This window comes from Ictalurus furcatus, chromosome 5 (genome assembly GCF_023375685.1).
Source record: "Ictalurus furcatus strain D&B chromosome 5, Billie_1.0, whole genome shotgun sequence".
NCBI classification, from domain to species: domain Eukaryota; kingdom Metazoa; phylum Chordata; class Actinopteri; order Siluriformes; family Ictaluridae; genus Ictalurus; species Ictalurus furcatus.
Window position 1 is genome coordinate 13899546 of NC_071259.1, and position 72089 is coordinate 13971634.

The 72089-nt window shown below is 40.8% G+C and overlaps 2 protein-coding genes and 2 long non-coding RNA genes across 7 annotated transcripts in view; all 4 read left to right on the forward strand.

The window, feature by feature from the left end:
* LOC128607244 (uncharacterized) overlaps positions 1–2013 on the forward strand; it is a 2871-nt gene extending 858 nt beyond the window's left edge. The window contains exons 1-3 of one of the 2 annotated variants that reach the window (XR_008385840.1): positions 1–336; positions 558–626; positions 1293–2013. The exon at positions 1–336 is cut by the window's left edge and continues 858 nt beyond it. This is a non-coding gene — a long non-coding RNA (uncharacterized LOC128607244). Of the gene's footprint in view, positions 627–1292 lie in introns of both variants that reach the window. The other variant, XR_008385839.1, reaches the window with a different exon arrangement.
* Positions 2014–2129: 116 nt separating this feature from the next.
* On the forward strand, positions 2130–4053 carry LOC128607245 (uncharacterized). 2 transcript variants are annotated; one of them, XR_008385842.1, is made up of 4 exons: positions 2130–2408; positions 2528–2654; positions 3050–3160; positions 3352–4053. It is a non-coding gene; the product is annotated as an uncharacterized LOC128607245 (long non-coding RNA). The 2 variants fall into 2 exon arrangements; XR_008385841.1 differs by having other exon boundaries at positions 2130–2654.
* Positions 4054–14908: 10855 nt separating this feature from the next.
* LOC128607708 (uncharacterized) lies at positions 14909–21521 on the forward strand. Of its 2 annotated transcripts, XM_053624814.1 has the most exons (3): positions 14909–15187; positions 17489–17740; positions 21086–21521. In XM_053624814.1, exons 1-3 carry the CDS (start codon positions 15035–15037, stop codon positions 21104–21106), a joined length of 426 nt encoding a protein of 141 aa, XP_053480789.1. In that variant the 5' UTR covers positions 14909–15034; the 3' UTR covers positions 21107–21521. The 2 variants fall into 2 exon arrangements, with proteins under 2 accessions (XP_053480789.1, XP_053480788.1); XM_053624813.1 differs by lacking the exon at positions 21086–21521 and having other exon boundaries at positions 17489–17959.
* Positions 21522–37179: 15658 nt separating this feature from the next.
* On the forward strand, positions 37180–38196 carry LOC128607261 (uncharacterized). The gene has a single exon (XM_053623934.1). The coding sequence runs from the start codon at positions 37191–37193 to the stop codon at positions 38163–38165; it is 975 nt and encodes a 324-aa protein (XP_053479909.1). The 5' UTR covers positions 37180–37190; the 3' UTR covers positions 38166–38196.
* Positions 38197–72089: the final 33893 nt, after the last annotated feature.

Genomic DNA, 72089 nt, shown 5'->3' on the forward strand with positions numbered 1-72089 from the left:
AGCGTGTGGGAGAGAAAATTATTCATACCTTTGGGAAATGCATTGCTCTTATGACAATTGAAAAATAATCTGTGAACATAGAGGAATATATTAACTTACGTAAAAATGACAATGTTAAGCCATTGTTGAGTATATTGAATAAATGTTAATGAAACACTGGATGAGGTACCTATAATTTATTTTTTATCTTTTGTTCTTAGACAATCCAATGCTATTTTCAAGTGGTGGTGAATAACAGAGACCAGGGACACAAGATTTTTTATACTAGATCACTACACAGCAAGTGTTATACTTCATGGAGAAGGAGATGAAGTACGGAGAAACAGTCTCTCACAGGTAAAGATTATCTTTATCTTTAATTACCTTTAATAATTGAATTGAATTCAATTTTATTTGTATAGCGCTTTTAACATTGGACATTGTCTCACAGCAGCTTTACAGAAACAAACACAGCATACAGATTTTAAGTGTGTGAATTTATCCATAATAGTTTAAGACAGTTACATAACAATGAAATGTCATAAGTGTTTAATTTTATTATTTTTTTTTAATTTCAGGTGGACTTTGATGACTACGAGGGAATGATAAGTTTCCTGAATGTCAACAGGAATCATTGGATATTTCTGGTGAACACATTTTATAGTACTTTTTTTTAATATACATGAGACACTGTTATATAACTCTATTCTATAGAGGATGTTCATAATTTGGTTGGCTTGAAAAATCACATTGAATAAATGTTCAGATAAGCCAAGACTATTCAAACACCAACCATCAAAATTCAAATATAAACTAACCCGTAGCTGCGGGGGTTTCCTCCAGGTACTCCGGTTTCCTCCCCCAGTCCAAAGACATGCATGGTAGGCTGATTGGCATGTCCAAAGTGCCCATAGTGTATGAATGGGTGTGTGAATGTGTATGTGAGTGTGCCCTGCGATGGATTGGCACCCTGTCCAGGGTGTACCCCGCCTTGTGCCCGATGCTCCCTGGGATAGGCTCCAGGTTCCCCATGACCCTGAAAAGGATAAAGCAATATAGAAGATGGATGGATGGTTGGACTAACCCATACAAGGACATATGCTTTTCACTGTGTCTACACTACACACAAGAGTCTGTAATAGTTGAATGTATGAATGAATGAATGAATTCATTCATTAATCCATCCATCCATCCATCCATCCATAATTTTAACTTTCAGGCCAGACCTTTTCAAACCAACCTCAAAGTTTTTCTACAAAACTTTGTTTTGTAGTTTCATTCTAGTTTCATCTATTTTTTTTTATCTTGCACAGTATCTCCATGCAGCATCCAGCCAGGTGTTTGTTGTAGACCCAGCAGGACATGATGAAGAAGCAAAATCCATGCATGTAGCCACTAGATTTCAGTAATATTTTTAGCTTGTTATATACTGTACTTACAAAGATGGGTTACAAATTAGAAAAAAAACATGACTGTGTGAAGAGGCCCACTACTTTTTGATGTGTTTTCTTGTCACAGGGCATTGAACGGTGAATGATATGCTGTGTCCTTGTGTCCTTTTCTATCACCGGATCTTTAGTAAATTAAACAAAAAATTCAATTTTGGACCAAACTCTCAGCGCTCTCCAGTATCATCTTGAAAATGTAAAAATTTAGAAATATATTTTGAAAAAATTATGTTCTATCCCTTCTGATGGTGTTCCAGAGAGTTGGCATAGCTCTTGCAGATCTCTGGATCCTTAACAATTATTTTCGTAAGAATAAAATGACAGGATTCAAGTCTTTTACATTGTGTAAGTATACTAGTCTTCTCATAAGATTTTTTTTAAATGCTGTCAAATCCTTACAATAATTTTACTTATTAACTTTTACTATAAGTAGCAAGCAATTCACAATAATTGTTAAGTGTAAAGTGAGTGAGATATGTAAAGACAATAATTACCATATACTACATATATAGGAAATTAGTAGTAATAGTAATAATGTTTTAATGCTTAATGTTATCCTGTCAATCATTTTGATTCGCTTAACGCACTTTTTTCCAAACATTTTGTGCTTTAAGCACTAAAGGAAAATGGATAATGTTGAGTTTTTAATAATATCATTATATTTATATGGCCTGTAAAGAGAACGGAGAGCACAATGCAGAACATTCGTTTAAATTGACTAACAAAGTGGGCCTCTTAAATAAAAAAAGATTCACAACAACATTTATTGTTTGGATTTTGTACTAAAATTTGGTAAAAATATGGTTAAAAAGATGAACCTTAAAGTAGTTTAAATCACAAGAATGTGTTTTTATTGGTTTTGGGGCCTTTTTTGCTTTATTGGGGTAGGGATAGTAGAGAATTGACAAGGCAAAATAGGATAGAAGACTGGGGGTGTGATCGGGGAAAATACCCTATGAGCTGGGAAACGAACCCTTCACGGTAGGAGAGAAGCAATTGATTTGTCACCTTTCTCTACATTTAGACTCAACAAAGATTTAACAAATAAATAGGTTTTTACATGAAGAATGTTTATGATTTTCTTTATTTACACTGCCTAGAGAGTACTTCAAGATGAGAAGAAACTGTCTCAGTAAATGTGACTGGGTGGACATAAAATGGAATGGAGGACAAATTAACCATTCCACACAACAGGACTGATACAGCTGTGGAGTGTTTGTCATGCAGGTAGGATTTCCTCGTTAAATTTTACAACATAAAGAAAAACAAAGAGTTTATCTTATAGTAAACTCTGACACAGTTCTTATGAATTTGTGGAGCAGAATGTTGATTTACTTCAGTCTTGTAAGAACCCTGGAGTGTACCTAGACAACAAACCAGAATGGAGTGGGTAAATTGAGGCTACACAGAGGAAGGGTCAGAGCAAACTGTACTTTATGTGGAGGCTCAGGCTCTTCAATGTTTGTTCAATGTAGATTATGCAAATAGTGTATTGAATATGATTAATGGATTTAGATGTATGTGTTTTGTTTGTTTGTATGTATGGCTGCTGTGGTGAAACAATCTCCCATGGACAATAAAAAAAAACATTACCTTATCTTGTCTTATGTGGACGGCAAAAGAAGTTGTTGGTGCGTTTCCAAATATCCCTTGCCATTTGACTATAAACTCATCCAAGGAGCACATGGAACATCTGCGACTGACAATGGCGGAGGAACTTCTGAAAGCCTCAGGTAGTTTATTACTTGTAAAAAAAACGCCTGTCATTTAGACTATGGTATAAAGTATAGATTTTTATCACAGAAAAACCACACATGTTGTAACATCATACTAAGTATTAGTATTAAGTAGTAAACATATGGTAATGCTATTTATAGTATGTGCCATTTGCCAACAGAGCTAACATATAACTGCATGTTTTCAGTATTCAAGAGGGGACATTACTGCTCATTATGTGCTGCCTCAAAATCCCCGGGTGGTGGTGCAAAAACATTTTGGGTGGGTAATGTAGCAATGGTTATAACATTTTTATGGGCACACCATTTTGTTTACAAGTGTGTGTTGTGTGTGTAAGAGAGTGAGTGAATGAAAGAGAGAGACTGAGAGAGATGGTGAGAGAGTGAGAGAGAAACTAATTGGTTACTGAGCCATTTGATAAGATTACCATGATCATTTTTCAGATTGAATGTCACTGCTGCAAAAGGTGGTTTCATGTGGTATGCCTTTTTATGTCAGAGAAGCGGTTCAAAAGGGCTCAAAAGGCTGACTGGAAGTGCTGCCTATGTAAATAATTTTGAATTCCTTTGGCTCCCATCCACAATCTAAACATGTACATAAATAAATTAAAAGAAAACAAATAAAAATGTTTGAAATATTAAAACATTTGTGGATCATCATTTCTTTTAATTATTTAATTAATAGGACATCTATTTTTTTAAGAAAACCATTCAATCCAGTACAGGTCATTTTAACCCGCTTTATGCATTTGTGAAGGGTTTTTTGGTTCATGCATTGTAGGGTTAAATATCAAAAATCTAAAAGGTGTTTCTCATATCTGACACCTAGGTGAACACTTTCCAGTTGGTTTTGTGACTGTACATTATTCCCTTCCAAATGCTATTGAGCTTTAAATAATGGTATATTTTGTGTATGAGCCCATTCTACAGTGAAATTCATGTCTAATTTAAATGTGATTTAATAGCTTATTTTGATAAATATCAAAAATCTAAAAGGTGTTTCTCATATCTGACACCTAGGTGAACACTTTCCAGTTGGTTTTGTGACTGTACGTCATTCCCTTCTAATGCTATTGAATTTAGAAACGTGTTTAACAATGTCGTATGTAACTTTAGAGACGGCCACTTAATTTCCGCATTTCCCCGAATATCGAACGTCCGACGTCAAACCAACTTTATTCCAGTGTCGCTTTGGATAAAAGCATCTGCTAAATGAATGAATGTAAATTTTTAAACTTAGTACGGAGCTATCACTGTGTACCGTACAGGATGCTGAATATCTCCAGGAGCTGAGCGCGACATCAGAAAAAAAATAAAAATAAAATAAAATAAACGCAGTCAGTGCAGTACAGAGTGGACAGTCCATTGAGGGGCAATGGCGAGTCAAAAAAAAAAGAATGAATAAACATTTCTGCTGAACATTTCTACTAAACATTTCTACTAAACATTTCTGCTGGACATTTCTGCTGGACATTTCTACTGAACATTTCTGCTGAACATTTCTAGTGAACATTTCTAGTGAACATTTCTGCTGAACATTTCCTCTGAACATTTCTGCTGAACATTTCTGCTGATTATTTATGCTGAACATTTATGCTGAACATTTCTCTTTTTTTTCCCCCAAATATTTTATTGAGAAGAAAAACAAACTGACTAACACACAGCAACAATCATTCACAGTTTTTTTCTTTTTATACTAACAAAGGAAAACAAAATTAAAAAGTACAAACACCGAAACCCCCCCCCCCATCATTCCAGTCTGATGTGGATTGTTTGAAAACAAGCTTTCCCAAGCCTGTTCAGGAGGCGCAGAGGGGAAATCAGATAAACATCTAGAAACGAAATTCCGAATTTGAAAATAACGAAAGAGATGCGTCACAGGGAGGTCATAAGTAGATGACAGATTGGCAAAGCTATCAAAAACACCATTGGCATACAGATTTCTAACTTGTTTAATGCCCTTGTCATACCACACTGAAAATGTGGAGTCCAAACATGATGGAGGAAATAGATGGTTGTTGTCTAAAGGACCCAAAGAGGATGTACCTTCAAATTTAAAGCGCCGTCTAAATTGATACCAAGTCTTAAGTGTGTTGAGGACAACTTGATTATCAGTATATAGGGAGAGTTTTGTAGGTAGAGGGGAATAAAGTAAAGCAGGTAAAGAGGATTCCCTACAAGAAGATAGTTCTAATTTACACCAAGAAGATCCAGGAGATTTAACCCAGTAGCAAAGTTTATGGATGTGCGCAGCCCAGTAATAGAATTGAAAATTGGGTAATGCAAGTCCTTCACTAAGTCTACATATGTGCAATAAAGATTTACAAACCCTTGGTGGCTTCCCACCCCAAATAAAAGTACTAATTATCTTATCCAATGAATCGAAGAATGATTTTGGCAGAAAAAGAGGAACTTGCCGGAACAAGAAATGAAACTTCGGTAATATATTCATTTTGACGACATTGATCCTGCCAATTAGAGAAAGGGGGTAAGTTACCTCAACTCTGAATGTTGGATTTAACTTTTGAGATAAGGGGAGTGAAATTAGCTGATAAAAGATTAGATAAAGAACGTGTCACGTTGACACCTAGGTATTTAAACCCTGACTGACTAAATCGAAAAGGTAGATCTGACTGTTGGAGAGAAAATGCTGCAGTATTGACGGGAAAACAGTTGCTTTTGTACAAGTTTAATTTATAACCATAGACAACACCGAAGGTCTCCAGAACACCCAAGACAGCAGGCATAGAGACAATAGGATCGGTTACATACAATAACAAATCATCAGCATATAGCGACAATTTGTATTCTACACCGTATTGAACTATTCCTTTAAACAAGGGAGAAGATCTTAATGCGATAGACAGAGGCTTGATAGCAACAGCAAAAAGCAGAGGTGATAAAGGACAGCCTTGGCGACACCCACGTCCGAGAGCAAAATAATCCGAATAAATATCGTTTGTCTGAACCCTGGCTTTAGGGGATGAGTAAAGGAGGCTAATCCAAGAAATAAACTTATCCCCAAATCTGAACTTCTTCAAGACTGCAAACAAATACTCCCACTCAACCCTATCAAATGCTTTTTCAGCATCTAAAGAAATCACAATCTCAGGAAGCTCAGCCGAATGCTTTGAATAAATTATATTAAAGAGTGTATGGGTAGTGAAAAACAATTGACGTCCCTTTATAAAACCGTTCTGCTCTTCAGACATAACATAAGGGAGTACATTCTCTAAACGAGATGCCATTACTTTCGCCAACACCTTTACATTTGCATTAAGCAGAGACAGCGGTCTATAACAACCACAGGAGGTTGGATCCTTACCCTCCTTAAGAAGGCGAGCTATCGTGGCTTGTGTCAGAGTTGAAAGCAAAGACCCACATTCCAAGGATTTGTTGAACATTTCCAAAAGCAATGGAGCTAATTTTAAAAAATTCAATTGGAAACCCGTCCAGGCCAGGAGCTTTGTTAGAATGCATAGTTTTAACTGAATTTAAAATTTCTTCAAGAGAGAGTGGGGAGTCCAGTTGCATGGCAGTATTCGAATCAATAACAGGGTTACAAAGGTTTTGAAGAAATGCATTCACTTTAGTATTGTCTATAGGAAATTCGTATTTATAAAGCGAAGAGTAAAACGATTTAAAAGTAGTATTAATTTCCATGGGATCTGTAGTGACAATATTATAAGTGTTTTTAATACTAGGTATGAGATGGGAAGTGGCCTGTCGCCGTAGCTGATGTGCCAGTAAACGACTCGGCTTGTCGCCATGTTCATAGTATGAACCACGAGTACGTAACAACAAGCGTTCCGCTTCTTTAGTCGAAATAAGATTAAATTCTGCCTGTAAGTCGAGACGCTGTTTAAGAAGTTCTGGAGAGGGGTTCAATGCATATCTCTGATCGAGGTTAATGATCGCAGATGTAAGTTCATTAACCCTAGCAGTGCGTTTTTTATTACAGAGAGTGGAGTAAAAAATAATCTGCCCTCTAATATAGGATTTAAGTGTCTCCCATAACAATGAATAAGAGGTGGAGTCATTCTGATTGAAGAAAAGAAAGTCATCAATAGAAGTGGAAATGAACTCACAGAATTCACTGTCTGCCAAAAGAAGAGAATTAAATCCCCAAGGCGGTGGGCTACGTTTATAAATAGAAAGATGAATATCTAATTGTAGAGGTGCGTGATCAGAAATGACAATACCCAGATAGTCAGAAGAAACTACACAAGAATCAAGAGTGCTGTCTATAAAAAAATAATCAATCCTCGAATAGGAATGATGCACCTGGGAGAAGAAAGAAAACTTTTTAAGAGAGGGGTTACGGGATCTCCAGGGATCAACGAGACCGTTCTGACACATAAAATCGGAAAATGTTTTAGACATAGCAGATTGATTCAGAGAACGGGGATTAGACCAATCTAAGTTTGGGTCAAAAACACAGTTTAAATCTCCCCTGAAAATCAACAGGTGAGTATTTAAGAAAGGGAGATTGCTCAACAATCTATTAGCAAATTCCACGTCATCAAAGTTTGGAGCGTATACATTTACCAACAACACCTGTCTTTGCATTAGAGTACCAGCAACTATAATATATCTACCGTTCACATCAGCAATAACGTTAGTGGAGGAAAACTGTGACCTTTTGCCAATTAAAATAGTGACCCCTCTTGCCTTGGAATTAAAGTTCGAGTAGAAGACTCACCCAAGGGCAATGTAACCTATGATTATCTTTAATATGTAGGCGAGTCTCCTGTAAAAAATACTATATCAGAGTTTAAACGTTTCAAATGGGTAAAAACCTTAGATCTCTTGACAGGATTACCCATACCTCTGACGTTCCAACTAATAAATCTTAAAGGCATGCCTGTCCCAGGTATGCTGGGAACCATATTACTACTAACCATTTAAATAAAGTAAACCATAGGGATATAAATAGCCAATTAGAGCCTAAGTGGGACCTCCTCCCCGTCCCCCTCCCCCCAACAATCCCCCAAACACACACACACCCAAAGTCTCCATAAAACAAAGGAGACAGCAGTGTTTCCCACAATAACCAAAAGTTGTCCACAATGTGAAAACAACTCGGAGAGTAAGCTGAACTAACCAACAAAATTACCTAAACAAAAATTTCCAGTAAGAGAAAAGGCCCCTACTGACCTCAAGTCTGATAAACAGTCTGCGCACAATAACAAATTTAATGTCCTTAACTTTTAGACATGTAACAAATAATATGACAGTGTAGCACATAAAGCCGAGGAAAAAACACTAATAAAATTAAATATACAGAAACTCTAACCCAGTCAGAGCATCAAAACAGAGAACCACATTAATACAGAAGTAGATTTAAGAGGAGTGAGTATACAAAATCTAGGCGAAGTAATGCAATGACAATATCTTCAGTAAAAATCCGAATACTGTAGAGCTGGAAGGCGAGTGCAAAAAATAAAAGAAGAGCGAAAAAGACGCCGCTGTGTAGGTGATGCAGTTCACCCCGATATCAAGAGTTTAACATAGTCTCCTGCTTCCTCCGCTGAAATAAAGTCCTTCTGGACACCGTTATATGTAATGCAAAGCAGAGCTGGGTGAAGAATTCCATAGTAAGCGCCCTCAATACTACGAAGTTGACGCCGAACCTCGTTAAATGCAGCTCGAGCCCAGGCTATCTTGGCTGTGTAGTCAGGGAAAACGGAGATGGTCAAATCCCACGCTTTAATCCATTGGAGCTCTCTCGCACGGCGTAAAATGTCAACACAATCACTGTGATAGTGGAATGTGCACACAGTAGCTCATGGTCGCTCACCAGGCTTAGGCTTTGGCTGAAGGGTCCGGTGGGACCGGTCCAAAACCGGCTCCTTCTCCAGACCAAACGCCTCCTTTAACAAGGCCGCTACAGCAGCAGTTGTACATGTGTCAGCGCCCTCTGGAACTCCGACTATCCTAACGTTATTGCGCCGTGACCTCAACTCCAAATCCTCACATTTATTCTCTAATTGAGTCACGGTTGCAGTGAGAGACTCGATAGTATTCTTCATGTGAGCTATGTCATCGGTGCAACCGGAGAGAGCGTGCTCCATTTCCACAACAGTACCTTTCAGTGTTGATATGGTAGCATCGGTAGCAACTTTATCACTAGCCAGCTGTGTTTTCACGGCCTGCAGGTAAAGCTGGATAGTAGACAGCGCATCCCCGAGAGTGTCCTGGAGCTCCTGGAGCTCCTTTTTAAAAATTTCAGCAATGTCCTTCCTCAGTGAAGCCAGTAACTCAAGCCTGAGTGCGGCGAAGTCAGGGTCACCGCTCGGTGATGCGGATTCAGGGGAAGAAGGGGACTCGCTCTCGTCGCGCACACTAGGCCTCAGTTGTGTCTGAATGCTACTACGGCTTTTCGTGTTCTTTTCAGACATTTTAACGTGCCACAAAGTTAAAAGTGCAAACAAAGAAACGGAATACAATAAGTCAAAATCTATTGTATGACCTTAAAGCGCAAATTAATTACAATTTTAATTGAAATCAGCAGGAGCCTCCAATTTCGCGGCCTACTCCATCGAACTCCGAATTCAAACCCCTCTTACCACATCATAACGGTGCAACGTGCTGTTAGGATCCTATCGAGTTTGATAATGAGTTTTGACTTATTTTATAGTCAGACTATAAACTGGAGCGATTCGGATGAACTGCAAAGTGAGTTGGATTCAGAACAATTAATTACGAAACGATCCAAAAGAGTGCGAATCGTATGTCAGTAGATGATGAGCGCTAGGCGAGAAAGCATACGTCTCAATAAATGGGTGTCATTTTCACACACTGAAATCCCTAACAAGTTGACTGTACTCAATTGAGTAAACTCGTTTCCTCAATTTAATTGAGTAATGGGGTCTCCCAAAATTTGTATATTTAAATTCACTTCACCCGAAGACTCAAGACGTGAACTAATCATTTCTGTATCCTGTACAGAACCTATGGGAATGTTAGAGCACATGCGCGGTCAACAATAAATGAATCACTCTCCGAGATAACTCGTTGTTCCCGAGTCATATTAAAGATTCATTCAAAATGAACGAATCGTTCATGAACGACACATAACTAGTTCAAAATGCTTAACCAAAGTAAGTTCTTAACATATACACATTTCTTCTTCAGTGCTCCTTTTCCTTTTGCGGTTGCTGTTTCATCCTCGTCATCATGACTAAAGATTTTTGCAATTCTTATCTGTTTGGAAGGGTTGGCTAATTCCTCCTAAATCTCTTCATGGGTCTCTGGGATTGGTCAAATGAACCAAAATTAATGTAAGTTGTAATGATCAGCTATGCTGATGTCATGTGGGGTCGGGGCGTGGTCGTCGCCCTGCTCTGTCTTTCTCTGTGACCTTGACATTGTGTGCTGACACGCGGTCTCATGTAAGATACCGTTTTTGGGATGTTTTACTCGGTTAAATCCTCTTCTAATGTCTGACTTGTAACCCTGCGTAAACATATGGTATCCTTCACTGTAATAAACGGAGAATAGCACTTTCACTTCTGTGTCCGGCTGAGTTATATTAACTTTCCTGAGCAACCCATGAGGATCTAGCCGGATCCTTACAATTGGCGCCCGAACTGTGAATGAACATCCTCGGAAAGAAAGTTTGGACACCAGAGAGTGAGTGAACTTTAAATATGGCTTTCGTACTCGATGCTCATAAGGCAAGTGAACTATAAGCGAAGTTTAATTCGTACTGGACTTTTAGTTGGCTGGCACGCATGCTAGCGGGATAAACTAGCAACCACCGAAGTCTCAACAGGAGGAGAAAACCCGTGGGATATATATTTTTTTTTTGCCACTATAGGTTTTCTAACTGTTGCCATCTACGTTTTTCGAAGGGAATTTCCCTCGTTGTTTTTCTGCGTGTTTCCGAGTTTTTACTTTTTTTTCTTAAAGGGAAAAGAAGAGATAAGAGACCTTTTTGTGACTTTTGCTTGTGTGGCTTTGCTGTGAGAAATTGTGTGCAGCGGCATCGTCAGAGACCCGTGCATGCAAGTCAAGGACGTTGGAAAAGGAAAGGCACGTTTTTGATTGACTGATTCGACACACTTCAGTGAGCTCCGCCTACTTCTGGCCTGCATAGTGGAGGAGAGGACAAGGCAGGACTTTTGTGTCTGGATTCTATGGACAAACGAGCTAAGTAGCACTTCGTGGGCAGAGAAAAATGCACCGTGTTTTTAATACGTAGGTGTCGGTTGAAGGAAAAAAAAAAGTGAACACCCATTCATTTAAACTGTTACTGTTGGATTTAAGGTTATCTGTTGCTATTGGGAGTACATGCAGTGACTGGGTATTTTGGGATACATGTATATATACATGCATATATTTTTTTCTTCTATATATGTGTCTTAGGATCATCACTGCTGTCCGTTGAGATACATTCTCTTATTGATTTTAATGTTAACTAATGTTAAGCATTTTTTCCCCTTCTCATTTAATTATTGATAGGGTGTTCTGCAAGAGTATAACCACATTTCTTACTCAACTTTTGCAATGGCTAAGCGTTTTGACATATTCACATATGGAGGTGGTAATGATGAGGGTAGTTTGGTTTCGCCTGAAATTTTGGATGGTGGGTCTTTCATAGTTCAGCGTCTTGCTGCTCAGGTAGATAAGTTGCAACGACAGGTAGACACACTGACATCGGCATTTAGTATGTCTGTTGACTTACAACACAGCTTGCTGCAGCAGTTAGAAGATCTGACTTCTCAGCATTCACATAGACAGGACACAAGGACACACCCTATACTTACCCCTGCAACGTGCACACTCGCTAGCCACACCAACCAAGACCATCAGACTTCTCAACAGACACAGGGACAAGCCTCTAATGCCTACCCTGTATTTAGCTCAACCCCGGTTACACACACTCTCACTAGCCACACTGGGCTGTTACATCCACTGACACCTGCTGTTCATTCAGCCCGTCTCCCTGGACTTATGCCACCCGTGTTTGATGGGGGTAAATCTCTTGACCCAGAAGAATGGATTCAGTCTGTTTCTTTGTACAAGACAACGCTTGGTTTATCTGACACTCAGTTCTTCCTTGAGTTGACAAGGTTATTTGGAAAGGAGCCCCGGAAGTGGTATTCTGCCATGCAGCCTCACCTACTCTCATGGGAGCATTTCTCAGATCTCTTTCGACAGGCCTTCCTGCCTACAGACAATGTAGAGAAAACCTGGAGAGGGATTTTGAACAGAGTTCAGACTTCAAATGAGCCACTCCCCACTTTTGTAGCTCGCCTAGTGACTGAGTTCAAGCGACTAAAGCAACTGCCCTCTGAGCGAGAACAGATTGAAGTAATCTGCCGGCATCTCTGATCAGTATAGACTAGCCCTTCATGCTACCGCACCTACAACTTTAACAGAGCTACTGCTGACCGCCCATGAGCTACATGCTGCATTAGGCCTGTTTCTTCTAGTAGAGCCACCATTTCCCCGACACCTCCTCGCCAGGACCTGTACTGCTACAAATGTTTGACTCCGGGGGTCACCACACGCAGTTGTGGGAACTGTAGGAAAAATAGGCAGAGTGGTAGTGCTGAACCCACCGAAGGGGTAGCTGTAGTTTCTAAGATAGGCCAGGAGACCCCAGGTACTTCTGAGGTCACTAGAGGTGGGACTGGTGCTTGGCCTCGTAGGTTTCAAAGGGCTCGTGAGGGTAAGCAGAGAACGGAGTCAGGGACCAGTGCACAACAGACAGCAGACTGAGTTCACACACAGTTAATTTGGTGCAAAACAGCCCAATGAGGTCAAAGAATACTCCACTGATGGCAGTGGTGGTCGTCAATCAGGTTTCACTGAAGGCGACCCTGGATACAGGCGCATCCATTTCAGCAGTCCATTGCTGGCTCAAATTTAGCCTATTACCCAAAAACACTTAAAATTCAACATAGAAGCCAATACTCACATCTACCTCTGAGCCCAGTTGGAGATAGAAAAAAAAGACACCAGCCGTGAGTGAGAAGAAGCAAGGGTCTAGATTTATCGTTCTGTTCCACCACACGAGATCCACACCGATGAGAATTCTCAGAAGTGATCTGATACCCTGAGCTTAAGCTCCAGTATTTATACTGTATTTACACAGTAAATAACCCATATGTTTCAAGAAGACTATGATATCAATACCAATAGGGTTAAAAAAGAGCTCATCTACCTTACTATTATGTTAAAAAAAAAGGCTATTCCACTTACCAATAGCTCAAAAAACAGGGCTTTTCAACTTACACATAGAATAAAACCAGGTGTTTTCAAATTACACCTAGAATCAAAACCAGGGGTTTTCAAATTACACATAGAATCAAAACCAAGGGTTTTCGAATAACCCATAGAATCAAAACCAAGGGTTTTCGAATAACCCATAGAATCAAAAGTGGAGAGACAAAACAATCTAGAGTGACCTTGGTCTTACTATTATCTCGCGGGGGGGGGCAGCTTGACTCAGCTACCCTTATAAATGGCTCCTCATGGTTTTCTCTTAAAATTACGGCCTTCCTTGCGAGACAAGAATCTTCACCATCTGACTTACGAGTAAGTTACATTGTTCTGTATTTCTAGTTTATAATTTATTTTCATATTTGCTCTATATCTCTATTTTATATGTAGTTATACTGCTTGAAAAACGGTTTACTGTACTTCCTGCTTCATAATATCATTATATTACCCTTCTACTGTCCTACATATCCTATTCTGTTTTTTATAAAGAGTATATATATTATTATTATAAGATATTACCCTTATAATATCTTAATATTCCTTTTTATTATTCTTATAAAGTTATAGTATTATGTGAGAGAGAGAGAGAGAGACAGAGAGAGTGTGTGTGTGTGTGTGTGTGTTATGTCTACATGCCCGCCCTTGACTGTACGAGAGTGGGTGTGTGTGTTTGCACTCCTCAGCTCTTATACTTCTTTTTGACTTTTTGACTAATAAACCATAGTGTGTTACTCTTAAAGTGTGAATCCAATTCGTCAATATCCGCCTAATACCGCTTCTGTGTGTCTAGGTGCCCGTCATTTTTCCTTCTCTCCTTTACTGGAGGGGCTGGATTTGAATCTGACCATTCTTCCCTCTTCTCACCTGTCAGTCCGCCCTACTCTCAGTGGTCTCCTTATTTCACCTTTGCTGACTATCCCATGTCCCCAGGACACACCCCATTTCCTTCCCCCTACCGCTCTCCTCAAGATTACGCACCCACCAGTCCTGTGAATTATCAATAAAATTACACATTACTCATACTAGGTCTCCCTCATGTTTATTTTATGTCATTTTTATCCACAACACCATCCATTCACCCTTCTTAAATGTGGGATAGAAGGAGATGTCGTTCTTCCTTGGAATTTTTCCCCGCTTAAGTTGGCGGACTCAAAACAATGCACCCCATCTGGTGTTGTGTGGCTACCTGTTCAACTACTGGAGCAACCGTTTACTCACCGCTTTGCCGTGATACCGGACCTGTCTTGTCCCATTCTCTTAGGGACAGATTTTATGATTCAGGCTGACATCCACATCCACCCAGCCACAGGAAGCGTTAAATTGGGAGATAATGCCACCTCAGCGCCAGACCTAAGCTTGCTGGAGTTTGATGATTTGGAGGGCCACGTAGATAGCCTCACCTTTAAGGATGTCCAGACCGATCTTGGTCCAGTGGTGGAACAAGCAGCCCTGCCTTCAGCGGACAAGAAAAAACTGGCACACCTATTGGGAGACTTTGTTCATCTTTTTGGGGCAAAGCTTGGACATACTTCACTGGATGAGCACACAGTAGACACTGGGACTGCAAAGCCAGTGTGTCTTCCTCCCTACTGTGCTTCACCTGCAAAAAGAAAGATTATCGAGGAGCAGATTTCCAGAATGTTGGAGGATGGCATTATTGAGCCTTCTTCAGGGCCCTGGGCCTCTCCAATTGTGATAGTCGAAAAGCCAGGCACAGATCCAAGATCCTCAAGCAGTTCATCACACCAGAAACCCACAAAGCCGGCAAACAGCTCGACCTCAACCTCACACGTAATTGCACCACACACAATCTTCTCATTACTCCTCTCCACAGCTCTGACCATTTCTTTATCCAGTTCTCTATTTCTCTCCCCTCACCCCCTTCACTGTCTCCACCCTCTATCTCTTCTTGTCGCAGTCTTCGCTCCCTTTCCCCCTCACATCTCTCCTACGTTGTCACAACCTTACTTCCCTCTGATAGCCACCTCTCCTCACTTGACTTAAACACCGCAACTGACATGCTATGTTCCACCCTAACATCTTCTCTTGACAGCATCTGCCCCCTAACCTCCAGACCTGCTCACATATCACCCTCTAGCCCTTGGCTCTCAGAAGCTCTGCGTAACAACCGGGCCAAACTAAGAGCATCTGAAAGGAAATGGCGCAAATCTAACAACTGTTGGCTCAAATTTAGCCTATTACCCAAAAACATTTAAAATTCAACTTAGAAGCCAATACTCACATCTACCTCTGAGCCCAGTTGGAGATAGAAAAAAAGACACCAGCCGTTAGTGAGAAGAAGCAAGGGTCCAGCTTTACTGTTCCGTTCCACCACACGAGATCCACACCGATGAGAATTCTCAGAGGTGATCCCAATACCCTGAGCTTAAGCTCCAGTATTTATACTGTACTTACACACTAAATAACCCATATGTTTCAAGAAGACTATGATCTCACTACCAATAGGGTTAAAAAAGAGCTCATTTACCTTACTCTTATGTTCCAGAAAAGGGCTATTTCACTTACACATAGAATTGAAACCAGGGGTTTTAATTTACACATAAAATCAGAACCCAGGCATTTCTAATAACCCGGAAAATAAAAACCCAGAGTTTTGAATTACACAGAGAACCAGAAACCAGAGTTTTGAATTACACAGAGAATCAGAAACCAGAGTTTTGAATTACACAGAGAACCAGAAACCAGAGTTTTGAATTACACAGAGAATCAGAAACCAGAGAATTTGAATAACCCGTAAAATAGAAAGTGGACAAGACTAAACAATCTAGAGTGACCTTGGTCTTATTGTTATCTCACGGGGGGGCAGCTTGACTCAGCCACCCTTATAAATGGCTCCTCATGGTTCTTTCTTAAATTTAAGGCCTTCCTTGCGAGCCTGCATTTCTAGTTTATAATTTATTTTCATATTTGCTCTATATCTCTATTTTATATATAGTTATACTGCTTGAAAACACGGTTTACTGTACTTCCTACTTCATAATATCATTATATTACCCTTCTACTGTCCCACATATCCTATTATTCTGGTTTTTATAAAGAGTATATATATTATTATTATAAGATATTACCCTTAAAATATCTTAATATTCCTTTTTATTATTCTTATAAAGTTATTGTAGTAAGTGTGTGAGAGGGAGAGTGTGTGTGTGTGTGTGTGTGTGTGTGTGTGTGTGTTATGTCTACTTGCCTGCCCTTGACTGTACGAGCGTGTGTGTGTGTGTGTGTGTGTGTGTGTGTGTGTGTTAGCACTCCTCAGCTCAGCTCGTATATCTCTTTTTGACTTTTTTGACTACTACTGCTCTTAAAGATCTTTAAAGTGTAATTCCAATTTGTCAATGTCCGCCTAATCCCGCTTCTATGTGTCTAGGTGCCCGTCGTCAGTCCTTCCTCTCCCCTTTGCTGGATGCTAGGTCTCCCTTATGTTTATTTTATGACATTTTTTATCCACAACACAACCCAACTGACCTAACCAATTACCAGACACCTCTCTCCTCTTTTTCCAGTAGCATCTCCATTGTTAAAGCCACATACTACCAAGAGAAGATTGGTAGTTCTCCCAACACCCGCACTCTCTTCAAAACCTTTTCCTCTCTTCTCTGTCCCCCTCCTCCCCCTTCCCCTACCTCTCTCACTGCAGATGACTTTGCCACTTTCTTTTCCAACAAGGTTACATCAATCAAGAATCAGTTCTCAACCCCAGACATGCATAGACCGGCTCCTCCTCCATGTAACTCCCAACTGACTTCCTTCTCTCCCCTCTCAGAGACTGATGTCTCTAAACTCCTCCTCTCTAGCCATCCTACAACCTGTCCTCTTGACCCTATCCCTTCTCACCTTCTTCAGTCCATCTCTCCCACACTATTACCTGCACTCACACACATCTTTAACACATCCCTCTCCACTGGCAAATACCCTACCTCATTTAAGCAGGCCTGGGTTACCCCACTGCTTAAAAAACCATCACTTAACCCTGCTGTAGTTGACAACTACAGACCTGTTTCCCTCCTCCCTTTTCTTTCCAAAACTCTTGAACGAGCGGTTTTTAATCAACTCTCCAATTTTCTCACACAGAACAACCTCCTGGACACCAAGCAGTCTGGCTTCAAGAGCAATCACTCCATGGAGACTGCTCTGCTTTCCGACACTGAAGCCTTACGACTAGCAAGAGCAACCTCTAGATCATCTGTCCTCATCCTACTTGACCTCTCTGCTGCTTTCGACACTATGAACCATCAGATCCTCCTGTCAACTCTCTCCAGCCTGGGCATCACTGGAACGGTTCTGCGCCGGGTGGAAACCTATCTCTCTGACAGATCCTTCAAGGTATCATGGAGGGGAGGTATTTCTGAAACTCAGCAACTCACAACTGGCATTCCACAGGGGTCAGTTCTGGGTCCACTCCTTTTCTATCTACACTACATCTCTAGGGCAGGTAATTGAGTCTCATGGCTTCTCATATCATTGCTATGCTGATGACACTCAGCTCTATTTGTCCTTCCAGCCTGACGATCCATCTGTCTCTGCACGCATCTCTGCTTGCTTGTCGGACATCTCGGTCTGGATGAGGGAATAAATTTTTTGCACTTACACCTCTACTCTGTGCACTTTGCTTCTTCTGGAACTCAATTAATGGATCTTGTATGGTAGCACTACTTGTATTGTTCTCTGCTTGATATATCGCTTTGCTTGTATTTTTCTCAAATTTAAGTCGCTTTGGATAAAAGCGTCTGCTAAATGAATAAATGTATGTGTAAATGTAAGATTTTGTGTAGACTTTAGGAAAGTGAACAAATATACAGTGAAGGACTCCTACCCACTTCCGAGAGTGGATGACTTTCTGGATTTTTTGGCACGTGGTAGATTTATTTCCACGCTGGACCTTACACGAGGTTACTGGCTAGTGTCAGTGGCCCCAGGCGCAAAACCAAAGACAGCTTTCGTGTCACACAAAGGGCTCTATCAGTTTAAAGTTATGCCTTTCGGGTTATCAAATGGACCTGCAACATTTCAAAGATTGATGAATACTGTATTGGCAGGGCTCACCCACAACTGCTGTATGGTGTATCTGGACGACATTGTGGTCGCCTCACCGACCTTCGACCAGCACCTGGAAGACCTCGCCAGTGTGTTAGGGCGTTTGGCAGATGCAGGCCTTTCCTTGAAGCTGGCTAAGTGCCATTTTTGTACACCAAAGTTACGCTACTTTGGTAACTGGTACTAGCTACTAGCGTAACTGGTGACACCAGAAGGCCTTGGCCCTGACGAGGGTAAGGTGGCTGCTATTAAACAGTTTCCCACACCGAAGACAGCTAAAAATGTGCTACAATTCCTAGGAATGACAAGTTACTACTGTAGGTTCATCTCGGGCTATGCCCGTATTGCCGAGCCGATGATTGCCCTCATGAGGGAGGATGCCCCATTTGTGTGGTCCACTGACTGCCAGGTGTCTTTTGATTATTTAAAAAAAAAACAACTAATCAGTGCCCCAGTACTAATTTTGCCTGACTTTGAGAAGCCTTTTGCAGTACACACGGATGCCTGTGATGTGGGCCTTGGTGCCGCATTGACCCAGACTGTTGAGGATGGCTTAGAGAGGGCTATTGCTTTTGCAAGCCGTACCCTGCACAAGTCGGAACACCCATATTCCACTTCAGAGAAGGAGTGCCTGGGGGTAATTTGGGCTCTGGAACATTTTTGTCCGTACATTGAGGTCTCTAGTGTCACAGTGGTGACGGACAACAATAGCTTGAGGTGGCTGATGACAAGGCCCTCCCCCTCAGGACGACTGGCTCGATGGTGCTCGCGACTGCAGGACTTTGACTTTGAGGTTGTCCACAGACCTGGCTCGGCCAGTCTATATCAATATATACTGACTTGGTGAGCGGCTCCTGTGTGGATTCGCCAGACTTCGGTATTCAGGTTGGGCTGGTTTACTTTATGGACAAGAGGACTTCCTGCCGGCTTCATCCACACAAGGATCTACGCTTCTATGTGCCAGAAGCTCTGAGGGGCACTCTGCTGAAATACTTACATGATCACCCCATTGATAGCCACTTGGGTGTAACCAAGACTCTTGGTTGCTTACAGAAGCGGGTCTACTGGCCAGGTATGGGGGTTATGTTAAGAAGTATGTACTGTCCTGTGCAACCTGCCAGCTGTCCAAGCCGACCAACCAGAAGCCGGCGGGCTACCTAAAGCCAGTGGTGGTGCAGGCTCCCTCGGACAATACGCCTGTGTCCACACACCCTGACTTTGTCTTACCTCACACTGATGTGCGCCTCACTCACCCACAGACTGTGCACACGGGAACACATTCATACGCCCTTGGCCCTAGGCATGCAGAAGTACCTTACCACAAACATATGCATACACATCCCACTCACACAGAAACTCACTCATACGCCCTTCGCCCTAGCCACACACCATGGGTTACCTGTAACTGGGAGGTTAACAGGTGGACAAATCCTTATTTTGCTCCTCTATTTGAATATTGAAGTGATATGTTTTCAGTTTTCTCATTCTCTGGTCTTATTCCGTTTTATTTATTTATTTATTTTTAAATGCTGTGTCTGTGAAGGCCTTATTGGTTTGGCAGTCTATTGTTTTACAGAAGTATACATTTCTTAATTGGGTACTGTGACATACTGCTTTGTTTTTGAAATACTGTTAATGCCTGTGTACCTTGAGGTTTTGATGTTATGTTATTATTTCAAACAATGTGAAGTTCTGAAAATGTTAATTGGAAAAAAAAAAAGAAATGCTGTTCTTTTTGCAGAATGTTGGACTGTAGTTACGTGGAACGGGCAAAGGCGTGATTAATGGTACTGCTTTCTGTAGTCCTAATTATGTCAGCTGTCACACAGGCACCTAGGCACTGTTAAGTTTCCTTTGTGTTACGGCCTTAGGACAGCCCTTGTTTTAATTGGGGGGGATATGTAATGATCAGCTATGATGATGTCATGTGGGGTCAGGGGGTGTGGTCGCCACCCTGCTCTCTGTCTCTCTGTGACCTTGACATTGTGTGCTGACACGCAGTCTCATGTAAGGTACCATTTTTGGGATGTTTTACTTGGTTAAATCCTCTTCTAATGACTGACCTGTAACCCTGCATAAACCTATGGTATCCTTCACTGTAATAAACGGAGAATAGCACTTTCACTTCTGTGTCCGGCTGAGTTATATTAACTTTCCTGAGCAACCCATGAGGATCTAGCCAGATCCTTACAAAGTACATTTCTAGCTTTCTAGTCATCACAAATAGGCATTTGAATTTACATTAATCGAAGCCCAATTTACTTTATCTAAAAATTAAACCTTACCTTTTATCAAAAGCACCCGAGCTTTATAATATGAGTTTTCCCAGCGAACAAGATACGAAATATCCTGCTGTTAATTTGTAGGATAAATTTTTATTATGTCTTCTGTGGGAACGATATGTTTGTGTCCGTCCGAATGTCGCACATACGCAAACATGCTTGAGGTAAAATGTTATTTTAAAAAGAGCCCTCCTCACACCCTCAGTACGGGTACTGCTCATGCTCACACTGTTAAGGTATCACCCCATCCTGTTTAAAAATGTTACAACTAATAACTTCCTCATTCTTTTACGTTGTTAAACTTGTATTTATAATACTTTTTCCAGCTTATTCAGTTACATTTTCTGTATAGATGCCAAAAACGAAAATATAAAGAATACCTAGAGCCTGCCAGTGTGTCCAGAATACCAGTCAAAACCAGGCAGACACTTAAGAAGAAGACTGCTTTTGAGGTAAATGTTTTTATTAATTATCCAACTAACAATTTAAAATGCAATTAACATAATTGTGAAATTTGAGTAATAAACATTACACTGTTAAAATAGTACAGAATTTTAAAGCCCTTATATTGCTTTAAAGGTGGGAGAGCCATCAGGGACAAACACCTGCTCACAATCATACCAGACCCCTTCTGACATGGTATGGTACCCTTCTGAAGATCCAGATGACTTGACTTAAGACTCAGATATAGCGTCAATTATGGATGGGTCACAGTGGGTGACTAATTATGAGGTATTATTGGAGCAAAACAACTGAGCACCTGTGACAGTGGAATTTATACTTGTAGATTTTTTTTCCTCTCTCCCACAAACACAACAGTTACACCTTCTCAAAATCTTAATTGCAGGTGCACTAATCCTATTCTACAAATCACAAATCCTCTTCTACAAATCACAAATGAAGAAACACATTCACACACCCCTATAAAAAATGTGGTGTCATAGACAAATTTTGCGTATGTGCAGATTAGTATTTGAATTCATGCAATGAGAGTTACACACCTGTAGAATATTTTCTCAAAAATAAAATTTTTCTTGGATATTTTTCTAGCACAAACCATATTCACTGCAGCAACTATAGCAAAAATGTGAGCGTATGTGTTTCTTCATTTGCTAGCCTATTTGTAGAAGAGGCTTTGTCATTTGTAGAATAGGATTAGTGCACCTGCAATGAAGAATTTGAGAAGTTGTAACTGCTGTGTTGTGTTGTGGGAGAGAAAAAAAAAATTCAAGTACAAATTCCACTGTTACAGGTGCCAGTTGTTTTGCCCCAATAATACCTTCATACCTAATAATCCAACAACTGCACTGTAACAGATTTTTAACTGCATGTTGTGTATGATTTATACGGTGGAAGGCATTACAGGGTCAAACAAAGCCCTTTTGCTCACAGACAAGACCTGTTCAAATGAGTCCTCTTTGGATATAAATACATTCTCTTCAGATTCAGAGGTAGCTACATTGTATAGAGTAGCAATCACCAAATCATTAATAAAAATGTAATAAACACCATACTGGCTTTTGTATTGTTTAAAGCGGGGAGAGTCTTACTAATGTGCACTTTTATGACATAGTACTCATTGATTAGGCTTAGATTTAAGATTGTTTACTGTACTAATAATGTTATTTCACATTAAATTAATAATCACTAAATATTAAAACACAGTTCTTTGTCCACCCTGTCCAGGGTGTACCCCGCCTTGTGCCCGATGCTCCCTGGGATAGGCTCCAGGTTCCCCGTGACCCTGAAGAAAAGGATAAGCGGTATAGAAGATGGATGGATGGAGTTCTTTGTCCTGTGCCATCCTAAGCTAAGTGTCTTTTCATAATTCTCTTGGGTGAGACTATCAGATTTATTTGGATTGGATGAATTAGATGAGCCCATTTTCAACATGTCTTCTGAACATACAACATCTGACGACACGGATAGTGAAAGTGAGGTTCAAACTCCGACAGACGATCCACTTCACAAAATTGCCACAGACAAAGGGATGGACACAATTCTAAAATCAAAAGGCTCAATGTCAAAGGCAGAGGCTCTGCTGTTGATAATGAGTCATGCTGCTGTACATAACATTACTGGCTGTCAACTGGATGACTTGCTGAAGCTTATTAATTTCCTTTTCGGTAATGAAGTAGTCCCAAGGTCCAAACATGTTCAATAAGGTATTTAAAAACAGCTCAGAAATAGTTGAGTTTCATATTTACTGTAAAAGTCATTGTTTTCCACATGTGGCATGAATTCATTCATTACATTTGCAATTCATTAAAAGAATTCATTACGAGAATTCATTACATTTGCAAAAGCCGGAAGCATCATGTATGTTATGTCTACTTAAAATATTGTACAGTTTTTTTTTTTGTCACATTAAACAGAAATGGGGAAAAAAAATTATAGGTGGGGTCAGTTCTGAAAGTACTTCACATTTACATGTGATACTAATGTTGTTATTTATTATTATATAAAGACTATGTCTGTTTCACTTGTAAGTTGTGTACAAGTCTGAATACTGAAATTTTCTAAATAAAAAAGCTGACTATATTTGGTCAGACAACTTATGGTGAATGTATTTGTTCAGACAATATTTAATCTGATATGATTCACAGCATGCTACAGATTTTATGTTCTAATTTATTTGTGCATCCAGTTTAATTATTTTGTTGTAGAATTTTCCGATATGTTTTAGATTATTAACAACTGAAATAAGTAGTTAAGATATGCTACCCAGCCTGCTTGACTATCCTTGTAATTACCCTTATCAGTAGATAGAATTAATAAAACAATCTAATTAGTAAATGGGTAAGATGAACACCAGCTTGACCAGGAAATCAGCTGACCCACCATTTAAAACCATCTGAACACCAGCTTTGCCAGGCTGGGAGACCTGCTTGACCAACTTGGCCAGGCTGGGAGACCTGCTTGACCAACTTGGCTTGGCTGGGAGTCCAGCTTAAACCAGCTACATCCAGCTTAAACCAGCAAAGACCAGCCAATCAGCCTAGGCTGGCTTTAGCTGATTTTTTCAGTTGGGAAAAGTCCTAAAAGTAGATAAAGAGAACCCAATTAAACAAATCCAACAACAATATTATACATGGTCATTTATTTATTGAGGAAAATGATCTAATATGACATGTCTCTGAGAGGCAAAAGTATGTGAACTTTTGCTTTCAGTATCTGGTGTGACCCCCTTGTGCAGCAATAACTGCAACTAAACATTTCTGGTAACTGCTGATCAGTCCTGCACATCGGCTTGAAAGAATTTTAGCCCATTCCTCAGTACAGAGCAGCGAGATGTTGGTGTTTTTTCTCACTTGAATTGCTTGCTGTAGGTCCTTCCATAACATTTCTATTGGATTAAGGTCAGTACTTTGACTTGGCCATTCCAAAACATTAACTTTATTCTTCATTAACCATGCTTTGGTAGAATGACTTGTGTGTTTAGAGCCGTTGTCTTGCTGCATGACCCACTTTTTCTTGAGATTCAGCTCACAGACAGATGTCCTGGCATTTTCCTTTAGAATTCACTGATATAAATCAGAATTCATTGTTCCATCAATGATGGCAAGCCGTCCCGGCCCCGATGCAGCAAAACAGGCCCAAACTAAGATACTACCACCACCATGTTTCATAAATGGGATAAGGTTCTTATCCTGGAATGCAGTGTTTTCCTTTCTCCAAACATAACGCTTCTCATTTAAGCAAAAAATTCTATTTTGGTCTCATCAGTCCACAAAGCATTTTTCCAATAGCCTTCTAGCTTGTCCAAGGGGTAATTAAGAAAACTGCAGGGGGCAGCAATCTCCTCTGTTATGCCATGATACACTTCCACAAATGTGTTGTGAAGATCAGACTCTGATAGGTCACATTTCTTTAAATAAAATAGGGTCGCCCACTCACACCCGATTTTCATCCCATTTATTGAAAACACCTGAATTTAGCCTTCAAATTAACTGCTATTCCTAGAGGTTCACATACTTTTGCCATTCACAGATATGTAAAATTGGAGCATTTTCCTCAATAAATAAATGACCATGTATAATATTTTTGTCTCCTTTGTTTAATTGGGTTCTCTGTGTCTACTTTTAGGACTTGTGTGAAAATCTGATCATGTTTTAGGTCATATTTATGCAGATATATAGAAAATTTTAAAGGGTTCACAAACTTTCAAGCACCACTGTATATACATAGATGCCTCATTGGCAAAGTTTTATTAATGCCACGATTCATCACCATTTGCCATATTGAACGGTCAATATTTGCCAGTTACTGCATGAGTGAATTGACAGATGCAGCATACAACAGGATCAACAGCCTTTTCACAAGATTTAGTTTATCATCGACTGTTGCATATATATTAAACAGATCTTAATATAGCCTAGTTATTTTTAATGAAGGCAGGTGAACTTGTGACAACACCGGGTACACACACACACACGCGCGCGCACACACACACACACACACAATATTTTATATATAACGATATTAGCCCCTGATGTTTTGGGTTCATCCCCTGATGTTTTCAAATCTTAGAAACACCCCTGAGTCCAAGCATGTACATAGTGCTGAAAAACTCTGTGAAAGTCGTATAAACACCAAATTTGTAGGAAAGGTGCAGTATGCCACCCACTACTCAGGCACATGAAGGGACCCACCAATTATAATCCTAGTTTCAGATCAAAGGTGCTGGATGTGCATTTGGTATGATCTAATTTTATGTTAGTTAGGTTACTAAAACAAACTTTATGAAATTTTCGATGTATTTGTATAGCTCGGGGAACAGACACAGTCTCTATAGAATGTACTACAAGTGCTGAACTATTAATTGAACATTGATTTTGATAAATGTTATTGTAGGAAGATGTAATTACGGTAGGCAGTCACTTGGTGTGTAGCGTCTTGGAGATGTTGTCTGACAGCAGTTCCGCTCCGAGGCTGCTGGGGTGCAGGCCATCAGGACGAAACAACCTAGGACGCTCCCAGAACAGATTCCAGTTATTAACAAACAGCAGATTCTGTTCATTACACCAAGAAACTAAACCAGTCATTCAAAGCAAGAAGTCTACTGAACTTTTCAGCTCCACGTCTGTATGTGGGATGAGGTCCAGAAATGATGATCTTCGTGGTGGGTGATCTGCTTCGTACCATCTCGATCAATCTGGTGAAGTCCCTCTTCAGAACCTCCATCTGCAGCAGCCTGATGTCGTTCCCCCCCGCGTGCAGCATGACCGCTCCAATGCTCGACGACGGGCAACGACGACAGCAGAGCTCCAGCCTGAGGCCTACGGGGAGGCCTCAGCTGTGGAGCTCCCGCCTGAGGTCAACATGGCGACCTCAGAGTTGCAGCGTGAGGCCTATGGAGAGGCCTCAGCTGTGGAGCTCCCACCTAAGGTCAACATGGCGACCTCAGAGCTACAGCTTGAGGCCTACAGGGAGTCTCAGCTGTGGAGCTCCTGCACGTCGAAGAAGCTGTCCTGCAGGAAGCCGACCTACTGTCCTGCCCAGCTGAGGAAGCTGTCCCGCTATCCAGCCCAGCTGAGGAGGCTGTCCCGCTGCCCTGCCCAGCCAAGGAAGCTGTCCCGCTGCCCTGCCCAGCCAAGGAAGCTGTCCCGCTGTCCAGCCCAGCCGAGGAGGCCGTCCCGCTGCACTGCCCAGCCGAGGAAGCTGTCCCGCTGTCCAGCCCAGCTGAGGAGGCCCTCCCACTGCCCTGCCCAGCCGAGGAGGTCCCTCCGAGTTCCAGTGCTGCTGGGGATGCTGCCCAGCGTTCCAGTGCTGCCAGGGGCGGCACCCAGTGTTCAGTCCCACCGGGGGGCGCCCAGCGTCCCAGTGCCGCCTGGGGAGGCGCCCAGCATTCCAGCGCCACCGGGGGCAGCGCCCTGACTTTCAATCCCGCTGGGGGTGGTGCTCCGCCAGTCTGTTGCCCGGCGGAGGCCGCCTCGTTTTCCGTGGCAGCGAGTGTCAGCTTTCATGGCGGCCCAGGACCCCCGTTGGAGGGGGGTTCTGTTACGCCACCACCGGCATATGGCGCTGCGGCACAGCGTCTAAGTGGACACGTGACTTTGTTTTGGTTCGTTCGCTTCCTGCTTGAGACATTGACCTACGTTTGAGTATGTCTTTGATTTGCCCCAGGTGTCCATGCTTTAGTTTGATTATGTTGGCTATTTAAACCCCTCGGTGGCTGCGCACTGTGCGCAGTATTATAGTTTGTATGGTTTGTACCAAACGTCTGATGTGTTTTCCGTTTATGTTTGACTACGATAGTGAATGCGTTAGCATGCTAAGCGGTTTTCCTCCATATCCTGTTCTTGTTTCATGCCACGAGTCCTGTTTCTCGTTTCCCTGGTGAAGACCGCGTCTCCTGTGTTTTGTTTGACTGCTGTTAATAAAGATGTTATAAAGCCAGAGGGAGGCACATACACATGTGCACTTTGTTTGACTTAAGTTGGTGTGTATGTTTTATGTTCTGTTTATTATTAAATAGGTTCAGCCGGTTCTCGCCTCCTCCTTGGCCAGCTTTGAAGTTTGTTACAGTAGTGCCAAAACCCAGGAAAACCCTGTTCGCAAAATCACAAGCGCCAATTAGCTTAGCTTATGGCCTTAGTGCGTTTAAAGCAAAATAATAATAATAATAATGAAACACACTCAGTGTTTGGTGCAATTGAGCAAAATCCCAGTGTAGCTCCTATCTCAGTAAGTGAGCGTGTTTGGCTTGGTGCTGCTTGTTCCCGGGCAACAAATCAGACACTTCACAGAGCTACACTGGGATTTTGCTCAATTGCAACAAAAAGCGAATGTTTCATCATTATTTATTAATTTAATTCAATTTTTAATTTTTTGCTTTAAACCCGATAAGATCCTAAACTAAGCTAAGCTAATTGGCTACTGCCACAATGGCGCTGCTTCTGCTAGTAACCGGGTGTAAATCTTCACGGGCGTAACCCTTCGTAAATCTTCACCAGGCAAGTTCTTGGAAAATCTCACAACTTCCATTTGGCTATATAGTCTTCAGACAGCCGTTAAAACAGGAAGTAATCTCCTAATATGGGTATGAGAGCTAAGTCACTTATTCAACAGTCATGTCATTCAGAGCCTGAATGGTATCTTTAAATACAGAGTGTATGTTTCTTTCCCTTCTTATATTATATAACATATCTCTGGCTTGTTCAACATGGTGTAGGCAGAAACTCATTTGATCAAGAGCTTTATTCAGCTGTTGTTTTAATATTCTCATCTGTTCATGCGTCCATTCACTGGATTCAATCTCACTGTCCAGTTGTTGGGGAGATAGTCCAGAGAGCCGAGGCCCATATCTCTTGGCGAGCTGCCGTGAGGGAAAACCAGGTTTCGGGAATGTTTGTGTAGTTCTCTTCTTGAACTCCCGGTAGAATGTAGGATGCTTCTGGGTAGGTCCGATGGTAGTGCCGCTTTCTCTCTGAGCTCTTTTTCTGCTTTCTCGTTCCATGCCTCTTTGTATGATTAATGCGTTTTAGATTATACAGCATAATTAAGCAGCATATACATATCATAATTAAACAGCATACATGATAACTATTAAGCAAGCATTTGTACCACAAAATCATTCATTCAATCTTTCCTTGTGCCTTTATGGTGACCTTAGGGAATAGCCATGATCATGTTCAATTATTCAAATATTCCCATACGAATCCCTGATCGGCCTCGAGTTCCTCAGCCAGTAGTTGCAGGGATTCCATTACAAACCCATCAACAAACCAAAGTTAAAGCTGTTCTGTACTGAATGGGCTAAAATTCCTCGAAGCCAGGGTGCAGGACTGATTAACGGCTACCGGAAATGCAGAAATTTCTTTGCAGTTATTCCTGCACAGGTGGGTCACAAGAGATACTGAAAGCAAAGGTTGTACTACTTTTGCCACTCACAGATATGTAATATTGGATCATTTTCCTCAATAAATAAATGACCAAGTATAATATTTTTGTCTCATATGTTTAATTGGGTTCTCTTTAACTTCTTTTAGGACTTGTGTTACAACCCCAGTGCTAATAAAAAAAAAAAAGAGTAGTGATTTGTAAATGTACTTTGAGTTGTAATTAAATAAAAAACGTATAAAGTGTTACGATACAGGGAGGTGAGGCGGGAGCAGGTGCAGATCAAAATCTTTATTGCTCGAACACAAGGTCAAGAAACATGAGCAGCGATACGCGGTCTAAGACATGAAGTGAGATTCAAGGCATGAAACATAAACAGGACACGAGAACATGACCGCTTAACAACGAGGTGGCTAACACTTACATGTACTTAGACTTAGTTAGCTAGTTAACCGTATCTCCAAATAATACTGAGCGAAATGCAACGTAACATGAGGGCTTTAAATAGCAAACACAATCAAACTAAATACAGACAGCTGGAGTAAATCAAGACACACCCTCGAACATCAACCAATGCTTAAACAGGGGGAGAACCAAAACAAAGAAAGGCGCGTGTCCATATACAAGAGTGCTAATGTTCTGTACCTAATCCAAAGGTTCTCAACCTTTTGTAACTAAAGCCCCCCAAGCCTCCCTATCATGTGGCATGCCCCCCCCCCCCATATTACAGGAAACCAGCCAGGTATAATGATTATCTATCTATCTATCTATCTATCTGTGTGTGTGTGTGTGTGTGTGTGTATATATATATATATATATATATATATATATATATATATATATATATATATATATATATATATATATATATATATATATACTGTTTTTGATAGATAGATTTTTTTTTTTTTTTTTGCTTTTGTTTTTTTTTTTTGTACTTTTAATTTTTATGACTTTTATAAAACTATATAACGGACAGGTATGGAACATGAGTGATCAAAAATGTTTTTGAACACTATAACAGAACTAGGTTGTAATAACGTGTACTATTTTACATGTAAATCGTTGCATTACATTCGTATTGCAACATGTTTAGTAACATTAGGTATAGTTATAACTTAACAGAATTATAGCTTAACAGTTATAATGGCTAAAATTGTATTGGCTTTTAAGATTATCCAAGTTACAAAAATCCTTTTTAAAGTTTTCCAAAATGTTGTGAAAATGTTTCAGAATCAATATAGATATATAGCTGAAAGCAGCAATTATCGGGGTTCAAGCACTTTACGGCCTTTGAGGACATGCGTAAAAAGATGTATTGTGCAAGCCTATAAGCAGCTATATCAGAGAGAAAGCAAGATAATTTTAAGAAATATCAGGCTTCATAAACCTAACCTAATATCTGCTGAATATTGATTGGCCAATGGTGGCCATGTTTTTTGAGATTCACAACTGTCCTCATAGACACTGATGGGATATTTGAGATAGACACTTTTTGCATTGGTCAGTTGGACCAATGGTTCCATATTTAGTGTCAATTTCATGTTTTGTCCTGTAATAGAACCACCACATGGCCAAACTATGCCATTTTATGCAAGTGACCTCAGATTGAGCCCATACTGCCCATACCGTCTGCCCATACCGTCTGGCAAGATTGGTGAAAATATCTCATTCCACTCAAGACTTATATCCATTTCAGTAAAAGTGGTCATGTCTTTTTCAAAAGTTTTTGCCTGTTACGATGATGAATTATGTATATATAAATGAACAATTATTGATCTAAAGAGTCAAAACAATTGTCCTGCACTGGTTTTATTTTGGTCTAAAGTGTCCATAGTGTATGAATGAGTGTGTGTGATTGTGTGCCCTGCGATGGACTGGCACCCTTTCTAGGGTGTACCCTGCCTTGTGCCCGATTCTCCCTGGGATAGGCTCCAGGTTCCCTGTGACCCTGAAAAGGAGTAAGCGGTAGAAGATGGATGGATGGATGGTTTTATTTTGGTTGAGCAAAAAACCTAGGACTAGCTCGCAAATTTATGTCTTTTTAAATAATCACAACTATTTAACTAACTGTTTGACTGACTCCAGTGGTTCTTAGGCAAAGTTGTTCAGAATGAGGAGCTCCGTAAAAATAACATGAATTTGTTTGTGTGAAACACGGCCATGTATAAAACCATTTATGTGCATGAAAAACTCGATAGCACCCCCTAGTGGCTAATTAGGTTCAAATATCTCATGGTCAAGCAAGCCCACCAAGTTTTGTTCCAATCTGCCTTTGATATCCTTGTCTAATAGCTGCAGAATTTTACTTGGCCGAGGGCAGATGTATTTCGAGATACACAACTGTCCTCATAAATATTGATTAAATATATATTGATGAAAAAAACACTGCATACTAATTTACAAGTCACTTGGACCAATGCTTCCATAGTTAAAGCCAATTTCATGTTTTTACTGTTATAGCACCACCAAGTGGCCATGCTCCATAATTTTTTTTCAAGTCCTCAGAATATGCCCATACATAAGTGTGTCAATTTTGATGAAAATATCTCATTCCATCTGTTGTCTCTAATTTTCCAAAAAGTTAAACACAGCTAAGTTATATCATCAAGTACTTACATAAGTTTGAGGATGAAGAAAACACAGTGAGCCGTGAGTAGGAATAGCAAGGGGCCAATTTATTGCCCACCACACGAGATCCACGCAGTAGGACGTCCCAAAGTCGTCAGGGTGAGACTTTGTGCCATTGCAGACTGTTTGAGTACTACCAACCCTCAAAGTTTCTAGTCTCTAGGCCTTAAAGTTTGTTCAGCACAATCAGTTTTATGACAGAAAAAAAATTAAAGCTGCAAGCAGCATTGTTGGGGGCCAAGCACCCAGACTCGATAAGCTGCACATTGACAGAGGGGCTAAAATTGATGCATAAGCAATAACAGGAATGATTTGTAGTTTCATGCATTTGCCAGTCCAAATTAGACCCAAATTTGACCAGATGATGGCACTAGAGCTTTGGCAGCACTTGGCCCCAATTTGGTCACAACGTTTCTTAGACTCTCCCCAATCAGTGTGCCAAATTTCACGACTTTTTAAAAGACAATTCTATGGGCTGCCATAGACAACCAGGATAAGATTCTTAAAAAAATGTGAGTGGTGCTTGCGTGTGCAAAATTTGAAACAGACATGCAGCTGCACATTCTGGTCATTACATGTGTCTGTGTTTCTTAGCATAAATAATTCGACATATATTGGTATCATCTGTAATGATTCTATTTAACTGGAGCTTTTAATATAATAGGCAGTCTAAATACCCATAGAAAAATTCTCCTCATTGTGTCGAGTGTTTTGATATATCACATGCCTATGTTGAAATAGTTTTGTGATTCCACTTATTTTGGGGGTTACTGTGCACATGATATCACATGACTTGCATGTGAGGTCACTACAATACACATAACCCAATTCTCCTCACTGAGCCAAGCATTTTGATATGTCGCAAGCCTAATTTTAAGTTTTGTGATTCCACTTATTTCGTGGGTTAACGTGGACATGAAGTCTAAAAAACACCAATAACGCATTTCTGCACACTGAATTGAGTGCAGTGTCATCCCCCATAATGCAATTCTCCTCACTGAGCTAATCGTTTTGATGAATGACATGGAAATTTCATCTGGAATTTCACACGACACATACATGGGAATGGCGATGAAAGTAATCATACATCTCCCGAAAAGTGAGGTAAATGTTGTGGGACTAGTTAGGTACAGAATATTTTCCTATGTAAATCTAAAACATTGTCTCTGTTTGATCCTCTAGATCAGCAGTTCTTAACCTGGGAGTTGCAAAGGAGTCTGAGCTGTGATACCTGTGTTTTAATTCCCCATTCATTTTCTATGCCTCCCAAAAGTGAGTTTTTAGCCATGTGTGTGAAAAGTGCACATGGGAACACTAAGAAAAGTAATAGCACATCTGTCCCAATGGAGCTGCACATTTTGAGGTATGGTTTGTGATGGTGACACAAATGGTGTGGGACTAGTTATGCGGCAAAAAAGTGTCCGGAACAATAAAAAGAACTAGACATGTACATTTCCTCAAGAAAATGTGAGTGGTGCTTGCTGTGGTTAAACTCGGATAGGGTGCCAAAACTTTTAGAGTTGGCTGTGTGGGGTGCCAATACTTGTAGAGCGGGACATATAGGGATCTAATACTTTTAGAGCAGAAAGATAGGGTGCCAATACTTTCAAAAAAAGGACAGAGTGCCAATACTTTTAGAGCTGGCATGTAGGGTGGCAGCACTTTTAGAGCTGACCATGTAGGGTGTTAATATTTTTAGAGCTGGCCATGTAGGGTGCCAATATTTTCAGAGTTGCATGGATAGGGTGCCAATACTTTTTAGAGCTGGCCATGTAGGGTGGCAATACTTTTAGTGTACACGTGTGTGTGAGTTTTGACAGTTGGCCCCAGGCTCTGAACATTCCCTCAATGTAAGTGAATGGGAGCTTTTGGGAATTTTCATTGTGCACAACGGGAATACCAGGAGTCTGATCATTTTGGAAAAATAGAGCCTGACAAGTGTGATCGACCTGAAGGACTGTGCTGAGTTTCTTGGAAGTAGCTTGAAAGCATGAAAGGAGTTATAACAGTCAGAATTTTTTTATGCAAGTCAATAGGAATTTTTGGCCACTTCCACTTCCATACCAGGAATTCCGGACTTCCGATCCCTTAGAAAAGTCTCTTCTCAATAAGCAGGTCGATTTGACACCACAGACATGGGTCTATGACAAACGGTGCAGGATGAGTTATACGTCAAAGTATTGTGTGGCAGAATAATAGTAAAATATAGCTGCAAGCAGCAATTATCAGGGTTCAAGCCATTTAGGGCCCTTAAAGACGTTAAAAGATATTACTTAATATTGTGCAATCCTATAAGCACCTAAATCAAAGAAAAACCGGCCTTCATTAAGCTTGTCTAATAGCTGCTGAACATTGCTCGACCAATGGCGGCCATGTTTTTCAATATTCACAATTGTCCTCGTTGGACATTGGACAAGGACAATTCTTCTAAGATTTATTTATCAAGTCTATTGGACCAATGGTTCCACATTTACTCCCAATTTCATGTTTTCTTCTGTTATTATGCCACCAACTGGTCACAATCAGTATTATTTTAAGAATTGTCCTCAGATTGAACCCATACATAAGTATCCCAAGGTTGGTGAAAATATCTCATTCTATTCAAGAGTTAAAGCAATTTAAGTTAAAGTGGCCATGCCCACTTCAAACCTGTTGATGTGTCCTTGTGAGGGTAAATCAAAAGTTTTTTGATTTTTTTTGATAATTATTGATCAAAGTAGTCCAAAGAATTGTGTGCCAATAGTTTTATTTCACTTGAGCGAAAAACCTATGACTAGTTCACAAAAGTAGGCTTTTAACATTATCTGAAATATTTACCGAACGGGTTTCACAGACACCAATGGTTTTTGAGGCACATATGTTTAGAATGAGAAGGCCTATCATTTATTGTATATTAGTTGTGTTTGTTCAAAACACTGCATTATATGCACTGTTTACACCAACATAAACTGTGATAGTGCCACTTAGTGGCCGAATTCTTTAAAACTTTGCACAAACCTCTTAGATCAAGAGTCGAATAGGCCCACCAAGTTTTGTTCTGATCAGCCATTGGTAACCTTGCCTAGTAGCTACTGAAATTTGATTGGCCGATGGCGGCCATGTTTTTCAACATACATGAATGTGCTCATAAACAGTGATGGCAACTGAGACAGAGACACTGTATGAATATCTTGAAGTCAGTTGGATCAACGGTTCCATAGTTACAACCAATTTAATTTTTTCAGTATTATAGCACCACCATGTGGCAAAACTGTGCCAACTTTTCTGCACAATCATAGATTGTCCTCAAACATAAGCATGCCAAATTTGGTGAAGATATCTCATTTCGTTCAAGAGTTATAGCCATTTACGTAAAAGTGGCCATGCCTACTTCCTGTGTTTTTGCATACTGTAGCTACCTCGAGTTGAAAGTTCAAACTTTTTTTAATAACTTTTGATAATGAGAATTCCTAGAATCGTTTGGCACTGGTTTGGTATTGATCAGACGAAAAACCTAGGACTAGTTCGCAAAGTAGATTTTACAAATAATCCAAGATGGTGGACAATTTTTATAGGCGGAAATGAAATCAGAGATATGCGATTTGTACATCTGGGCCAAAGGATTCCATAGATATAAGACACTTGAGTGTGTGACAAATGGTTCAAAAGTTATGACTATTTTTCTAAACATGCTCACTATAACGCCACCATCTGGCCGATCGGGTTGGAACTTTGTGATGCTGTAGTACTCTGGGGCACTACTTTCCCTCAATGTTTCAGCTCACTAGGCCTTTTTTGGTTTGGTCTGCACAATCAGTTTTAGGGCAGAATAATGATTAAAAAACAAACAAACAAATAAATAAATAAAATCCTTACAATTACAATAGGGTTTCAAGCCAGAAAGGCTGAAACCCTATTGTAATTGTAAGATTTTTTTATAAAATAAAAATAATGAAAATCCTTACAATTGCAATAGGGTTTCAGCCCTTCGGCTGTTATGAATGACTAAGGGAATTTGGCCTATATGTTACTTCATATTTATAGTCACCCAGTACTAAAATGTTTTAAAATATCAGAATATACTTCGAATATATATATTTTTTCATATGAATTCATAGGGGTGCCAATAATTGTTGCACACCTATATTTAAGAAAGATGATTTTTTTTATATATATAAACCTGTGTTGTGGTTGCAGTTGTTTGATATCCATGTGAGCAGAGTATTTTTGTGAATTTTATTTTTTAACAAAAGATTACGAGGTTAAACAATAAAGAAAATTTTTCACAACCTTCTTTGCTCCTATTTACCAAGGGTGCCAATATTAGTGGAGGGCAATGTGTGTGTGTGTGTGTGTGTGTGTGTGTATAAATTAAAGCCTAAATAGAATCTAAATATTTTACTTTCCCTTTAAAAGAAAACAAATCACACTGAAAAAGAAATGCAAAAAAATAAATATTATTTTCATAAATTGAAATTTAGGGGTTAGTGTTTGAGACAGCCACTTCCTAATAGAAAGTGCTCTAAAAATTATGATTTTATAAATATTTAGCTTATTATTATCTAAATTAATGCCATGGGTTTAACTGGATCACAACATAATCTTATTAAATAGCCAAAGGCTGAATTACTTTTTTATTAATAGTATTTTTTTTATTGTGTGACCGCAGTTTGAACTAATTTGGTAGAATTGTCCACAAACACACACACTTTTTTTTTTTTTTACTTTGATCTGTTATGATTTTGAATTTGTAGTCCTTATTTTTACATAGTTTATTATGATATTACTGTGATATTATAAGAAGCCAAACTATTCAGAACTAATCTTTCAGAAACCAAGTCATTAATTATTATTTCTCTAATAAAATTGACGTTTTGATAATTTTGACTTATTTAATAAAATCTTGATAGGTTTAAAATATAACTAGAATATAAATACCTATAAATAGAATATAATTGATGTAATTAACAAAGATGAATGTTTAAATGTAGAATAGGTTGTTTTGAGAAAATTCATATTATTACACTTTAGGATATGGCAATATTCTAATTCTAAGTCTAATAAAATCACCCAGGACTATTTAAGAGAGGTAACATGCAGGGCAAGCAAAGCTGTGGTACAACCTCAAATTTGACTTGCATTTATTTTTGGTATACCCAAATAATTTAAAATCAGGATTCAGGGCCTTTGTATAAAAGTAAAATTCTTGACTTACCATTGTTCAAATTACTAATATTCATATATTCAAACCATATCACAGAGGGAAGCGTGTTTTAGAAGACATTTTGTGCTGTTGAACACAAAATGACTCCATCTCTGATACAAGTAACTGAATTGCTTGAAAATCAGAAGCTATACAAAGTATAATTATAGTATAATTTTAGTCATGATGATCATTCTAAATGACCATAACCTATTATTTAAGTTTATTATTATTATTATTATTATTATTATTATTATTATACAGTCTTTTATCTAAAACTAAGCTGGTATTAAGCATCTATTCCACATGTAAATGAAAGAGTGTGTTATGTGAAGACCCCCCCCCCAGGAAAAGGCATTTAAATGCCTGGTGAATTTCCACACCACAAAATTTGGAGGTGGTTAAGTTGACCGATCATGCAAATGTATCATTTGCCCACAGTATGGGCAGACTTCTCAGGCTTGGTATAAATGTAAGACCAGTTTATGTTTCTGCCTACATTGCAGAACATCATAAAAAGATTCAGAATGAATCATGTCGTTGTAGGTCCAAACAAATGGAATAATATATTGCTTAATTTTACTTCTCCAAAATCCAAGAGTCATTGGAACAAGTGACTATAGAGAAAGCCACTGAGGTAATGTAATCCTTTTTCATCCTAAGTGAATTTTACATAATAATAGATGTACTCAGTATAAATTGTTTTTAGCAGTATTTTGTCATTTATTATGTTATTATTATTTTTAAAAACTATAGACATAACTTCCTTATGTAACAGGTGCCTACAGAAAAATCATCAATCATGCTGAGTACCGTGGACCAGATTGGACTCTGGCTCTTAATTGGCTTTCTAGCCACTCTTACAATCTTTTTTAATGTCTATATCTTACTGGTGAACCAGCGAAACTGCAGAAAGAACCACCTACATCTATGCCCAGGTGACACTATAATGACTGGTATATCCGTGGCTAGTATCAGTCATCAAGCCCTCTCTTTCTTGTGGATGACGTTGGTTCAGGTGGACATAAATTGTATGTATGACACTGTGGAATCCATTCTATTGGTGTTAGTTTTCTCCCTGAAGTTCTCAATAATGTGGACCACTGCCTTCCTTACCTTCTTTTATAGTACCAAGCTTGTGATCAAGCCTATCCACTGCTACACACGCATTCAGGAGGCTATTCTAAAGCATGTTCTCACTGTGGTGATTGTAATTTTTGTATGTGGATTTACCAATTGTCTGCCACTTTTGACGATCGTAACTTTTCACAACAGTAGTGCTGGAACCATTGACTGTGGTTCAATCATACCACATGAGGCTGTGGGACTTGGCTACATTATTTATCTTGTAGTCAGTGCAGACATTGTTCCAGGTATACTGATGATCAAATGCAGTATCTCCATCTCATATCACCTATCTATCCATCTACGCCACATGAAGGAAAGCACCAATGGCACTCATGCTCCCAAGCTGGGTACTCAGATGAGGGTGATCAGAATGAACCTTACCTTGGTGGTAGTGTTCCTTTGCTTTCTGGTTGTAGATCTCTATACTCAATCCACAGTAGTCTTGAAAAGTGAAAACACCATGGGCTTATCCATTCTTTTCTCCACACTTTACACTACAGTCAGTGGATTTGTGCTGATCTATGGAAAGAAGAGCTTCTGGAAAGAGTTTCTTCATTGGTATAACCTCTTTGTAGATGAGTTCTCTTGTTTAAGCTGTATGAAAGTACCAGAGAGTAAGACTGTGACACACACTGCTCCAAAGCACTGACTGTTGTTTAACATACTGGCTGAAGCACTATATCTGGGTTGTGCAGCATAGTATTGTACATATATAGTTATTCACTTGATTATACTTTATATCATATAATAAGTCATATTGTTTGTTTAGTTTATGTATTTAAAAAGAACATTTAAAAACAACAGAAGTTGAAACCAAATTGCTGTACAAGTAGTAAAAAACAGAATTAAAACAAATATTTAATAGCATCACATACCAATGAACAAATTAAAATTCTATACCCTCAGACCAAATTAAAAGATAACGAATAAAAGTGGGTCTTGAAATTAGATTCGAACATGAACATAGCAATAGAGGGGGAAGATGTAATATGCAAAGAGAGACTATTCCAGAGCCTGGGAGCTGCTACTGAGAAATCCCAGTCACCTTTGTTTTTAAAACGTGAATGAGGGACTGAAATGAGTAGTTGACTGGATGATCAAAAAGATCTAGATTCAGTATATGGGGTAAAGAGATCACATATGTACCTATATCATTCCTATTAGGTAACCTATGCATTCCTGTGCATTTTATGGATAAAGAACAACAGCCTGCTATATAATATAAAACAAAATGCACATGTATTGTGAACATGTTGCACATATATTATTTTTCTTTGTATTGTTCAATTTATTACATTATAAGTCCATTATATGCTGTGTCTTGTTTATTGAAACACACACAAAAAAATCAACATTTTATGCCTTACAGTGCAGCTATGCCTTGTAAGAAAGAGTGCTAGTATTCAGTTTTGGTAACCAGTTTCAATACTGTTCAATGAATATAAAAGAGAAAGAGAGGTGAATATAAAATGTTAATGTAAATGATCAATTGAAGACATTGCCTTCTCATGATTTTCTTTGTTTAAAAAAAGTATTATTATTATTATTATTATTATTATTATTTAACTTCTAAATTAATTTGTCAGCCCTGCTTTGTACCAGTATAACAGCTCAATTATTTTATTTTAACTTCATGGATAAGTAAATAATAAAGTGAACTTCATTAATAATGACGAAAGTGTTACTGTGTTGATCTGCAGTAGTTCAGTATCTTCAGTAGTTAATGATCTGGAACAGTATGGAACATGGAAACTCATTACTAATGACTGAAGCATTACTGTGTTCTTCAGTATTTAACTAACTAATGGTGTAAGTATTACACCTGGTAATTCATTGCTAATTACTGTGGTGTTAGTGTTTTGTTAATGAAAGGTAACTTATTTACAACATTTTTGAAACTATGTTAATAGAGAATATTTGCTACTCATTGCTACAGTACAGCCTTGCATCTTTGTAGGTTATTGTTGTCCATTTCTTTTTCTAGACCATGACTGTATAAATAAAATAAACACACTGACCCTATGCTCCTCTGGGGAGACATATATTAACTCATATAAGCTTTTACATTTTAGACACTGAGGTATTGGTATAGGTACATTTTAGGTAGTAGATCTCCAGGAGGGAGGTAAAGCTCAGCTATTGGGAATTAGTGTTGATGTGATTGGTAATTAATCAATAGCTATTATTAAATAATCATAGTTAATTAGTAGTTCAAAATATGCAGGAAAAATATAAAACTCAGTAATTACTGCTTAGTTAATAATGAACTCCTGCTGATATATTTACTGAGTAATTAACTAGTAGTAATTAACTTAGTATTTAATAGGAAATGGAAAGGTTTTTAATGGAAAAACTACTCATCTGTTCCTGCTTAATTCCTGCATAGCTACCTATGAGTATTGTAAAGTGCAAATTTCAAACTGTAATGTGCTGTCAAATTTGTGTTAGTGTGACTTAAACTAATAGTACAGCATTGCTAATATGTTACTGCATTACGCATATACTTTTTTTATTGGAAAATTAATGATTATATATAAGTTAGCTCAAGCTGACACACAAAAGACACTTACAGATATGTGCACATACACACACATGGTCTACCCAGGTAGTAATGAATTTTTATGAGCCTCTGATCAGAGAAAGGAAAAGAAAGGGTCTGGTTGCAACCAAAAAAAAAGGGGGCGGGGCAGGTGACAATATATTAACTTGTGTTATAAATACAAAGGAATTGTTGTAAAAGAGATTGGCAGGTTTTTTCACACTCTAGTATTATTAATACAGTTACAGCACTGTGGAGTTTTTTTTTTTCGTTCTCATTTCACACAATAAAGTTTTATTTTATATCATTACATCCAAACAACTTTGTAGCGTGGCCACATAAGGGGTTCAATATATATACATGTATACATATAGGTTCACGTAATAATGTGATTGTATGATGCTTCATTTGTCCTTAATACACAGTATCTGGTCATGTTCTTTTACTCTCACAATAGTTCACATGAGACTTCCTGTCATGTTAGATCATTTGACCTCAGGCAGAAGCCAGAGGACTGTCCACACTTCCATAAAGAGAACCGGTAGGCTGGCACTGAGGAGGTCTTCTTCCACTTTCTTCTTCTTCTTTTTTAAATAAGGAATCGCTTTCCAATTCGGAGAACCTTTTTTATCTTTTTATTATGTATGTCCTTTTCTGGATGCTCGCCTCGTTGTGGAGTAATCTGGGACTGAGCACACTCAGGCATTGCTCAATTGGGAGAATCTACAACCCCTGGCAAAAATGATGGAATCACCACACTTAGAGTGGCTTTTTTACTTCATAGCAAATAAACAAATCACAGATGTGACACTAAAGGGAATTCTCTTATATCATGTACTCTCTTATATTTTGAACTGCTACTAAAACACCTTAGATATGGGGAATACTGGGTTATAGTTTCTGTTTGTGTGTCTCTGTGCTATCAAATACCTATGATGAATGTATTCACTTAATTACCTCTTTGAATAAGCTGATTAACTGCCATCCTTTATTATAGCTGACACATGTATTTTCTATACCTTCAAAAGACTTATTTTGTAGTATGACTCTGTGTGCTGTGTGCTTTGTCTGAATCTGTCTAGCACCTGCAAAAGTAGAAACACACCCACGCACTTGTTTATCTATGTGTATAAATACTTCTGTTCTGCACGAATAAATCGGCCGTCTCTGTGAACAGCATGTGTGTCAGTGTGTGTTCATTTAGACTCTCCAGTCCTGAAACGCTCTGCGGTCAACCACATATAGCACAGAACTAAGAGTTAAGAGAAATAAAAGGCTGTAAGGCTGACGGAGGACTGAAGGACATAATCTGAGATTCCTTATCTCTAACAATCTGGTGTCAGAAGTGGGATACTCCGAATCAGGGAAAGTGAATCAGGTAAGATCCTCTGTAATGTCATGCCTGCCTAACAATTGTGTTTATAAGCTGTGGTATATTGTGCTTGCGTGTGTGGTTTACCCAAGAGTGTTATATTAGTACTGTTGGTTTATTGTGTGTGTTTTTCCAAGCTATGGGAGGGTCCACGTCCACCCCAGCTCCCCAGTCTCCTGGGATGACACCCAGGGACTGGGTGGAAGCCGTGTCAGGAGGAATGTACAATATTCCATATTTACATTGTTTACACGGCTGGTCAGTGGCGTGCTTGCCGCAACTCCAAATCATTTCACTGGCTCAAAGGAGCCACGTGTATTTGCTCAGATCAAACAAATGATTTATGACGGGGAAGGTGATCCGGATTGCGATTATGAATATACAGTATCTCACAAAAGTGAGTACACCCCTCACATTTTTGTAAATATTTGATTATATCTTTTCATGTGACAACACTGAAGAAATGACACTTTACTACAATGTAAAGTAGTGAGTGTACAGCTTGTGTAACAGTGTAAATTTGCTGTCCCCTCAAAATAACTCAACACACAGCCATTAATGTCTAAACTGCTGGCAACAAAAGTGAATACACCCCTAAGTGAAAATGTCCAAAGTGGGCCCAAAGTGTCAATATTTTTTGTGGCACCAATATTTTCCAGCACTGCCTTAACCCTCTTGGCCATGGAGTTCACCAGAGCTTCACAGGTTGCCACTGGAGTCCTCTTCCACTCCTCCATGACGACATCATGGAGCTGGTGGATGTTAGAGACCTTGTACTCCTCCACCTTCCATTTGAGGATGCCCCACAGATGCTCAATAGGGTTTAGGTCTGGAGACATGCTTGGCCAGTCCATCACCGTCACCCTCAGCTTCTCTAGCAAGGCAGTGGTCGTTTTGGAGATGTGTTTGGGGTCGTTATCATGCTGGAATACTGCATACTGATCATGCTCTGCTTCAGTATGTCACAGTACATGTTCATGGTTCCCTCAATGAACTGTAGCTCCCCAGTGCCGGCAGCACTCATGCAGCCCCAGACCATGACACTCCCACCACCATGCTTGACTGTAGGCAAGACACACTTGTCTTTGTACTCCTCACCTGGTTGCTGCCACACACGCTTGACACCATCTGAACCAAATCAGTTTATCTTGGTCTCATCAGACCACAGGACATGGTTCCAGTAATCCATGTCCTTAGTCTGCTTGTCTTCAGCAAACTGTTTGCGGGCTTTCTTGTGCATCATCTTTAGAAGAGGCTTCCTTCTGGGATGATAGCCATGCAGACCAATTTGATGCAGTGTGCGGTGTATGGTCTGAGCACTCACAGGCTGACCCCCCACCCCTTCAACCTCTGCAGCAATGGTGACAGCACTCATACGTCTATTTCCCAAAGACAACCTCTGGATATGACGATGAGCACGTCCACTCAACTTCTTTGGTCGACCATGGCGAGGCCTGTTCTGAGTGGAACCTGTACTGTTAAACCGCTGTATGGTCTTTGCCACCGTGCTGCAGCTCAGTGTCAGGGTCTTGGCAATCTTCTTATAGCCTAGGCCATCTTTATGTAGAGCAACAATTCTTTTTTTTCCGATCCCCAGAGTTCTTTGCCATGAGGTGCCATGTTGAACTTCCAGTGACCAGTATGAGGGAGTGTGAGAGCGATGACACCAAATTTAACACACCTGCTCCCCATTCACACCTGAGACCTTGTAACACTAACAAGTCACATGACACCAGGGAGGGAAAATGGTTAATTGGGCCCAATTTGGACATTTTCACTTAGGGGTGTACTCACTTTTGTTGCCAGTGGTTTAGATATTAATGGCTGTGTGTTGAGTTATTTTGAGGGGACAGCAAATTTACACTGTTATACAAGCTGTACACTTACTACTTTACATTGTAGCAAAGTGTCATTTCTTCAGTGTTGTCTCATGAAAAGATATTAAAAAAAATATTTACAAAAATTTGAGGGGTGTACTCACTTTTGTGAGATACTGTATGTCAAAATGTTACATGGAATGGCTTCGCCTACTTCCCTTTTGCAATAAACATGATAAAGGACAAACTACCTAAGGCGTTCCATGTGAATAATAAAACTTCTTGCGCACCACCACGTAGAACTAAAGTTCCGCCTCTGTATGATTCCAGTGCCACTGACCCGACTCCCAAACTTTTGTCCGCTCCAGGAGCACCTTGTAAATCTCATGCTAAAACGCCCCCACCCCCAGAGCTAGTGCTAGCCACTGCTACTCCCAGGGGAGATACAGATACCAGTGACAGAGGAATTCGGGGAATTCGAGGAATTCGGCCAGACCCTCCGCCTGTTAGTGGAGCAGAATTACCTCCTCCTCCGCCCAAGTTTTTACAACCAACTAATTTTGCCATGGCATGGCAAGAGAAAGGGAAAGGAGGCTTTCATGTAGCTCCAGCTTCCTCAGCTGATTTGACTTTCTGTGCTCAGGCTATTAACGTGCAAAACCCTAAAAAGGAACCTGTTAAATGGGTAAACGCTCTCATGTCCTGTAGTGCGTGTGTTTCCCTGTTTGGATCCTGAATTAATTTTCACGCATGAATTCGTAAACATGCCGGGGTGTCGTTTTAATCTCTTAGGACACGACTTAATGAGCAAACTGCATCTCACACTTGCATTCTCGGGCTCTAAATTGGTGATTTCTACACCTCTGCTTGCAGAAACCACAGTAAATCATCCTAAATCACCTGTTCAATGTGTCTCACTTTCTCTGTTCTCTCACAATGAATCATGAGACCCAAGGTTACAGACTCTGCCTAACTCTCTGTGGGCAGACCACAAGGACGAAGTTGGACATGTGCAATGTGTTCCCTATCAGGCTAAGTCAAAACATTCTAATCCTGTATATGTACAACAATATCCCTTGTCTGAATCGAAAGCCTGTGGCATTGATGTTATTGTTAACTCTTTGTTACAGCAAGGCGTTCTGAAGCCCTGTGTAAGCCCGTACAACACGCCTGTTAATCCCGTTCCTAAACCTGATGGCACGTGGCGATTTACACAGGACCTCGGGCGGATCGACAATGTTGTTATACCGATTTCTCCTATTGTTCCTGATGTGCCTAATATTATTACATTAATCCCTACACACCATGCGTGGTTTAGCATGGTGTATTTGTGTTCTGCCTTTTTTCAGTGTTCCTGTTGCTGAGGAGACCCAACCACTGTTCGCATTCACGCATAGGGGACGCTAGCTGACCTGGACATGCCTGACACAGGGCTATGTTGACTCTCCCGCTGTGTTCTCTCGTGTGGTAAGAGAATCCTTGCAAGATCTCCATGTTACAGACGATGCCCGTGTATTGCAATATGCGGACGATCTCCTTATCACTGCTGAGTCAGAAGCTGGCTGCTGGACTGCAACCCTGAGACTGCCAGAACATCTAGCTCATAATGGATTCAAGGTGTCCCGTACAAAATTGCAACTATGTAAAACAGAAGTCAAATATTTGGGTTTTCTCTTATCAAAAGGACAGAGAAGGCTGTCAGACGCCGGATAGCGGTTGTGATGACTTCTCAGCTGCCCACTACAAAACAGGCTGTTTTGGCCTTCCTGGGACTGATTAATTACTGCAGACAATGGATCTCTAATTGTTCATATTATGACAAGCAGCTCAGGGCTATCGTAGAACATTCTGATCCACTTTTGACTCCTGTGACACATACTCCTGAGACTGTTTCTGCATTTGAACATTTAAAAACTGCTTTATGTTCCTCCCCAGGCCTAGGGCTGCCTGACTACATGAAACTTTTCCATCTGTACACTCATGAACACTCTAGAGTGGCCTCAGGCGTTCTAGCACAAGAACATGGGGGTGGTTTTCGTCCCTGTGCCTATCTCTCTTAAACACTGGATTCCGTGGCTGCTGGACTACCCGGCTGTCTGCGTGCAGTGGCTGCGAGTGCTCTGTTGGTAACAGATTCAGAACGATTGGTTTTGTCACACCCTTCAGTGTTGCACACGACTCATCAGGTGAAACAGGTATTATCCAACATTGAAACACAACACATGATGGCTCAGCGCAGAAGTGGTTATGAAACTGTTCTCTGTGCTACCGCCAATTTGACCATTAAATGTTCCACAGCACTAGACACGATAGCACATGCTTTGCAGCATCTGCTAAATTCACAGGATGACACCATTCCTTTACCTGAAAATCATGATTGTTTAAAAGAAATTGTTTCTTCGTGTAGCATTCGATCTGAGCTGTCTGATACTCCTTTGTTTAACAGTAAGTATGTTTTTGTAGACGGATCGTGTTCTAAGCCCGCTGATGGAGTTTTCCTGTGTGGGTATGCAGTCTGTACTCTACCGAATGTGGTGCTTGAATCACACTCTCTGCATTTAACTCAGCTCAAGCAGCCGAGCTTTTCGCTCTCACTCGTGCGTGCACGATATTTGAAGGACACAGAATCACTATTTTCACAGACTCATGCTATGCTTTCGGAGTAGCTTATGATTTTGGAAGGATTTGGCAACAACGAGGTTTTAAATCCACTGACGGTAAGCCAATCTTACATTCCACTTTAGTTGACAAACTAATCTCTTCCTGTGCTAAACCAACAGCTCTTGCGATTGTCAAAACAAAGGCTCATCTAACTGGCAACACTGTAGAGATACGTGGGAATGCGCTAGCGGATAGAAACGCAAAACTGGCTGCTCAGTCAAAACGATCACCCTGTCCTTTTTTGGCCTGACCTTTTACCAGCTGTTCTTACTGAAATTTGAATGACGCCATCAAAAACCACAGGCCTTTCACCGTTTGAGGTGTTATTTGGTCGACCTTTCCCTACGGCTTGGAAAATGTCTACTAACCTTTCTCAGTCTGCAGGAAGTGGTGTCGATATTCATCTAGATGACTACGTGTCTAAATTGCTTGACGTGTTGCAGGAAAAACACGAGTGTGTACATGCTAAACTACCTTTACCTCACAGAATCTCACACATCCTTTTGTTCCAGGAGACCAGGTGCTGCTGCGGGTTCCCAAATGGAACAAACAGCTAGGGGAGCCTAAATATGAGGGTCCGTATGAGGTTGTGGCCGTTACTAGAACCGCGGTCATGACCTCAGAAGGACCGATCTGGAGACATGCAAGTTGGTTAAAAGCTGTTAACGAATGAGCTCTGTCCATTCTTTTTCCTCCACCTGTTCTCTATGACAGGTTGCCTATTCGGGAACGTACCTGTACCCCTGACGAGGTCTGAGCGTCGATGAACGTGTCTACAAAGGAAGAAAGTCCTGACCTGCTGGCTGACCTGATTCACATTTTACACATATACATAGTTTTTTCTGTATTAGCTCTCATCACAAAACCATTAACATGTTTTTACATTGTTGTCTTTTTCTGTTCCTGTTATTGATGTTAACCTATGACTTTAGAGAATTCCTTTTGGGTTATTCTGCGCTAGGCTAGAATAAAAGAGGGCAATTGAAGGAAATTCTCTTATATTATGTACTCTCATATTATGAACTGCTACTAAGACACCTTAGATACGGGGAATACTGGGCTATAGTTTGTTTGTGTGTCTCTGTGCTATCAAATACCTATGATGAATGTATTCACTTAATTACCTCTTTGAATAAGCTGATCAACTGCCATCCTTTATTATAGCTGACACATGTATTTTCTATACCTTCAAAAGACTTATTTTGTAGTATGACTCTGTGTGCTGTGTGCTTTTTCTGAATCGGTCTAGCACCTGCAAAAGTAGAAACACACCCATGCACTTGCTTAGCTATGTGTATAAATACTTCTGTTCTGCATGAATAAATCGGACGTCTCTGTGAACAGCATGTGTGTCAGTGTGTGTTCATAATCTAAGATTCCTTATCTCTAACAGACACAAAACAATTTTTCTTTAATAGCTGAACATTCTGGCTTTGTGAAACATACCTCAAACAAATTAATATTATTAATATTAACAAATTAATAATATTTTAATTAATAGCATTTTTTTCCAGATCAAGTAGAGGAAAATGTTACGGAATCACCTTGTAATTTTCATTTCTAAAACAAATACCAGCACAAGTCTAAAAACGCAAATTAGTCTGCAGATAAAAGAGAGTGCTTACAAATCTTAAAAGTGCTTATAGACCATGGAGTTGTGTGTGTGTTGAATAAGTAAAAGGAAAATAAAGACTTGCAATACAGCTGCTAGAAAAAAAAGCGAGAGGCTCAATCGAGCAGGGCTGCAATAGAAGGCAGGTGACACCTGTTTGGGACACAGTTGTAGTGAGGTCTCACTCCCCAGATACCACCACAGAGAAAGGTGGGGCTGCTTTGGTGGGAACCCCTAATACCGCTGCGAGAGGTAGGACTGCATAGAGGGGAAAAGAAAATTCCTGGGCACAGGTCCAGGTCATTGCTGCTCAGGGTAAGGACAATAGTCAAAACCCATTGAGAAGAAAGCATGCCCAGAGTGTGAGTAAGAGTGTGTATGAGAAAGAGCATGAGTAAATGTGTGTGTGTGACTTTATAAATAGAAACAGGGTGGAAGTGGCTGTGTATGTGTGTGACTTTATAAATAGAGGAAGTGAAAGCATGCATAGAGAAAAAAGCAGTGTGAATTATAAATGTTTAAAGTGCTGATAACCAATAAGTAATAAATAAATACTGTGAGCCCATGGGGAAAGCTGGGCCGAGGAGAAGAGCAGAGAGGGAACCCATAAAAACCCCATCACTACGCTACGAGAGGACTAAAAGGCTGTGCCCGGTGTGGACAAAAGGATGAAAGGTACAGGGAAAAGCGTTTGGTTGTGAGAATATTTATAAACTCAAAAGAAAGGAACATCCAAAATAGAGGGAGGGAGACTCACTGGGAGTGTTCTCTTATTTATAAGGGGCTGGGGATTTTTGAGGTACGGCCTGAGAAGTCGACAAAAACAACACAAACATATTTGTACTAAGGTAGAAATGACGCCTGGAAAGGCGGGAGTAAATCCAATAGAGATTATTATTGAAAAACACAAAGAAAATGAAAAAGACATTAAACATTATTGCAAAAAATGGAGCGAAAAAATGAGTGAAACTGCCCGAAGTGGGGACTTCTGATGAACAACTATGTATAAAAATGAAGGAAAGACTTGCAGTGTGGGATGAGCAGAAAAGAGGGAAGAAGGCATGGACAAAGCTAGGAAAAAAGAAAGAAATAGTGGAATGGTTTGAAGGAGAGGGAAGAGAAAGGAGGGAAAGGGAAAGAGTACAGAAAGAACGTGCGGAAGCAGCAAGAAAGAAGAAAGACGAGCAGGAGAAAGAACAAGCAGAAAAGGTGCAGGAAGTGAATAATGACAAAGGGAAAGTAGTGCAAGAGAAAGGAAAAGAAAATGAGATAAAGGGAACTGCGCCACCATGTGAGAAACTACAGGAGCCGGGCCCACCACCCCCATATAACCCACGGTATTTTCCACAAGCAAAACCTAGTACGCGCACCCTGACTGCAGGAATATACATAATGCAGGCATCAGAGGAAGGGGAAGAGGAATGGATACCTACTGAAGTGGAAGTTAAAGGAACATTCAAAGGCTTCCGAAGACCTATGGAATGAATACAGGAGGAAGAAGAAAATGCAGAAGAGGAGGAGGAGCGGGGGTGCGTTGAAGAAGATAATCCAATAATAGAATGAAATAATGTGATCGGGCTACCGGATGTGGGCAGTAGACAAGACGAGTACATGCAGGAATATTGGAGGGATTACCCACAGCATCAATACACAAGAACACCAGTGGTAAGGAAAAAGACGGAGAACCGGTGCATGACACAAGTTAAACAAAGGGGCCCTTCAGACTTGAAAACTAAGAAGAGCGAGCCAGAAAATGAACATGACCACATTGTGTGGGATCAAACAGGAACGATGGGAAAGGATGCCAGACAGGAATTCCGCAACCAATAAGAACATCACACAACAGTGAGAGAGGGATCAGAAGAGGAGTGTGGGGCAAGAAGAGAATGAGGACAAACAGTTCACCTGGAGGGAGATGTCACGATTATCCCCTTACCCATCTGAAGAAGAACTGAAAGAAAGGGTACAACAGCTGGAAGACTTGGCAGTGGATAAAGAGGGAGAAATAAGAAAACTGGAGGAGCTCGCAACCAGGACCTGGGAAGCAGCACAGGCCGTACAGTAAGTGAACTCATTGCAGCAGGAGAGAATGAAGAAACTAAACGACAGAGGAGGCATTAAACTGAACCACGGAAGAGTTAAAGTCAATAAAAAAGACAGCCAAAGTCTTGGACAAAGTAGGTGCCTTACACCACCACTCGGGAGAGAAGAAGGGGGGACTGAAAACAAGTTCAGATATGGACCTGATCAGGGATGAAGAGGGAAGTGAGAACCAAGAGGAAGATGAGGATGAAGAGGAAGAAGATGCAATTGTCATGGTGGAAGAAAAAGGGGAGCAAAGTTCCACGATGACACTGTGAGACAGAACACAACTGCGAGCTCCAACTAAGTACCAGCATGGTCAGGTAAAAGTCCTGAAGAAAAGTGTAAGGATCTATAATGCTGGCGCACATAACTACCCCTCCACGCAGTATCCCCTGATGGTTAAAGGGAATGCACTGCAATACGCGCCCTGGAGCTTCATGGACTTGACTTGTCTAATTCAGCGGCTACCCAACATGTGTGAAGGGGGACAGAAATGGATTACCCAATTCAAAGAAAAAAATGGCCAGTCAACATCTGGCGATCGGAGATATAAAGGCCATATTCTGCCACACAGTAGACAAGGGCCTGGCAGAAGAAATCATGAGTACATCGGGTCACGAATCATTAATGAAAGACCCCAGGGGAGATCCCGTCCCATTTGGAATATACCAGCAGGAAATATGGGATGCTGTGAGAGACATGTATCCCACAAAAATGGATCCAGGAAAGCTAGAGACTATCAAGCTAAAGGATGATGAGAACATAACCAAGTTTGTACAAGACTTTCAAGACAAATGGAGAGATGAGACTGGTGCAAAATGGGACGAGTCGGTAGCCAGCGTAGGCCTGTTTAAAATGTTGTTGAAAAAGGCCCTCCTGAAGGAAGTGCAGAAAAGACTGGTGGAAGTAGTGGGCATGAGCTCAATGGAATGGAATTCGTTTATGGCTCACATAATTCACCACGTGGAACAGCACAGAAAACAAAAGAAGGAGACCAAGGAAGCTGCTGAAGCTTTGATGACACAACTCTACAAGGTGCAACTGGGAGAGATAGCCAAGACTAAACAAGAGGAAAAAGAAAGAAGAAAGGAAAGTGTTAAACAAGCTGCACTAATTGTGGCCTCACAACCAGCTGCCCCTCTGGCGCAACCATCTGCTACACAAGTCCCACCACAAATACAGGTAGCCCAAGTCCCAGCAGTAATGCAACCAGCCCCAGCTGACTACATGTATAACACTGGACCCCCAGTGCAGCAGGGGTACATGAACCAAGGGCAAGGGCCCCCATATTGGGGCAGAGGAAGAGGATATGGCCGGGGAGGATTTCCACAAAGGCGAAACTTAGCAGCCGAAGGATGCTGGGGATGTGGTGATTCAAATCACCTGAGGAGGAACTGCCCATATGCCATAAGGCCAACATGGGGGGACCAGGTGGATAGAGCTGAGAGAAGAGGCCAAATACTAGGACCAAGAGCCCCGAATCCGATGCAGGAAAATCACAGAATGCACCCACAATGGCAGTCTCCAGTGCCCCCAGGAGGCCCCATGTATGGCCCGTACGGGGGACCAAACCCCAATCAAAGTTGAGGAGGCCTAGAGAAGCCCGGGGGGGGGCTGATGCAGTACGTCACCATACTGCACCCAGAACAAGAACCAACAGTCACAGTGACGATCGGAAATAAGTTGAAAACACCTTTTATGATCGACACAAGAGCCACGTACTCACGCTCTGCATGCGCTTTTGACAAGCCAAACATTCGTGATAACTAACTCTGATCGTATGGGGTATGATTCTATTCTATTGGCCCCAGAACTAACTATTGAACACTGTACAGCGGTCAACCCGGCAGACAAATTCGTAACCGCTGTTGATGGCACCCCACATGAGTGTTGGCAGAGTCTGAGAAATTTCTAAAACGTGGCCTGATCTGGAGAATCAGCCATTAGAAGGTGCACAACATAAGTTTTTTGTAGATGGGTACTGCTTCTGAACTGACATGGGAAACAAGGCAGGATATGCTGTAGTTGAAGCTAAACATAACCCGCCCACTTTTGAATTAGTGATTAGCGTTCCACTTCCCCAACCCTGTTCAGCCCAGCTGGCCGAAATAAGGGCGCTGACTGCAGCTTGTAAAGTGGGAAATGGTAAGAGCTGTACAGTTTATACAGATTCAGCATACGCCTATGGCGTGTGCCACATGATTGGGCCTATCTGGGCACAGAGAGGGTTTCAACGGGCCGACAGATCCACCATAACTCATGGCGCGGCCATCTCAGACCTACTATATGCAATGTCATTACCTTCAAAGTTAGCCATAGTTAAATGCAAGACGCATAAAACTCATGACTCTTTTATTACCAGGGGAAACACAGTTGCTGACGAAGCAGCAAAGAAAGCTACGGTAGAGCCAGCTCAGATGATGTATGACAAGTGCGACATCCCCAGGAGGACAATTCAGCTCACACTGTAGAATTACAGAATACCGCAGGGGTGGCAGAAATATCTACATGGATAAAAATGGGGGCAAACAAAGAAGCAGGAACGGGCCTGTGGTGTAGTATAGATGGATTGTGCGTGGCCCCAGCAAGCTTTCTCCCGCTGCTAATAAACGAAGCCCATGGTTTAGACCATACTAACAGAACAGAAACAATCCGAAAGATCTGTAAAGAGTGGTGGTCGCCGTATCTGGCCAGTGTGGTTGATCACGCTCTCAGTAAATGTGAGACCAGTATTGGGAATAATGTCTGAAAAAACTTTACCCTCAGACATATACCAGAACCAATGGGCCTTTTCCGGCACATAATGATGAACTATGTAGACATGGGGGCCAATAATAGAGTAGAAAATAAACTATACATTTTGGTAGTAGAAGATTGCTTTAGTAGGTGGGTCGAGGCCACCGCTACAGCAAAAGAGGATGCCTGCTCAGCTGCTAAATTCCTGTGTCGCGAAGTTATACCAAGATTTGGCATCCCCAACTTCTTAAGCTCGGATAATGGTATACATTTTGTAAATAGCACAATCGAAGCGATTACAAGTGCGCTGGGAATGGACCTTAAGCTGGTATGTGTGTACCACCCCCAATCCCAAGGGATGGTTGAGCGAGCAAATGGGACGATAAAAAGCAAGCTGGCAAATATCTGTGAAAAATCTGCTCCCACTTAAACTGGGTGCAGGCCCTGCCGTTAGCCCTGATGAAAATGCGCTCTCAAACTAGCCGCATCACTCACTTGACTCAATGAGAAATGCTTACGGGCCACCCTATACCAATGGCATACACCCAGGGTCCATATAAGGGACCTCCCCTGGAACAGTTAAAGGTTGAAATGCAAGTATTACATATGTAGTCTCACCCAGATCCACAGACACTTATATTCGCAGGTTCGTGAGGCGATCCACAGGACGGACAACGTAGCACCAGAGAGATTAGTAGAGCCCAGTGACCAAGTGTATATATGCACCTTCAAGGGGAAAATCCCCTTCATTGTAGAAGGGAAGGACCCTTCACAGTGGTTGCGGTTACCCCCACGGCTGTGAAAGTAGAGGGAAAAGAACATTGGTATCACCTGAACCACTGTAGCAGAGGGGCTAGGAAAGGACCACTGCTCCACCCCCTTGCTGAAGGAGAAGGGTCTACCTCCAGACAAGGCGAGCCCTGGACTAGTCCAGCTCCAGAGGAAAAATATCTTACAAGCGAGAGTGAGGCACAGGAGCAGCTGAGCCCCGCACAGGGTACACGTGTCCCAACTAAGTGACGGGCAGCCAATCAAATTCAGAGAACGCAAACAGGTGACAGCACTTCGCCTTGAGAGTCACCTGAGTCTTCTCCTGCGCACGAGCTTCCTTTGTCCCCTGGAGGTGAGTGACACAACCAAGACCCCTCAGACAACCTTTTTCCAAGCAGTGACGAAACCCAAGCCAGAATAATCCAAGTTGTTCAAGTCGAGGTGGGCCCTACAGAGCTACCTTTCTCCACTTTAGACTTGGACCTCTGAGGTACCTTCGACACCCCGCCCTTAGCCAATCCCCCGGCCATGCAAGACCCGCCATCGGAAGTGCACTTCCCAGTTGATCTCTTGCAAGACCCAACCCCGTCTGAGACAATCTCAGAAGGTGGAGTGGCTCCTCCACAGTAAGTGTACTGGGTCAGACAAAGTAGTAGTGGCCGCATGGGTGGCCACCGGCATTGCATGCATAGTCACGCTCTTTATTATATTCTATGATGCCGCTTCCCCAACTTACACTTACACAATGCGACTGAGCTCCCGAATGCTTCATCTATCATCGTAACAGCCCCAACTGCACCACAAGCCCTGCTGCTTAGGGCCAAACGTGACTGGGGGCTCAAAATCCTCGATGGACTTAACTGGTGGCTCATAACCTGTGACGAATGGGTGCGTGTGCAACGTGCCCGTAGAAAACTGAAACCCCGAGCCAACGCCATGAATGTAACTACTCCCCACTGCCCTCAACACTGGTGCAATATCTTTCTCTACTCCCACATGAAACATCACGCAATCTAATATGCGCTCTGGCTCTACACAAACAAGCACATAGTGAATCATTGATCCGTAACAGCCCTCATTTATCCGCATACACTCTCACATGCACTCATGCTGAGATACAGGTTGGTCACTTGAAAATCATAGGTGTGGCGAAAACGGTCTGGTGCGCCTACAATGAGACATTCACGGGCCCAGGCAATGATAGCCTGAACCCTGTAACGAACCACTTCTGGTTGTCATTTCACTGCTCCGCTGAGTCATGTTCTAACTTGCGCTCCAGCTCATCATGCACACATTGTCATACCCATGCATAACACAGAAGCCCAGACGTTGATGAAACTACAACGTTATTCCATTGCCACTGATAACATTAGCTTAGTTCAGGAGCAGAATAATTTGTACTTAGTGTGCATGTTTCACACGGCTCGCTCAGTAACGAATGCTCGTGCCTTGTTTGCCACGACCACAGCTCTAACCCCCATTTCGTGCTTCCCTTGGGTGACCTAAATGAATGCCTTACTGAACCCTACATGGAGGATTTCTTGTGATTTCTTGGAGCAATCTCAGTTGGCTACGGGCCCACTTGGATGCGTAACATTAGCTCTAGTTGTGAGATTCACCCAGTTCAGACACAATGCTCCGGTTTCATGCCGGTACGCACCATCATGCCGCACTCCTTCCCTCTCTGTTGACAACATGGGATGTACCCCGTGGGGAATTTAACCAAAAGCTGCAACACTACCCTGTCCGTAGCTAGCTTGACTATAATTACCCGCTCCTCCTGTAACACGTCTACGGATTACTCATGTACAGACTCTGAATTTGTCCATGTTTCTTTACCCAACCTAAGGGAGGGCACCCTCCCTCTCACCGACATTTTCTGGTACTGTAGCAGGGACAGTGCGCGTCAGACTCTCCCACCCGAATGGCAGGGCTGCTGTGCACCTGTCCGGTTGGATGGAAAAACTCGTGTTCTGATACTGCGTGACCGCCCACTCAAGGCCTCCTCTCGTTGGGGAGAGGAGGATGTCAGTGACCATGCCAGAGATCAGCAATAGCTCAGCGGGTTATCACTGCTTAACCACAACCTGTAGAGCCACCCACTTGCACCGAGCCACCCCCGGGATATGAGGAACTGATGCACAGCATACTTGAGGAACTTGTATAAATGGATTGGCTGTGTTTTGAATCATTTGAAGTGTTTTATTGTTTTTGATTTGCTAAAGATAACACATTGTATGTATCATACTTAGGCCCTGAAAAATACATGGTAGTGGTCTGTAAGACCTATCCGAGAATAAGACCGGGCCAAGAAAGGGATATCAGTGTTAGAATAGGCAAGAGACATGGCAGTATACTGGTATGTAAGTCAAGTACAGCCAGATGACAGATCTTCATGGCCAGTTTTACTGCTGCCATGTTATTTTAATTGGAACAGCAGCAGTTTAGTGGACTGTTTGCCACAGGCAGCCAGAAAATTGCTTAGGAGACACCCAGGACAGGCAATTGTGGAAGTTAGGTCTGAAGTGGAGGATATAGGATTAGAAGAACTGGACAGGCAACACATGGGATACATAAAAGTAACGATCAGACAGGTAACTGATGGTGAGAGAAGGTTAAGAATGGCAGTGTTTCTACACAATTATCCCTTAAATTAAAGGAAGGACAAAGAATAGAGACCCTCATGGTTATAAGGGAGGGTGTGTTTTGTTTTAGGTTGGGCCCCACCTCAATCAGATGTACTATAGTTGTGTAATCTAATCAATATGTACAAATGTGAATAAGGGTAAGAGGTTCAGGACCAAAAATGAGCTTGTTATCGCCATAAGGGGTAACACTACCAGTTAATCATAAAGATAATGACGGTCAAACGAATTGTTAACTCAGGCATGATTGCCATGTTCTGTGGGTTATGTTCAGTGTTTGTGTGAATCTACATATGTGTTCAAGGAAGTGAAGAAGAGGTGATGAGCCATGCAATGGGTGTAAGTGCTGGCCTAACCTCTCCCCAAGGGCGGCAGTCTATGGTAAATGGCGCACTTATATAGCGCTTGTATCCAAAGCGCTTTACACTGTGTCTCTTTCACCCATTCACACACACACGAATGGTAGCAGAGCTGCCATGCAAGGCACTGACTTGCCATCGGGAGCAACTTGGGGTTCAGTGGCTTGCCCAAGGACACTTCGGCATGTGGAGTCATGTGGGCTGTGAATCGAACCGCCAATCCTACGATTAGTGGACAACCCGCTCTACCACCTGAGCCACAGCCCCCCCAAAATGGTACGGTACGCAAAGTGCCTGGGCGTACGGAAGGACACTGCCAGGATAACCAGCGTACGGAAGGACACTGCCGAATGGAGAAAAATGGACATTAACTTGTTTTGAACTGTTTATGATGGTACATGTAATGTGTAAAGAATTGTAGATGCAACCAGGCACAGGGAAAAAAAGGGGTGCTGTTGAGCACGAGGGTGCTGGCAGGGTGGGAATTTTTCCTCAAACAGGTTTTTTAAACCATCCCTGGGTGCGCAGTGTGCAAGTTGTGAAAAGCAAGGAGAAGTGGTTATAAGAAAATCTTGAAGTCCTGACGAATACAAGACAAAGGGTAGTAGGCCCAGTCGAGAAAAATAGGGACATAATAGGTAAAATTTTAAGTATACGTAGCTAATGGGTAGTAGGTACTCGCATAAGCAATCAGCATTTAATCAGTGTGATCAAAACCAGCAGTTAACACTACTATAAGATTAGCCGCATTAACCCACATAAACACATGAGCAGGTATTTCTATGTAGTTCCGGCCCAGACATGGAAAAACAGAGCCTTACGCCCCATATTCAGTTACCCATTTACATCATAAATGGGTGCCTAGGAGGATGGCTTTGGAGTCTCTCTCACCGGCCCTCCGAACACTCCTTAAGGATCGCCCCAACAGCAGCATTATAGAAGTAGTCGCGACTAGTGGCCCGACAATTGCCGAGTATGACCGCCGACACTATGGGTATGTAAAAGTTACTATTAGGCAATTAACCGAAGATGGCCAGTGGGTGTGCCAGAATCAGTTTATTCACGGATACCCACTAAATTAGTGATGTGAAGTTTGGAAAGCTTCAGAGGAGGGAATGTTGGATAAAATTTATGACAGAAATAAAAAACAAGGGCACAAAATGTGGAGAATGAGAATTTATTGAGAATAAAGGGGGGGGGGGGCAGGCTGATAGAGAGGGCTTGTAGGCAAATAAAGGGATGGGGGAGAAAGAGGTTGAGGTTACAGGGATTGGTCAGGTGAGTAGTCAGGACTTCTGGGGGAGTATAGAGTAGGACTGATGGAATCTGGGGGAGGGCTGAAGCCAGGGTCAGAGTAAGCCATATCATCATCATAGGGCTCAAGGGGATCCCCAGAGGTGAAGAGCAGAGATGGTTCTGTCTGAGTAGAGACATCCACAGACACTGTTGCAGGTAGGATCCTATAGCACAGGGGTGGAGGGAAACCAGAAACACCAGACTCAGCTTGTAGGATGTCAATCAAGAGAGACAGATCAGCAGTAAGATGTGCTAGTTGATAGCGAGTGTTCAGGTCCAGGCCTGAGTCATGGAAGGATGGTGGAAGGAAGGGGCGCTGATCAGCTGTAAGGGTAAACCACGAAAAAGGACAAAGTTATACTCTTTTCCTCATAAAAAGAAAGCCCCCCTGAGTCAGACATTACATAGCCTCGACAGAAACGGGAAGCACACACACACACACACACACACACACACACACACACACACACACACACACACATACACACACATACACACACATACACACACATACACACACATACACACACTCAGACATGGAAAACATAGAATAAACTACAGGGAATAACGAAACAAATGGCTAACATTTATTTATAGTTTAAGAATCATACTAGACATATACTAGTTGACAAAAAGAAATACATACACTTACCCTTGATAAAGAAGAAAAGTACAAAGACAGCTAAGGTCCTCGCTCACTCAATGATGGTCAGATCAAAATGCCATAAACAGCATAAATAGTTAAAAAAAAAAAAAAAAAAAAAAGGAATTAGAAAAGGGCGACCTGAAGGTTAGAAAAAAAATACCTAAAACTCGAACATAACGGTTTTCAAAAGTACCAGAAAAATCAAACATAATGGGATCGGAAAAAAACTAAAATTCAGATTAAATGGTTGTGGAGATCACCCAGAAATCAGGTGTATTGGTATTTGAGCAGACCAGGGGGTGTTTCCAAGTTTTGATAAACTGTATAAAAGGGAGCCCAGCAACTGGGGGGTGTTTAGATCACTTTGGGATGTCTCACTGTGTGGATCTCATGTGATGGACAATAAATTGGACCCTTTCTTTTCTCACTCAAGGTTCTTTGCGTTTTTTCTTCATCCACAAGCTGATGTAAGTACCTGACTTTAAAACTTAGTAGTGTTTAACTTTTTGGAAAAATTAGGCACAACAACCATAACCTTTTTGAACCAGGACTTTTTGAAAGGAAATATGGCTCCAACAAGAGAGCTGTCAATTTAAACAATGGAGTATAAAACTCCTTGTTGGTTGTTCCCAATCAGCTGTGTCTAAAATTTGCAGCACGTATAAACAAAATGGGAAGGTTGTAAAAGGAAAACATACAGGCAGACCAAAGAAGACTGCAAACATCAGGATAGAAAACTCAAAGCAATATGCCTTGAAAAAAACAAAACAAATGGGCAGAAACAGGAGTCAATGTTTGTGACAGAACTGTAAGAAATCCATCCATCTTCAACCGCTTACTCCTTTTCAGGGTCACGGGAAACCTGGAGCCCTGGCGGGGTACACCCTGGACAGGGTGCCAGTCCATCACAGGGCACAATCACATACACACTGACACACCCATTCATACACTACAGACACTTCAGACACGCCAATCAGCCTACCATGCATGTCTTTGGACTGGGGGAGGAAACCGGAGCATCCAGAGGAAACCCCCGCAGCCCAGGGAGAACATGCAAACTCCGCACACACATGGCCCCGACAGGAACTGAACCCCGGACTCTGGAGGTGTGAGGCGAACATGCTAACCACTAAGCCACCGTGCACCCCACTATAACAAATCAGCTGAATGAAATTAGATTTACATACAGAAAAGCCAAATGAAAACTAGCACTAACACCTAAACAGAAGAAAAAAAGTTTACAGTGGGCTAAGGAAAAGCAATCATGGAGTGTGGATGTTTGGATGAAAGTGATATTCAATGATGAATCACGAATCTACATTGGCCAAGAAGATGATACTGGAACTTTTGTCTTTTGCTGTTCTAATGAAAACATATAAAGAGGACTGGCTGCAGAAAACAATAAAATTTCCCCACTCATTCATGATATGGGGTTGCATGTCAGGTAAAGTTCCAGGGGAGACCTCAACAGTCAATGCTGGTGCATGTTGAAATTTTGGACACTTTTTTCATTCCATCGATAGAAAATAGGTTTGGTGGTGATTAAGTTGCTTTTCAGGATGATAATGCATCTTGCCACATGTCATGAAATCGGAGAGGGAACTCGGAACTGCAGTTCCCAGCAGCCACGGCACCATAGTCACATGACCACCTGCACCTGAATCATGTTTCTGTTAACGAGCACTCTTGTATATAGTCACAGTTTGTACTGCACTCTTTGTCTCACGTTTGTCTTACTTTACCTTTGTCCCTGTTACCATGTTTTGTTTCTTTAGTTTATGTTTAGTCTTTGCCAGTATTTTGCCTTAGTCATAGTGTCTTTTGTATTTTGTTGGTTTATTTATTAAAAACGTTAAAATTCCACACCTGCATCCGTCACAACTTCCATTCGTGACACCACGGAGCAAGGAATATTAGTTTCTTTAGGAAAGGCATATCAACTCAATGACATGGCCAGCAAACAGTCTGAAATGTCAATACGATTAAAAATTTATGGTGGAAATGTAAAAAATTGGTCCAAGACAAGGCTCCATCCTCCAAAGCTGATATGTCAACCACTATTTGAGAAAGTTGGAACCAGCTTGATGGAGAGTAGTTTTTCATTAGTGAAGTCCATGCCTCAAAGAATTTAGAGGAATAGAAAGAATAAAAGCTTGAGGAGGAGCAACAAAGTACTAATTGTAATTTTTTTTGTTAATGATTCCATAATTGTTTTATTTACTTGATTTGGAAAACAATTTCCCATTAATTAAAACAATTTAATTTAATTTGTTTAACGTATGCTTCATGAAGGCAGAATGTTCAGCTATTAAAGAAAAATTATTTGTGTCATATCTGTGATTTGTATATTTGCTACGAAGTAAAAAAGGCAGGTGAGTATCCTCTAAATGTGGTGATTCCATAATTTTTGCCAAGAGTTGTACATACCAAAGAAAACTTTAAGATGGAGTATTGCTGGATTCGAATTCGGAGTTCGATGGACTAGGACGCGAAGTTGGAGGCTCCTGCTGATTTCGATTAAAATTGTAATTAATTAGCGCTTTTCGGTCATACAATAGATTTTGACTTATTCTACTCCGTTTCCTTGTTTGCACTTTTAACTTTGTGGTATGTTAAAATGTCTGGAAAGAACATGAAAACCCGTGGTAGCATTCAGACACGACTGAGGCCAAGTGTGCGCAACGCGAGCGAGTCCCCTTCTTCCCCTGAATCTGCGTCGCCGAGCAGTGACCCTGACTTTGCTGCACTCAGGCTTGAGTTGCTGGCTTCATTGAGGAGGACATTACCGATATTTTTGAAAAGGAGCTCCAGGAGATTCTCAGGGATGTGCTGTTTATTATCCAGCTTGACCTGCAGGCCGTGAAAACACAGCTGGCTACTGATAAAGTTGCTACCGAGGCTACCATATCAACACTGAAAGGTACTGTTGGGGAAATGGAGCACGCTCTCTCTGGTTGCACCGATGACATAGCTCACATGAAGACTACTATCGAGTCTCTCACTGCGACCGTGACTCAATTAGAGAATAAATGTGAGGATTTGGAGTCGAGGTCACGGCGCAATAACGTTAGGATAGTCGGAGTTCCAGAGGGCGCTGACACATGTACAACTACTGCTGTAGCGGCCTTGTTAAAAGAGGCGTTTGGTCTGGAGAAGGAGCCGGTTTTGGACCAGTCCCACTGGACCCTTCAGCAACGACCACGAGCTATTGTGTGCAGATTCCACTATCACAGTGACTGTGTTGACATTTTACGCCGTGCGAGAGAGCTCCAGCGGATTAAAGTGAGAGATTTGACCATCTCCGTTTTCCCTGACTACACAGCCAAGATAGCCCGGGCCAGGGCCGCATTTAACGAGGTTCAGTGGCAACTTCGTGGTATTGAGGGCGCTCGCTATGGAATACTTCACCCAGCTCTACAGTATTTGGATTTTTATTGAAGATACTGTCGTTGCATTACTTCGCCTAGATTTTGTGGACTCACTCCTCTTAAATCTACTTCTGTATTAATGTGGTTCTCTGTTTTGAGGCCCTGACTGGGCTAGAGTTTCTGTTTATTTAATTTTATTAGTGTTTTTCCTCTGCTTTACGTCCTACACATTTATATTATCTGTTACAAGTCTTTAAAAGTTAAGGACATTATATTTGTTATTGTGCGCAGACTGTTCATCAGACTTGAAGTCAGTAGGGGCTTTTTCTCTTACTGGAACTTTTTGTCTTGGTAATTTTTTTGGTTAGTTCAGCTTACTCTCCAAGTTGTTTTCACATTGTGGACAACTTTTGGTTATTGTGGGAAACACTGCTGTCTCATTTGTTTTATGGAGACTTTGAGTGTGTGTGTGTTTGGGGGATTGTGAGAGTAAACAAAACATGCCGATGCTTTGAAGGATGTGAACTGGAACAGAGTAATGTTAGTCAATTGCGAATCTGTTTTTAGAGGATTTAAACCTAACATGTTGAACAAATTATATTATAGAATTCAGGCAGTTTTATTGGGGTTATCTCATACAGTGTGGCAAGTAATAATCTGGAAAGACCTTTGTAATATCACAGTCTAAAACTGGATTTAAAGAGAAGCGAATCAGTAAATGAATCACATGTACATGAATCACATGAAAATGAATAAATAAATTAAAAGAAAAAAAAAAGATAGAGTATTGCTACTGGAAATACTTTGAAGCCAGTGAAAATGTTGCAGTTATAACTTCTGCTTGTATGTAGTATATTTGGGACTTTGAACACACTCACACAGACTCGAATACTGTTGGTGTTGTATGTTGTATGTTACTTCATTTGTGTGATATAAAGTGGATGTTTTGTAAACAAACTCTTAACTGCCTAGTACTCATTTATTCAATACTAAGAGAGTTGAATACCCTTGTTTGTGTAAACTTATCGGTTTCCTATCTGAATGTTACATATTGGTGGCCTGTATGGGGTTTTTCTGTTAATTGATGTATGTTTGAGTTTACGTTGGGTAAAAAAAAAAAAAAAATAGGGAGGTCATTGTCCTGTTCCTGTTGTAAATACCAGGAAAGTAACCTGGCCTGGGCATTCAGGGCAAAGATTTTTTTTTTTTTTTTTAGCCCTGAATAATACGCCCCTTGAAGTGATTTGTCACTCCATGTAACTTGTAACTTGAACACCAGTAAAAGAAGATGGCAGTGTTGTAATTTTGTATATTCAGTGAATGGAATCAAGTCCAATCAGAAAGAGTTTACAGGAAAATACCTGGAAATGCTCGTGGAAATGTGTCTTTTTAGCTGACAGGTCTCATTCTGCCAAACAATAGCTCACACTGTCAGTTAGTGTGATGTGAAAAATGGATATATGCCTTTTTTTTTTTTTTTTTTAACCAGTAAAGGGTTGAAACTGAAACACCAACATCCTCTCGTGCTGAGCCAGGACAACAAGGTGTGTAAATGTCTATATGAGTTCAAAATTACATGAACATGATATGAACAGAACATAAGGACAGATAAGGTACTTTGCATGGTACTGTACAGTAGCTGTCTGGTATTTCCCCCTCACGCTGAGTGTCTGAGCACTCAGCGCACTTAAGCTACGGGCAGAGTGACACCGTGCCCTTCTGGGTTATTATTTTGTTTATGTTGCCCCTCCCATATTCATCTCCACACTTTGGATATCTCAATTTCCCCTGACAGACTGCAGCTACATGCCCTATACGCTGACATTTGAAACATCTTAGTGGCTTTGGGAAATATTCTCATACTGGATACCTTATATATATATCCCATTTGAACTTTTTTCCAGGAGACTTCCTTCAAAGGTCAGTAGAATAAAAATGCTCTCAAGTCTCTGCCCCTCTTTGTTTTTGAATAATATTCTTGATTTATTACTTTTCCTACTCTTATGTTTTCTGTAACTTCTTCTGTTGGTATATCAGACGGAATTAAAGTGATAACACCTTTTACTACGATAGCGATACCAATCTCTCGAGCTGATATCTTCTCCCCAGTTAAATCTTTAAACCTTAACAGTTTATTTCGTTGTGCAACATCTTTAACAATTATCAGTACTCTTCCCTGTCCCAAACACTGAGCCATACTCACAGCACCAACTGTTTTATTTATGGCCTTTGTCAGTCCTATCGGATTCATGTGTTTTCCTGATAATTTCTGAAAAGTCATCAGCACTTTCTACAGTACATAGGCCTATTCAATTCTTCAGTTGATGTATTTCCAGCTCCTATGTACATTGACATCACTCTCTTGCCCCCCTTGGCTGGACTGAGTGGCAAAACATCCCCCAAAATGGCTGGTTTTAATAGGGGAAGCTGCAAAAACACTAATATAACTAACGATTATGAGGTTAAATTAAAGGCAGTTGGACTCAACAGTGACCCTTACAACTTGCCCAAGAACCTGTGGTCCATGGACGTTGGCATGTGGCCAGAAATCGTTTATCCCGACATTTATATGTACCTGATTTTGAGGCCGGGGAAATGTACTAAACAAAGCCTGAAGGCATACAAAAGCCTTGTCCTACTTCAAGGCAGGATTTGTTTGGAGAAATCTAATGACAAGAACACCAAAAACATTCTGGTTGCACATGAACAGGTATGTACAAACATTTTTATTTTATTATATAATTTTATCTGGTAAACCATAAGCTAGCTAGTCCTAGTTTGTTTGTAGCTAACACTGCTTCCACTTACTAACATTATATATTTGTGAAGGTAAAACAGTCAGAGAATTAATGAGCCCCCATTATTCATCAGTGGAAATACGCAACGTTTAAAAAGAAATATGTAGCAAATTATTCATCATTGTACAACATGAACACCACATGCCAAAAGAACTTTCACTTACACTGCTCGACTTAGGAAAAAAAGGACTAAATGGTTTTTTGGCACCCTGTAAAAAGATCACTCAGAAAAAAACGCATCTAAAATGAGAAAAAGCTGTTGTGTGCTTGACCTTTGCTAACAGATTCAACAAGAATTCAGTGTTTTCACGGAATTCATGTTGTATACTAATGCTGTCTTTTTGCCACTCAGTGGGCATGCCCGTGGCGAGTTCCAGTTACCGTGACATTACGTGTATACCATCTATACTATTCAGATTTCCCCCTTTTCTTTTTACTATTTGAGCCACCGGTGTTCTGCCGCTTTGTGCTACCTTGTCAGATTTTGCTACCGTAGCACGAGTCGATAGCAGAGTCTGTTGATTCACTCTACCCTTTCCGTCTCCAATTGTGTATATCCTGTAATAGTGTAACTCTCATGACATTATGACATCATTATTTGTTTTTTGTTTAATTAAAAACATGGGTAAATGTACTACAAGTGATTGGGGAGCATGTTTTGATATTTTAAATGAACCAGCAATTATCACAGCAGCAGCGTATTCTGTAATAACATCTTTAAGATTTCAGGAGTAGCATGTTTAGATACCCCAATACCCCCTATCAAATAATGCTCCCAGTTTATCAAACTGTCTGTTTCCTAGTTCATAAGGAGCTACATTTGTTTAAAGAAGCAGAACACACACCATTATCAGCTAATTTCTACATTCTGCTAAAAAGCCAGTGTGTACAGGCAAATATTTATATTTTATATGTTCACAGGCCAAAACACGCAATGAAAAAAGGATTTAAGATATTGTTCAGCATCAGCCGAATTCTAGACCGCAAGGCTGCATAGATTTATGGGTGTGGTAATGCAGAAAAAAATGTGGGTCTGCACATGCACAGAACCCACTTCCTCTTCCGGCATCGCAGCTCTACATACCAGCCTGCCCCCGCCCGAAGCCCTTCAGCTCGCAGTGAGGCTTCTTCTTCTTCTTTTGATGTTTTATGGCAGCTTATGGTGCATATTCCACCACCTACTGGGATGGAGTGTGAGGCATTGATATCAAGAAGAAAAAAAACAACAAAAAAAACTATATTCTATTATATAACATTGTTATTTTCAGGAAATTTATGAGCTTTGTAACCTTTATAAGAACTGTTAAGAATGTGCTAAAATTCTGTAATGTCAGAGAACTAATGCCAGCAGATTTTAATTCCTCTTTAAACTGGAGTCTTTCCCTTTCATATGCCCTACAGTTAATCATTACATGCTTTACGCTTTCTGGAAGTCTGCTATGATTACACTGACCAGATTCATGTTTACCTATCATCTGGAGTGATTTATTAAGATTAGAGTGTCCAATTCTCAACTGTGATATAACTGTATCATCCCTTCTATTACCATAAGCAGTTCTTACATGGCCAACTTGTTTATTTATATTATACAAATGTTGTCCTTTGTTTCCTTTATCTTTCTTGCCACATCTTTCTGACAGCTACTTTAATTAAACCTTTCATTTCTGATTTACTCAGTGGTATGTGTATGTCAATGTTTGTATGCTTGATAGCCTGTTTAACTGTCCTGTCCACCTCCTCATTTCCCTCTACTCCAACATGAGCCGGCACCCATAAAAATACTGCTGTAATTCTCAGTTGGCATATTCTGTACAAACTTTGTATTAATTCTATTAATATATCTTGCCTAGATTCTGATTTTCCACTCAATATACTTGTAAATGCAGAATATGAATATGAACAAATTACTACAGCTGTAGGTTGGATTTCTTCCACCCACTGTAAGGCTGAATAGCAACCATCTCTGCTGCATATACTGATATATTATTAGCAGTTCTTTTTGCAGATTTATATTTGAAGTGAGGAATATACACAGCAGCATCTGTGTAAATTTGTAAAAATTTAGACATAAAAATCTTAATACGCCTGCAATATTGCCTCCTTTGGGACATACTCCTGGTTTTCATTTATTTGTTTAAATATTTGCAGATCGACTATTGGCATAGAGACAAGCCAAGGTAGAGATTGGCAGAGCCACTGTGGGGCTAATATCGATATTACTGATACCCATTTGTTGAGTCTGCTTGCCTACTGTCCAGCCAAAGCTATTCAGATATGTCTGCTCATATTCCCAGAAACTCTCCAATATTTTTAACCGGATGATTTGTAACATGACTGTTGATACCTGTCCAATATACCATTTTTAACTGTATTTCATGAATCTCTAGTGGCATTTCCCCCATATTTCTACCTGCAAAACTGTCACAGGAGAGGATCTAAAAGCTTCACAACATATTCTAAGGGCTTTGTTTTGAATCACCTCTATCTTAGTAAGCAGTGAGGTTGATGCTGAGCCATATATTATTCTACCATAATCAATTGATGACCTAATTAATGCACAGTATACCCTTTTTAGAGAATACCTTGTGGCACCCCAAGCCACTCCTGCCAAGCACCTCAACACATTAATTCCTTTCTTACATTTATCAACTAGCTTCTGAATACCTGACTACCTTTTGCTACTGAAAGCCGAAATGCCCATTGATTAGCCCAGTTTTCAACAACATCTATTGCCTCCTGCATTTTTCCCCCCCACATACTGCAGGATTCTCCCTCTTTCCATAGAGCTCCGTCATCCACGTGTAGTGCTTTCCCTATTCCTGACCACTTCACAAAAAGCCATGATAGATGGCTGACTTGGATCTTTGCTGATGACAGCTTCTCTTGGTACTAGCTTAGCAGCCTCAGCATGGTGGTGGGCATGCAAATATACATATAGGTTAGTGGTTTGAGACAGCTTCACAGGTAGAAGAACTCTTGTGCAGAGTTTGAAATTTCCTGTGTGATATCCATGGGCTCACCTTTGGTGCCTGGTTTAAAACCGAAATATTGCCATTTTTCTTTACCACCAACTCCATCTTTGCTTGCAAAATGACGTAAAACAATTCTCATTTTCCGCACGCCATTTCCCGTGATAATATAAGAAAAGAATTAAATAATTAAATAATTGAGTAAATAAACAAGTCAATAAATAAGTAGATAAATTAGTAAATAAATTAGCAAATAATAACTATTGCCCCGATCTGCCTGCCCCACCAGCGCATGTGTTAATATCATGTACCAGTGATCTCACAGGTTCACGATAGGATGATCTGACTATGGAGAAGATCACCCAACATTAATTTCTGCTGTCTTGGATTTTGTCAAAAACAGTTTTTTCACTACTCCTCCTAAAAATTTTGTCCAATAATCAACACATCATAAGTGAAACTACAAATAACTCTTGAATCCCTTTGTCTAAAGTTATGACTCCTGTGATTGCTTAGGCAACAATTGTACTACATCTATGAATGTGCACAGTCTGGGTGTTTGGCCCCCAAAAATGCTGCTTGCAGCTTTAGTTCTTTTATTTAGTTCTTCTTCTTCTTTGCTATAACGGATCCTGCAGTCCAAGCTGTACACTCTAAGAAATTTCCCTGTAAAATTACAGTAAACTACTGGCAGTTACATTTGCCAGCACTGTACTGTTTTTTTTTTTTTTTTTTTTTTTACAGTGTCCTTACAGTAATTTATATAAACTGTATTACTGTTTCTTACAGTACTCTACAATACTTTAGCTAGAATTACAGTAATAAACTGTATTTGTACTGTGTTTCTACTGTAATCTACATAACAGTTAATGGTACTAAACTACTTTAAAATTTAGTTAATGTTATTACTGAGAATTGTGGCTTAATTTAATATTTTAAAATGCAAAACCCAAATAATGGCTAACAATGCTAAGACGAGTGAAAGCTAATGAAGTTGATCACTTCCTAAAGAACAAAGAAACATTTTTATGTTCAATCTTTTTTATTACAAAAATAAATGGGTTATTACACACTATTATACTTTTTTGTTTTGAAACCCAAAACTTAACAATAACAAAACTAATGAAAATACAAGTAGAGATGGGGTAAATGACCATACATACAAACATCTGAGTATACAAACACTACCCACCCCACCACTATCATATATCCAAAAAATAATACATGATCATTAATAAAATAAAAGAAATAATAAAGAAAGGGAGAGGGGAAAAAAATTAAACAGGAGGCAGGGTGTTAAGAGACTTAAAGTAGGCCATTTACTTTTCCCAGAGCATCTAGCCTTTTCCAGTTTAAGAAAAAGCATTGTATCTACAAACCATTGAGATGTTGTTGGGAGCTTATTAGATTTCCAGTGGAGTAGAATACAACGCCTCGCTAATAAGGAGGTAAAAGCTAAAATATCCAGTTATTTAGAATTAAACCGAGACTAGACCATTGGTACCCCAGAAATTGCTATAGCAGGGTAAGCATTAATACTGAATTTTAACACCTTAGACTAAATAATTAAGCCAGTAATATTGCAACATAAGACAAGTAAAAACATATGATTCAATTTACATTGAGACGCACAACACCTATCGCATCTGTCTTCAATATTAGAAAATATTTCAGATAGCTGGGCCTTGGAGAAATTAATTCTATGTAGTATTTAAAATTGTATGAGGCTAAGATGAGCACATATTGTACTAGAGCGTATTCTATCCAGTGCACCCACCCTCCATTCCTTTTCAAAACTTTCTCCCAGCTCCCACTCCCACACTCTTAATTTTATTAAGAGAATAATCATCTAAACCTTAAAGACGACTATAAATTTTGGAAGGTTTTGAATTGTGGTGAGGATTAAATTGCAGAAACTCTTCCCATACTTGTACCGGGGGTAGAGATGAGTAATTAGGGAACAGAGTAGCAGAGCAATGTCTAATCTTCAAAACCCAAAACAAGCGGTATTCTGATAACCGCAATTCAGAAGATAGCTGTATATAGCTACAAAAGGTGCTATCTTTATACAAGTCTTGAAACATCTTAAGCCTTTTGCATGCTACTGCTTAAAAACAGGATGAGTAAGAGATGGGGGAAATATAATTCTATAGTAATGGCATTAATGTTGAAGCAGATGTAAATTTAAAGTGTCGCCTGAACTGGCACCAGATCTGAAGGGTAGATACAACTACTGGATTATGTGCAAAGGAAGAGGAAGAGGGATTACAGGATAAAGGTGAAGTGAGCAAAACCAACAGAGAGGTGGATAAACATGAGTTTGCCTCTAATCTGCACTATAATGCAGTGGACAAACTAAACCAAAATGTTAACTCTATGCCTGTGATTGTTCACGATGGTTTACATGTATGGTGTTGTGTTTATGTTTTTCTATGCACCCACGGTGGAAACAAATTTCATCTTTGAGGACAAAAATTGTCTGTCTATCTATCTATCTAACTTGTCTAATCTATTGACCAATAGTAAAGCATAAAATTGGGTAAAGAGAGCCCACCACTCAAATGACATCTATGAAGCAACAATTTCCAAATTCTGGGTACTTTACCACCCCACAAAAACTGGGCAACAATCTGGTCAATAGATATGAATAAATGCTTAGGGAGAAAGAAAGGAATGCACTGAAAGGCAAAAAGAAATTTGGGCAAAACATTCATTTTCACTACGATTAATTTGGCCAATCAATGATGGAGGTAGACGGCTCCATTTATGAAAATCAGACTTAATCTCTTCCAATAAAAGGGAGAAATTTACAGATAAAAGAGAGGGTAGAGATCTAGTAATATTGATGCCAAGGTATCTGAAACCTGTTTTACTTAATTTAATTGGAACATCCAACTACAAAAGCCTCATAGCCAAAGCATTAACAGGGAAACACTCACTTTTATGACGATTTATTTTATAACTAGAGAAGGCAAATTTTTCCAACATGGACAAAATAACTGGCAAACTGGAAATCGGGTTAGAAATATATAATAATAGATCATCGGCATAGAGTGACAATTTAATTTCAATACCTGACTGCACCACACCCTGAAGCTAAGGGGAGGACCTCAGTGTCATGTCTCGAGACGTATCGAAGATAGGACGGATGCAAGTGTAGTAGGCAGTTTTATTAAAAGGGAGACACGGGTAGATAAATCCAAAAACGTAATCCAAAATGTAATCCAAAATGTAATCCAAAACATTCAAAAGGTCAGGCGATCGGCAAACAGGCATAAACTGGGCAAGGCAGGAATCAAGGTCGTGGTCACGGAAAACAGGGTCGATATACAAAACAAGAAACATAAGCTATGACTACTAACTGGGAACGGAAAAACCAGCGTGACTTAAACAGACGAATCTAAACATGAAACATGACATGGACAATGACAATGACAATGACTATGGTAAGGAATCTAAACTAATCTATACTAAGTTTCTTCTCTATATCTAACGTGAGTATCTATACTATTGTAATATTCCACGCCGTGTGCTGGGAGGCGCGCGGTATATATACAAACATAATCAGCGTCTTAATTGCTGACGGCTGACAGCACTTCAGACACACGTGAAATAACAGCCAATGACGGAACAGGGAGGAGACATAACAAAAGCACGTGTCCAATTGTCACGGTTGTCAACAAAGGAAAACCAGGTGCTCACGCACCTTGCTCGTACACGCACGCCCACATGGTCCACAGCGTGCTGCTTAAAGGGGAAACCGTGACATAACTCTGGCTGGAGCTCAGGTGCTGAGACCTCTTGGTGGGTCTCAAGCTGGAGCTCGGGTTCTGAGGTCGCCATGTTGACCTCTGGCTGGAGCTCTGGTGCTGAGACCTCCTCGTGGGTCTCAGGTTGGAGCTTGGAGGTCACCACGTGGAGCTCTGGCTGGAGCTCAGGTGCTGAGACCTCCTCATGGGTCTCAAGCTGGAGCTCTGAGGTCACCACGTGGGCCTCTGGCTGGAGCTCGGCGGGTGAGACCAGCTCATGGGTCTCAGGTTCGAGCTCTTGTACAGAGGTTGCTACGTTGACCTCTGGCTGTAGTTCCGCAGGGGCTTTTCTGTGTCGATGCTTGTGCTGACGCCAGCTGCTCTTGAAGCATTCCTTAGAGCAGAAAAATGCTTCCTGGAAACCCAGCTTCTTGCATGTGGGACATTGGAGCTGAGTCTCTTTCCCGCAGCCCTCAGTCATGCATCTCGGAGGAACCTGAAACAGATCTGTGGAGGCTGCCCTGTCAATCCCCTCATAATAGAGGTTGAATGGCAGGTAAACCTGGGGCTGTCCACTGACTCTCCACCCCAGTAAATCCAGACTGCGTAGTTGCCCGAGCTGTGTGAACTCATCCATAAAAAGTTCCGCAAACTGAGTGACATAATGGAGGGCAGAGGACCCAGTGCTCACCAGCTGCTCCGCCCAGTCACGGGCCGGACCGCAAAACCTGGACACTAAGAACTCAATCCACTGTCTCTTAATAGGCTTGGGATACGCCAGACTGCAGAAATATTCCTGGCAGCTGAAGAGGAACTCCAGCAGGTAGCTCCTCAATCCCGCTGTCTCCGGCGGAAGTTCAACGGCGTACCTTTGAGGGAACTGCACGGACAAGAAATGTGGCCAGTAATCCGAGCGTTTCCCGATGAGGTACTGTCCTGCTACTTCCATGGTAGCGTGATGTCTCCCCTGTCTTCCTGCTGCATCCATGTAGAGGCGGAATATTCTGTCACGCCTCGAGACGTAACGAAGATAGGACGGATGCAAGTGCAGTAGACAGTTTTATTAAAGAGAGACACAGGTAGATAAATCCAAAATCATAATCCAAAACGTAATCCAAAACATGCAAAAGGTCAGGTGATCAGCAAACAG

Coding starts and splice junctions, on each gene's coding strand:
- LOC128607261 (XM_053623934.1), top strand. CDS start 37,191: ATGCTGAGTACCGTGGACCAGATTGGACTCTGGCTCTTAATTGGCTTT.
- LOC128607708 (XM_053624813.1), top strand. CDS start 15,035: ATGTTGGAGGATGGCATTATTGAGCCTTCTTCAGGGCCCTGGGCCTCT. Junction 15,188..17,488: donor GCTCGACCTCAACCTCACAC/GTAATTGCACCA, acceptor TTTCTCACACAG/AACAACCTCCTGGACACCAA.